At 41.0% G+C, this 69,498-nt stretch overlaps 1 protein-coding gene across 2 annotated transcripts; it reads right to left on the bottom strand.

The window, feature by feature from the left end:
- Nucleotides 1-26,336: 26,336 nt before the first annotated feature.
- On the bottom strand, nt 26,337-60,685 carry RPF2 (ribosome production factor 2 homolog). Of its 2 annotated transcripts, XM_070417900.1 has the most exons (10): nt 60,590-60,685; nt 57,977-58,109; nt 54,097-54,134; nt 50,301-50,340; nt 47,964-48,045; nt 47,248-47,324; nt 42,051-42,150; nt 34,499-34,601; nt 27,318-27,462; nt 26,337-26,579 (listed from the first exon to the last, which is right to left on the bottom strand). In XM_070417900.1, exons 1-10 carry the CDS (start codon nt 60,610-60,612, stop codon nt 26,400-26,402), a joined length of 921 nt encoding a protein of 306 aa, XP_070274001.1. In that variant the 5' UTR covers nt 60,613-60,685; the 3' UTR covers nt 26,337-26,399. The 2 variants fall into 2 exon arrangements, with proteins under 2 accessions (XP_070274001.1, XP_070274002.1); XM_070417901.1 differs by lacking the exons at nt 54,097-54,134; nt 60,590-60,685 and having other exon boundaries at nt 57,977-58,058.
- Nucleotides 60,686-69,498: the final 8,813 nt, after the last annotated feature.

Raw genomic sequence — 69,498 nt, forward strand, 5'->3', positions numbered from 1 at the left:
TCAATACTGATATAAGTAAATGATTAAGTACATAAATGGGGGAGGGAGAATTGACAGATCTCTCCTACAGAAAATGCCCAATAATATGCCAACCTCCAGGAAGTGAAGTACGATATCTCACTCCTTAAGTGTGGGCCATGTATAGTAAGTTTCTTTAAAAAAAAGAAAAAGAAGTATGGAAAAGGGGGGAATGCAGAGTGGCTTTTAGAGTTTCAAAACTAACAAACACTACTTCAGCCAGGTGATCAAGGATGTATCCCCGATACGATGTGATGAAAATGGCACTTTATCTCTCTGATCTTCCTCCCAAAACCCATAACCCAGTCTAATCATGGGGGTGAAAGGGAAAGAATAAAACATTCCTCAAAGTAATTGACCATACTCCTCAAAACTGTCAAGGACATACAAATAAGCAAAGTCTGAGAAACTGTCACAGCAAAGAGGAACCGGAGACATGAAGAATAAATATAATGTTGAGACGGGATCCTAGAACAGAATAAGGACATTAGATAAAAACTAAATAAATCTGAGTAAAATATGGAAGTTAGTTCATTATTAATATTGCTCACTAATTACAACAAATGTGGCATACTAATTAAGATGTTAATAATTGGAGAAACTGGATACAGGGGTATGGGAACTCTGTACTATCTTTGCAATTTTCCTATAAATCTAAAACTGTTTTAAAAGTAAAGTTTATTTCATCTTGTAAAAATGTATATATGTGTATATGTGTGCATATCAGTGCATTAAACATGATAGTTTATTTTTAAATTTTCATTTTACATGTAATTGCTGTATATATTTGTTCAGAGGCTATGAAATGTTATTTTTTAATACATAACTCATTTCAACATGTTTTTCTATTTGTGTGCCAACTTTATTTCTAAGCAGTATATAATATACCCTAATTTCAGATTAAAGTTTGACACTTTCAGAGAAGTTGATATAGCAGCAGCTCTGACTTAAGCGATTAAAGAGTTAACATCTACAAAGCACTTAGCACACAGCACGCACTCTGGATATGTTATCAGTGATTATTATCATTAGTATTGATGTCAATGTTTCATTCTAGTGATCTCTCATAACCACTTTTTTATTGGGATCAAAGTAATTCAAGTGGATGTTTACATTTTTATTTTTTTTAGATTTTACACACACACAGGTGAAACCTTTATTTAGTCACAAATATATCAGGTCAGGAAATTTAAAAATAAAAATATTTAAATTAGGAATTTAGATATCCTTGTCCTCGACTATTATGTTATCTATTCCTTAAAGATAAATTTTTATTTTCTACCAGTTACTCTTTCCCCAACTCACAAAAGGCATCACTTACAAAATCTGATACAAAATCTCTCTTACTACTAACTTGATCTTTTGGCTCAATTACTCCAGGGCAAAGTATTCTTCCAGACTGTGGTGGGAAGGAGGGATGTATGCTGAAGTTTACCAATAAAAACTAAGTTCCAGTTCATTTACACTCGGAATTGGCTGTGCTTTCATCTACACTGCTTTTCTTTGCTTCTCTCAAATTTCTAAGTTAGTGAAAGAAGAGATTTTATGATGTGAAATGAAATAAAACAAAAGCACTTTGCAAATTATTAAGTGCCTTAAACAGTAAAATTAAAGTGTTACTTTAAGTTTCTATGCTCCAAGAAAAAGATATATCTGGATCCCAAATTAGATTCTGGACTGAACTTTTATTAAATCAGACAAGTTTGTGTTTAGCATTTTTTAAAATTCATAATAAAATGAGCATACATTATCGTAGTTTCTGGCTGTACAACATAGTAATTTTACATTTATATACCTCACGATGTGATCACTGCACTAAGTCTAGTAATTATCTTCACTGTGCGAAGTTATTACAACATTGTTGACTATATTCCCCATGCTGTACACTACATCTCTGTAGCTTATTTATTTTATAACTGGAAGTTTGTGCCTCTTTTTCCCCTTCACCATTTTATCCCTCCCCTCTGGCAACCATCAGTTTGTTCTCTTTCTTTTTTTTAATATGTTTTTATTTATTTCAGAGAGAGGAAGAAAAAAGGGAGAGATAAAAACATCAATGATGAAAATCATTGATCAGCTGCCTCCTGCATGCCCCCTACTGGGGATTGAGCCTGAAAGCCAGTCATTTGCCCTGACCAGGAATCGAATAGTGACCTCCTGATTCATGGATTGATGCTCAATCACTGAGCCACACCGACCAGGCCAGTTTGTTCTCTTTCTATGAATGTTTTTGTTTTGTTTCTAGTTCATTTATTTTTTGTTCATTTGTGGGTTGTTGTTTTTTAGATTTCACACACAGGTGAAACCACAGAGTATTTGTCTTTCTCTGAGTTATTTCACTTAACATTATACCCTCAAGATCCATTCATGTTGTCACAAATGGCAAGATTTCATTGTTTTTTTATGACTGCACAAAATTTCATTTTATGTATGTGCCACATCTTCTTTATCCGTTCATCTATTGCTGGAAAGCTAGGTTGATTCCATAACTTCCTTGTTATAAATAATGTTGCAATAAACATAGGAGTGCACATATCTTTTCAAATGAGTGTTTGTTTTCATTCTCTTTGGATAAATATCCAGAAGTGGAACTGCTAGATCATATGATAGTACTATTTTTTTTTGTGAGGACTCTCCATACTGTTTTCCATAGTAGATGAACCAATTTAAAACCCCACCAGTGCACATCCTCACCAACACTTGCTATTTGTTGAGTTTTTGATACTAGTTATTCTGACAGGTGTGAGGGGGTATCTCATTGTAGTTTTGATTTGCATTTCCTTGATGATTAGTGATGTTGAGCGTCTTTTCATATGTCTGTTGGCCCTCTGTATGTCTTCTTTGGAGAAATGTCTATGTTTTCTGTCCATTTTTCAATCAGATTGTTTATTTTATGTTGACTTGCATGAGCTTCTTAGATATTTTTAATATTAACCCCTTATCACATATGTCATTTGTGAATATCTTCTCCCATTCAGTTGGTTGCTTTTCATTTTGTTGGTTTCCTTTGTTATGCAGAAACTTTTTACTTTGATGAAGCCCCATTTGATTATTTTAGCTTTTGTTTCCCTTGCCTAAGGAGACATATGCAAAAAGATATTGCTAAGACCAGTGTGAAAGACCTTATTACCTATGTTTTCTTCTAGAATTTTTATGGTTTCATATCTTACATTTAAGTCTTTAATATATTTTGAGCTTGCTTGTTTTGTTTTGTTAATCTTCACCCAGGACACTTTTTCCATTGATTTTTTAGAGAGACTGGAAGGGAGGGGGAGAGAGAGACACATTCAGAGAGAAAAGCATTGATTTGATTGAGACACATCAACTGGTTGCCTCCCACACACACCCTGACAGGGGCCAGGGATTGAGCCTGCAACTGAGGTATGTGCCCTTCAAGAGGAACTGCCTGGGTCTCCAGCAGCCTCTGTGTCACTCAGCCACAATTCCAGCTGATTTTTACAGCCTGAAGGTACAGGGTCCTCTCTTCACAGCACTGGAACTCTGGGCTGAGGGGTTTGGTGTAGGGCTGGGGCCCCTTGCTCCTCAAAGGAGACCTCCACAGCCAAGATATCCCTCCCGATTAAAAACATGCCACACATGGGTGTCGGTACAGCCCATTCTGGGCCTCCGCCCCTTCTACCAGCCTCTGTGTGCTTTCTTCTTAACTCAGTGGTTCTCAACCTTCCTAATGCCGCGACCCTTTAATACAGTTCCTCATGTTGTAGTGACCCCCAACCATAAAATTATTTTCGTTGCTACTTCATAACTGTAATTTTGCTACTGTTATGAACCGTAATGTAAATATCTGATATGCAGGATGTATTTTCATTGTTACAAATTGAACATAATTAAAGCATAGTGATTAATCACAAAAACAATATGTAATTATATATGTGTTTTCCGATGGTCTTAGGCGACCCCATATCGCTCTTAATTTGTGCCAGGTCAGGAGAGAAATGTGGCCAGGATGGGATTTTGAGTGGTTTTTCCCCCCTCTTTTTCATTTCTCTACATTTTCTAATTTTTCAATAATGAATATTTATTTACCACATAATGAAATATAACAAAATGTTTTAATAGAAAATAGATCCTTATCACTTATGATGAATTTACCCTCAAAGTAATCTCTCTGTTGAAAACATAGATGTACTTACTACTCAATATTCACAATGTTAGTGCATGTGTATTCCACCAGATAGCTTTCAAGTAATAATTATAAGCATTTATGAGATTGTAGGATTAAATTTTGACTTCTCTCCAACTCATTCTGGAACTTTGGGAGCTGTTCAGCTTCTCTGCACTGTGGTTTCTGGCCACATTTCTCTCCTGACCTGGCACAAATTAAGAGCAATATGGGCTTTGATGGTCAAACAGCCTTTGAAAACTTACTGTTTATTATATTTATATCTACTAATGGTCACTTTATGATATACAAAATTGAGGGAGCAACAGGCAGAATCAGGAAATGGGTGGTATCCAGGAATTGCTACAAATATTTTAAGCAATTATCCACTAGCTTCACAAACCAAAAGGGCTTTCCCCCGCACCCCTCTATTTTTTAAAAATACTTTCCAGATCAACCATGAAAACAGCCTCAAGGACAGATAAGACTCCAAAACAACCAAGAGCCACCTGAAGTGGCAATGGTCCTGTACCTTTGTGCACTCGATCAATGACTATTTATTGACTGTCTATTTTCAGGCATTCTTGGGGATACAGTGGTTTATAAAAAAGACAGACATGCTTTCAGCCTTTGACTCCCTGGAGGCCTAGGTACAACTTTCTCCCGTCATCCAGAACCTGGGTTTATCTGACACCAGCCGTCTCCGCCATGCCACCTAAGTTCAATCCCAACAAGATCAAAGTCATATACTTGACATACCCCAGTGGAGAAGTCGTTGACATATCTGCCCTGGTCCCCAAGAGTGGCTCCCTGGTTTTGTCTCCAAAGAAGGTTGGTGATGACATCACCAAAACAACCAGTGACTGGAAGGGTCTGAGGATTACAGTGAAACAGACCATTCAGAAGAAGACAAGCCTAGATTTAGGCAGTACTTTCTGCCTCTGCCCCAATCATTAAAGCCCTCAAAGAACCACCAAGAGACAGAAAGAAGCAAAAAAAAAAAAAAAAAGCCCCATTAAGCATACTGGAAATACAACTTTTGATGAGATTGTCAACAGTGCCCAACAGACTCGGCACTAATTTTTAGCTAAAGAACTCTCTGGAATCATTAAAGAGGTACTGCCATGTTGATGTCCACCACCCTCATGAATGCCCAGGTAGTTATTCACACTGCTATAATTACTTAACTTGTCCGTCTCCCTCTCTAAGCTCACTGAAGGGAGAGACTGTGTGGCATCTATTAATCCCCAGCACCTAGCACAGTAATCGGTGTTGGTGAAGGAATTAATATATGGTAATATGCAGTGGAATGCTCAGCTAGTTAAGAACCACAAAGGGAAATATTTCAATTAAAGATCATTTGACAACCAAAACAAAAAACAGACAAGGACACTGCTGGGTGGTAGTCAGAGAAGGAAGTGACACTTCAACTCAGCCCTGAAGAACCACAGCAAATGCAGAGCTCCTAAAGCAAAAAGCTCTGGGCTGTTCCCTCGGCCAAAAGAACAGGGAGGGAGAAGGTATGAGATCCGAAATGGAGCAGGAGCCAGATGAAGAAGGGCCTGAGGTAGAGGAGGCGGCTGGGTTTTATTCTGAGTCCAGCGGGGAGCCCTAAGAGAAGTGGAGTGGCAGGCTCTGGTGTGTTTCCACCTGTGCCACACGTAGTGCCAAGATCCACATGAAGGTAAAATGGCCACCTACATGGCACGAAAGTGACCACCCCCTTTGCTGCATTCATTTGGATACTGCCTGGGAGGATTAACGATGGCTACGTACGTTTTATCCTTTACTAAACACTCCCTCTTAAGAAAGACGGTGCCAGGTTTTACCCAAGTGTCTACATTAAATCTTCATGCAAACTTTACGTCCACACCATCTGCAAGTCTGTGACATCGGACTGCAGAGGCCTCCCTGTGCCGGGGCGTCGCAGCAGCACTGAGGCAGGAAGTGAGTCAAGATGGGAATCTGCCTCTGCGACGTTTCTCACACCAAGAAGGCAAATACATGTGCTGTAGATTCTGATCAGGAGTAAAAGTGACTTCTTTCCCTCAGCACATGTGTTAAGGCAGTAGATATATGAAAACAGATAGAACGCAACCCCAACCCTTGTCCCTGGGGAAAGTAGGATGGAATCAACGGGGCAAAAGTAGTCTTACAGGTGTGAGTACGTGAAACACAGTCCCCTTCCTCCCGGCCCCTGCCCAATTGCCACTACCTGCTACTCATTGAAGGCGGCGGGGGCGGCAGCAGCAGCCACAGGAAGGAGACCCGGGGTCTGTGTCTTTGTCTCATTAGGTTGCTGTCTCTCTCAGCCCATGTGGCTCACTCCATTCATCCAGACACACCAAGGAAAATGGGCACCTCAACTGGGCTTAGGAAAATACTGTGGCCGGAAACAGATTATCTTACCATCTTTCCACTGCGATGTGCAAGGTCACCCTGCTTTCATAATCTGGAAGATACAAGGACACCAACAGGACAGATACAAGTTAGGGTTTAGAGCAGCGGTCCTCAACCTGTGGGTCGCGACCCCTTTGGGGGTTGAACGACCCTTTCACAGGGGTCGCCTAAGACCATCGGAAAACACATATATAATTACATATTGTTTTTGTGATTAATCACTATGCTTTAATTATGTTCAATTTGTAACAATGAAAATACATCCTGCATATCAGATATTTACATTACGATTCATAACAGTAGCAAAATTACAGTTATGAAGTAGCAACGGAAATAATTTTATGGTTGAGGAACATGAGGAACTGTATTAAAGGGTCGCGGCATTAGGAAGGTTGAGAACCACTGGTTTAGAGGAAGAGGGAGGGAGGAGTAATAGCATCTCATTGAGGTGGCCTCTGAGTGCATTTTAAGGGAGGATATGTAAACCACAAAGACCATTTTTCAGTAAGTTTAGTTAATGAGAGAGAGAAAGAGGGAGGGAGGAATGGAAGAGGGGGGAGAGAGAAGAGATAGAGACAGAGAGATGATAGAGATAGAGATGGAGATGGAGATGGAGACAGAGAGAGATAGAGATAGAGATAGAGATAGAGATAGAAATAGAGATAGAGATAGAGAGGAGGCATTGGCTAGAAGGAAACAGAGGATCAGAGCAGGGCATGCTTTAACACCAGAGAGCTAGAGCATGGGTGTAGGTTGAGAGACAGAGCAGAGGTGGCTGAAAGAGCAAGCTCTCAGAGGGGCTGTGAGGGGACTGGCCTGTCCTGAGCAGAGTGGGCAGCTCACCCTGTGTCACAGGGAGAGCAGGTGAGGTTTGTTGTAAATGTAGGTAAAATGGAGAGGGAGCAGGTTTTTCAAGTTCTCGAAGCTTTATCTCCCAATTTTCTCGATGAAGTAATGAGTCGATTCCTGAGACCAAAGGAAGATGGTCAGTTGGGGCTCGGGAAGAGAGAAGAAACTTTGCAAGACTCACTGAAGACTGCTGATTGGCATGGAGGGCCCAGGAGCGAGTGGAGACAGAGATCTTGTTGTGGCTGTAGTCCTCACGGGTGCAGTTTCCTTTAGCAACTGACAGAAGCCTATGTGTCAGTTGGAGGGAGGCAGACTGTGGAGTGAGTAACACAATGTCAGAGGAAGGGATGGTAAGGTTCATGTTATCCATTGTCTGGTCAAGACTAGACAGAAACGTCAGAGGTCAACAGAGGACTGACACACTCAGACAAACTTGGACAAGTCGGGGGACAGTGAGATTGGAAGGGAACGAGGAAGTATGGGCGTGAGATTGTGATAGCTGGAAAAACTGTGTCCTAGGCTTTAATTGTGCCTTCCAAAAGCCCATGTCCACCCAGAACCTCAGAATATGACCTTATCTGGTATTAGGCTCTTTGCATACGTAATTAGTTAAGAAGAAGTCCTACTGAGTTAAGGTAGGCCCTAAATCCAATGACTAGTCTCCTTTTAAGAAAATGGAGACACAGGGACACACACACACAGAGAATGCACACAGAAAGAGGAAAAACAGAGAGGGACAGAGACGAAAGTGACACCTCTAGGAACCCAGCAATACCAAGGATTGCTGGCAACTACAAGAAGCTAGGAGTGAGGCATGGAACAGATTCTCCTAAAGGTGCCATTGAAGGAAGCAACCCTACCAACACTGTGATTTTGGACTTCTAGCCTCCAGAACTGTGAGAGAATAAATTTCTATTGCTTTAAAGAACTCAGTTTATGATATTTGTTACCACAATCCTAGGAAAGTAATACAGACAGGAAGAAGGTTATGGTTGGAGAATTGGGGTTGACAGTGGCACAGCAGTGAGGATGAAAAGGTTTGGTAGATACTAGAGAGATGCTGTGAGGTAGACTCAGCAGCTCATTAGATGATGGGCTGGTGAGGGGAGGGAAAGTGCACAAAAGGGGCAAAAATGACTCCAAGGTTTCACAGTCATGAAAGACCACCTACCCCTCTAGGAATGGCACTACCATTCCCCCAGAGAAGAAGAAGCAGCCATCTGAGAAGATTCAGCAGGCGTGGTGTCTTCTCTGTTCCCACTCTACCCATGTGATGATCTCCCTCTAGATGTGTGGCAATAGCAGCCGCCTTCAGGAGTCCTGGGCCTGGGCCTCCTCTGGTCCCCAGGGACTGTGGCTCCAGGGGATGCTGGGTAATTATAGTCAGGTATTACCTCCGCCCCTACTTCCAGATCACAGCCAACGCTGCTCCTGCTTCCTGTGTCAAGGAATAGAGTGAAGAAATAAAATGGAGTCACGATGGTCAGCTGATGAATTATTAAAATAAAGTAGGTGGGGGCATGAGGAAACTATTCTATTCTTGCCTTACTAGCCTGAGAACTTAATCTTCTGAACTTTCTAGTCCAAATCAATGCCTGGATGTACATCAGATCCTCAGATGACTATCAGAATGACCTCAAGAAGAAACTGTTCCATTGTTTAGACCACCAGACATCGGAAGATTGCTATCTTCAGAGGCTAAGAATGCAGGACCACAAGACCCTTTAATAAAGCTTTGTCATTTATTTCTAGCCGGAGCCTTCTGGCTGCTTTTGAGTATGTCCAAAAGGACCCATCTCCTAATGTTATATTATATCGGACTCTGACAATAGTATGTTGTTGTTGTTCTTTTTTGTTTAAAAGTACAACCCTTGGTCCACATTCTTGGCATAGAAACAAAGAGCTGGTTAAAGATAATACCTTGTTGTAACGGAGCCCTGGAGATTAAAGCCAGAGGATCAGGGTGGGCAGCTCTCTTCAAGAGCCTGAAAGCCCTTTTCCTTCCTTCCAGCACCATTTTGATGCTCCTCTTTCCTCTGTTTGCTCAGATGGCTGTAATAGAATCCTCTTGCTCCATCTGCAGCTTGACGCCAAGAGAGAATTCATGCTTATTTATTAAACTTTGGAAAGAACAGAGTTGAGTAGGATGAAAATTAAGAATAGGATCAAATAAAGGCTTAATTGTTCCATTATGCATACTATCAACCACATCGCCCAGGTCTGCTGATTGAGAGATGGTAAAAGGAAAGGGCTGGAGGGGAAATAATCAGAGAAACAAGTGAAGGGAACGTTTTCTTTACTAAAGACTCTTCTAGTCCACATCTCTGTGTTACCCAGTGATTTGACCACATTTCTGGGCCACTATAGCATAGGAGTACAGGAGAAATGCAAGCTTCTCATTAATTTATTCCATGTTTTGAGTACCTACTGTGTACTCAGATAAAGAAGAATATACATTCCCCATGCTTGTGTAATGGTAAGGGTTAAGCTTTAAGGCCTGGTACCAAGCACACAGAGGAGGGAACTGCAGCTACCACCTGGGGAAGTTGGGAAGGCTTCAGGGAAGAGGTGATACTTCAGGTAATTCTGCAAGGAAAGTAGGAGATAGGTAAGTACTGTATTAGAAATAGCATGTACTAAAGTACAGAGTTGTAAAGAACATATTTTGTCCAAGGCACATCAAGAAACTGAAGGTTTGTGTAATTTAGGCAACGGCAGGCGATGCAACCAAAGAGGTAGGCTGGGGATATATGATGAGGAACCTTTTCTACAACATTAGACATCTGGATTTTATCCTGTGATGGAGCTCTGCTGGGAGTCTTTTATAAAGAAATTTTTATTTTGTATTTTTTAAAATTATTTGATTGATTTTAGAGAGAGGAAGGGAGAAAGAGAAAGACATTGATGTGAGAGAGAACCATCCATCGGTTGCCTCCCTATGTGCCCTGACTGGGGATCAAACCCTCAATCTGGGTATGTGCCCTGACGATAAATCGAATCTGCCACTCTGTTGTTGTTAATCCTCACCCGAGGATATTTTTTCCATTGATTTTAATGAGAGAGTGGAAGAGAGGGAGGGGGGAAGAGAAAGAGAGAGAAGAGAAAGAGAGAAACATGGATGTGAGAGAGACACATCGATTAGTTGCCTCTGACATGAGCCCAACCGGATCCAGGGATTGAACTTGCAACCCAAGTACATGCCCTTGACCAGGAATCGAACCTGCAACCCTTCGGTTTGTGGGCGACACTCTAACCACTGTGCAACACCAGCCAGGACTCTGCCGGAAATCTTTAAGTAGGAGAGCTGCTTGGTGAGATTTTTTTTTCCCCCAAAACTTTTTTTTTTTTTTTTTTTTTTTACCGAGAGGAAGGGAGAGGGATAGAGAGTTAGAAACATCAATGAGAGAGAAACATCGATCAGCTGCCTCCTGCACACCCCCAACTGGGGATGTGCCCACAACCAAGGTACATGCCCTTGACCGGAATCGAACCCTAGACCCTTCAGTCCGCAGGCCAACGCTCTATCCACTGAGCCAAACCAGTCAGGGTGGTGAGATTTTTTTTAAATATTGATTTCAGAGGTGAAGGGAGAGGGAGAGAGAGATAGAAACACCGATGATGAGAGTGAATCATTGATTGGCTGCTTCCTTGCATGCCCCACACTGGGGACTGAACCCACAACCTGGACATGTGCCCTGACTGGGAATCGAACTATGACCTCCTGATTCATAGATTGACGCTCAACCACTGAGCCACGCTGGCTGGGCGTGAGATCTTAATTTTAAAATGATAGATTGGACTAAAGGCTGGGAGGTTAAGGATGAACAATGACAGGCAAGGGTATGGAGAGAAGAGGAGAACTGGCAGAAGAGAGAGAGGAAAGACTCCAGGTGAACTTGGAGATCCCTGGCTGGGCAAGGCGATGTGTGGTAGTGCTATTAACAGAGGTGAGGAGTACAACATAGGCAGCAGGTTTGACAGGGGAATCGCACATTCATCTCAAATCTGTTTAATGCACATGGGTGCTCTCCAGGAAAAGACACCCAGGAAGCAGTTGACAATAGACACCATAGAGCAAGAGTAGGGACTTTTAGCACAGACAGATACAAACCTACTGGTGGAGATGTACCCCCAGGGGGAGAATCAAATGGATGCTACCAGACAGTTTAGAAGTTAAGTATGAAAGGATGAGCTACTTAGTACTTAGTCACTAGAAAGTACTTGGAAGAGTCGGTGACCCAACAGGTGGGAGCATAATAGATGGAGAAAGCTGTCAGGAGTAGGTATATCCGTCCAAGAACACCAAACTCTTCCACACTGGACCAATGCCTGTGGAGAAGGTGAAGAAAATCCCTCAGGTGGAAGGCAGTTGAAATCCTTCCTGTCTTTTTCTGTGTTTGACTCTTGTCCATTGCCTCTCAACCTCATCTATAGTCCAAATTGAAACCTGCATGCCACAGGGGAGTGAACACCAGTTGGACAAGTTAGTCCTCTCTAGATAACTCAGTTGCTGTAACCTGGGAAGGAAAAGTGACTTATTTTCCTTGTTATAAGGTTTATTTTGTCACCATTATGAAAAAGATATAATAAAAGAAAATTGGAAAAGAATAAAAAGAGAAAGAATACCTATAGTTTCAAAAACCATCTTGTGGTATATATCCTTCTAGTCTCCTTCTGCGGGAGCCACCGGGAGCCGCCAGGAGCCACGCTGCTTCCACTGGAGCCATGCGGCTTCTGCGGGAGGCAGGAGTGAGCTACGGTGCCCACAGGAGCCAGGAGAGACCCACGCTACTTCTGCGGGAGGTGGGCCCACTGTCTCCTCTCCAGGCCTGCGCTCGGCCACGGAGGCTGTGGGCTGGCCCCCCCCCCATCCCTGTCCGTGTCCGCTCTGGCTCCGGGGGGCCGACCTGAGCCAGGCGCAGTGACAAAGCAAGCATTCCGCCAGGCCGCTCACGCTGCCCGCTCTCAGCAGCCGCCCCCCAGGGACTGGGGGACTCCGAAGAGGCTGAGAGGACTGGGCGCTGCCATCTTGTGGCAATGGGCGCCACCATCTTTGTGATGGAGTGGTGGTTAATTTGCATATTACTCTTTTATTAGATAGGATTGGGGTTTTGTTCATTGTTACTTTTATTTTATAAATACCTAGATATAATGGTTCATTTAAAATGATACTATGCCCTTGTTGGTTCGGCTCAGTAGATATAGCATAGGCCTGTGGACTGAAGGGTCCCAGGTTTGATTCTGGTCAAGGGCACATGCTGGGGTTGCGGGCTCGATCCCCAGTGGGGGGCTTGCAGGAGGCAGCCGATCAATGTTTCTCTCTCATCATTGATGTTTCTATATCTCTCTCTACCTGTTTCTTCCTCTCTGAAATCAATAAAAATATATTTAAAAAAATAAACTAAAAAGATACTGGTATTGGTCTGTTTTTTAAAAATAATAAATAAAATGAAATATTACAAACTATGCTATTATATATATTTCATAAGTATCACTTTTAAAGGCTGCATAAATTGCTTTGATTGGAAATAATCATTTATTTGAATAGGTTGTACATGAAAAATAAATCTCTCCCAGCTACCCAATTCACCTCAAACATGAAACTGGTTCCAGTCTGTTGTGTGTTCTTCCAGAGATATTCTACATATATGCAAATATGCATTTGCAAACAAATGTTCCTTTTTCTCCCCCTAATGGTGGCATATTATACACAGGGTCTGTACTTTCTTTTTCTCATTTATCAGCTTATCTTGGAGCCTGTTCCAGGTTGCCAAATTAAAGCTTCCTTGTTCTATTATTGGGAAAGCAATTTCTTAGGTGGTTCTCCCAGGAGCAGCTAGGCCCTCCCTTGAGCCAAAGTGATAGGAAGTGGCCTGCCTGCCCGGTCTGCCCTGTGAACCAAGAATGTGAAGTCTGAGATTTCCATCTCTTGCTTACAGAATAGGTACACGCAGAGGCCCAGGAAGTAGCAAGTACAGAGAAATAAATAGAGGCAGCAAGTACAGAGAAAACAAGACTGCAAGAGTGAACTTTGCTCCAGAAATAAGGTTGCTTTCTATGTCTCATTCACTGACTTGCAAATCCACATACTCCCGGAAACCTTCCCAAACCTCTCCAGCCTTCAGTCTCTAAAATGCAGATGGGTTCAATGGCCCTGATAAGTAAAGGGAAATATCCATACGGGGGTAATGGATCTTGTGTCTTTGCTCCAAGTCCATTGCTGCCATTCTAATACAGGTCCTTGTCATTTCTGATCTGGACTCTGATAAAGGCTTACTGGTATTCCTTCTTCTGTTTCAGCCCTCTATATTGATCAGGAGTGTGTTAGCAGCAATCCCTACCTCAATAGTTTAACACATAGGAATTTACTGTTCTCATGAAATAAAAAAAAATCTGGATGTAGGCTGATTGGAGTTTACTTCACTGCTCAAGGGTGTCATCTAAAAACCAAGCTCATTCTATCTGCCCATTCTGTATTCTTGACATGAAACCTTCCTCCTCATGGTTGCACCTCCAGGTATTGTATCCTCCTCCCAGATAGGAAAAAGAAGAAAGAGTGTAAGGCAAAGTGACTTACCTTCTTATCAGTTAAACAATAGCTTTCCCTGAGACTATTGGCAGCCCACTCAGCAGACTTCCAAATTATACCTCATTAGCCACACCAATCACTTTGCATTTTTGGCTGAACACATTGATGCCTTGAACGGAAAACATGGTTTTATTAGTAAAGAACTGATATCTAGAAGCATCTGCTGCTTCCTCTTCAACATAGGCCCTGCTTCAAACCCTTCAATGGTTTTCTACTGTTCTAAAAGCAAATCTACAATCCTTAAAGTTGCTGTTATGGACTGAATTGTGCCCCCCCTCCCCCCTGCATCCCCCATTTATTTGTTGAAACCCTAACCCCATTAGAATAAACTGAGGCAAAAATATATTAAATTGGGCAGCATCCAATCAAGCAGATAGAAAGAAGCTCCAAAAAGGAAAGACTTTTTATGGACAGAAGAGAGGAGGAACAAGGAAACTATTCTATGCAAAAATGCATGTTGGTTATTGGAAGTTTACTTTAAGGGACTGCAGGGCAGATTACCTAACTAGTGTTGATCAGGTAATTCCTAATTGACTGGTTTAAGATTCCATTTCTGGGAGAGCTGACACTAAGTGTTGGCTTGGTGACCTGAGACTTAGCATAAGTGACCCCATTTGGGGTCTTGTTTTTCAACATCTTGGTTTTTAGAATGTAACTGCTTTTGGAGATAGGGCCTTTAAAAAGATAATTAAGTTAAAAGGATGCCTACTCATATCTGACTAGTGCCCTTATAAGAAGAGTAACGTAGGACAGAGGGACAGCAGGGTTGCATGGACACAGGAAATAACTATCAGTGAAAAGGTGACCATCTGCAAACCAAGGGGAGAGGCCTCAGGAGAAAGCAAACCTGCTGACATCTCAATTTTGGTCTTCTAGCCTCCATTTCTCCACTGTGGGAAAATAAAGTTCTGTTATTTAAACCACCTATTCTGTGCTATTTTGTTATAATAGCCTGTGATATTGTGATTTATAATAAGTAATATATTTTTGGTCTTCTTCCCATCCCTGGCACAAAGCTCCTAAAACCCTTGGATGTTGAGAGCAGAGGAAGGTGTCTTTTGTTATGTTAATTAGGAGACTTTTGGAAAACGTTCTAGGTCAGTGGTCCGCAAACTGGCCCCTTGAGTGTGGCTCTTCCATAAAATACCACGTGCGGGCGCGCACGTACAGTGCCATTGAAACTTCGTGGCCCATGCCATGGGGCCAAAGAGCCGCATGCGGCTCGCGAGCCGCGGTTTGCCGACCACTGCTCTAGGTAACCTATGGGTGGAAGCTGGTTGTCAGGGAAACCAACCATAAGATTAGAGCTTTGGAAATTTCAATCCTTCTCCCACAACCTTCATCTCTGGGCAGAGAAGGAGGGCTGGAGGTTGAGTTCATTCATTGATGGTCTATGATCCAATCAATCACACCTATGGAATGAAGCCTCCATAAAAACCCCAAAGGACAGAGTTCAGAGAGCTTCCAGATGTGAACACCTAGAGCAGTGGTTCTCAACCTTCCTAATGCCGCGACCCTTTAATACAGTTCCTCATGTTGTAGTGACCCCCAATTTCATAGTTACAAATTGAACATAATTAAAGCATAGTGATTAATCACAAAAACAATATGTAATTATATATGTGTTTTCCGATGGTCTTAGGCGACCCCTGTGAAAGGGTCATTCGACCCCCAAAGGGGTCGCGACCCACAGGTTGAGAACCGCTGACCTAGAGATTTTGGGGAGAGTGGTGAGCCTAGAGAACATGGAAGTTTGGTGCCCCTTCCAACATTGCCCTATACATCTCTTCCACCTGGCTATTCCGAAGTTATATCCTTTGTAATAAACCAGTGATCTAATAAGTAAAATGTTTCTCTGAGTTCTGTAAGCCACTGTAGCAAATTAATCAAACCCAAGTAGCTGGGTTGGTCAAAGCACAGGTGACAACATGGACTTGCAATTGGCATCTGAAGGTGGGGCAGCAATCTGAGAGAGCTAAGTACATAATCTGTGGAATTTGATGCTATCTCTAGATAGTGACAGAATTGAGTCACTTGTTTGGTGGTGTGTGGGAGAAAAACACGTATTCTAAAGCCCTACCAAGCTAGTACAGTTGCTTAAAACAGCTCAGCATGATCTGGATCCCCACTAAACTTGGGCTCCCTCTGATGCCATTCTCCCTTGCTCACTGCCTTTTAGACAGGCTGGCCTTCTCTTGTAACTAGAACAGGTGAGCCCTGTTTCAGGCTCTGCGCCTTTGCATGCAACGTTCCTTCTCCCTAGAGTTCTGTACCCACCTTGCTTTTGAAATACCCAACTTCTTGTCCCACCACTCACATATCACTTCCTCAGAGATGCCTGCCTGACCACCCCATAGAACAGTGATGGCGAACCTATGACACGCGTGTCAGAGGTGACACTCGAACTCATTTTTTTGGTTGATTTTTCTTTGTTAAATGGCATTTAAATATATAAAACAAATATCAAAAATATAAGTCTTTGTTTTACTATGGTTGCAAATATCAAAAAATTTCTATATGTGACACGGCACCAGAGTTAAGTTAGGGTTTTTCAAAATGCTGACAGGCCGAGCTCAAAAGGTTCGCCATCACTGCCATAGAATGAAGTGGCCCACTAATATTCTCTGTCCCAGGCCTTGGTGTATTTCTTTTAGAGATTTTATGGAAGATTATGAGGTGTGATCATTTTGTTTACTTTTGTCACCATGTTGTTTGTCTTTTCCAGTAGAAGGTGGGAACGTATCTAGTTCATAGTTGTGTCTCTATGCCTAGGACATCCTATACTTTCAATTAATAATTTCTGGAAGAGTTAATGGAATGTATGCTGTCTGGTATTTCCTGTTGGTTAAATTTATATTTAACTATGTGTTGAATGAGAGGAGGAAGTACAAGCCTGGCCTTTCTGGATGTAAGATGGGGAGCAGTTGGATACAATCCCACTAACAAATATGCCCCTGGGGTTTGGGGAGTGACACATTCCAGCTTGCTTTAAATGACTTACTGCCTTTTACTGAGCTCATTGGCTTGGAGTAAAGATGATCTTCCGAGCAGTCTGTTAGTGGTTCTAGTAACAGCTTGGTAGAGTAGAGGTTGGAAAGAATCGTGTGACTTAAAATTGGTCAGAATGTCAACTGCGGTGCATTCTCTTCTAACTCTGCTCCAACTCTACCTCGTTTATTAAACAAAAACATGTATTCAAACACGTGTTTCCTTTGTAATGACCCAACAACATAAAACCCAAACTATTTTATAAGTTCTGTAGACAGGAAGACTATTCCAACCACCACATACCACAAAAGCTGAACTGTTCCACAAAAGACTAACAAATGGAAATTGGAATCTGTTCCAATTCTCTAACACTGAGCCAGAAGTAAAAGGAATCTGCTATGATCTCCACATCTAACATGAAACCAAGATTCAAAGCAGTGATTGCCCTGCTTCAGCTGGCCCTAAACATCTCCTAGTCTGAGAAATCCATGCCTGCCAGATTGCTTGAACAATGCAATATTATTTCAAAACATCTATGTTTATGCAAAAACAGAGACCAGTTAATAAAAAATAAGGATATAATGAGTTACTGAAGTTCCATTAATAAAATCTACTTCAAAAGGTATTTGTACTTTCTGTTCCAAAGGTTTAGGAGCTTCTGAACATGTTTAAGGGGAGCAAAAATATTATGTTTGCATGTTCTGCTAAATGAATCTAATATAAACAGAGTTGGCTAATCACCTCAATAATTAGCTCAGGGCTTTACCTCTAAAAGAAATCCAGATATTAACATTCCCATTTTTCTCATTTTATAACCATAGGTGTGCCTTATTTTAAAAGACCATTGTATTTCTGAAAGGTTGTGGGCGAACAACATGTTTGGAAATGGAATCATCTAATATCTAAAGATGCCAACTATTTTAGGGATCCTTATACTGAATTTTGTTTGCAATATTAATAAATACGTTTTAATGAAAATGTTCACTTTCTAATTCTTCCATATTTATAAAAACAGATTTCTGAGGCTCAGATTTGTTTGTCTTACAAAGTTTAAAAAGGATTAAATACCATGATCAAGTAGGATTTATCTCAGGAATGCAAGATTGGCTTAACATAGAAAAGTCAGTTAGTGTAATACATCACACAACAGAATAAAGGTCAACCTCCACAGGATCATCTGAGTAGATGCAGAAAATTCATTTGACAAAATTCAAGACCCCTTTTTGATAAAAAACACTTAACAAACTAGGAATAGAAAGAAATTTCCTCAACTTGATACAGGGCATTTACAAAAAACTCATAGTAAGCATCATACTTAATGGTGAAAGACTGGGTATTTTATGAGGAACAAGACCGAGATGGACTTTCTCCCATTTCTATTCAACATTGTGCAGGCATTCTAGGCAGGGCAACTAAGCAAGAATAAGAAATAGAAGGCATCTAGATTGCAAAAGAAGAAGTAAAACTATCCTATTAGCTGATAATGTGATCTTACACATAAAAAACTTTAAGGAATCCACTAAAAACTATTAGAACTAATAAACAAGTTCAGCAAGGTTGCAAAATACAAGAGCAATATACAAATATAAATTGTATTTCTACACAATGAGCAACCAGAAATGAAATAGAAAAGAATTCAATTTACAAGAGTATCAAAAAGAAAATCAATGGAAAAAATATCCTTGGGTGAGGATTAAAAAACACACACACATATAATTTTAAAGCAACCAATTAATGTATCTGTCATGTCAATGTTTCTCTCGCCACCCACCCCCTCTCCCCCTCTTTTCTCCCTCCCACTCTCTCTAAAAATTGATGGGGAAAAATATATTCAATCCTTGGGTGAGGATTTTTTAAAAAAAGAAATCTGTCAGCTGGTGTTACACCACCTGCCTTATCAGGACCCTTTAACACACAATTCTTTGTCATACTACTGCTACAGCCAGCACAAAACAAAACAAAGCCTCATTTTTTGCCTTTGAATTTCTGGGAAAATGCTGGGAATTATCACTTGTAACACATACCACTAATTGGTCTTGCCCATGATTTTCTGCCGTTGTTAATTGGGTTCTTGTCCTTTTAAATTTTAGCTGAGCTCTCAAGAGAGCAACAGAGATGTCAGTTTCTCTTAATGCCACAACGTTCACACCCAGCACTGCACTGCCTGCTGTCCCTTCCTCCCTCATATTCCACTTCAAGGAGCTCCCATGCCACCTGAATTTTATTTGCTTATTGACTTTTCAAGGTTCTGTCTAAATCCAACCCCTCTCTGAGGTCTCCCTGTATGAAGGAAGGTGCTGGCGATAAAACTCAGACACATTTATGACATAAGGCTAGCTTTAAGGGATGAGCCCAATGAATGAAAACAGGGAGTAATGGGGACAGTCACAAGTTCTCATACTCTTTCCCTTCGTGCCATAAACCCCAAGCTGCCTGTGAGAGGCTGAGCCAGAGGTATTGTTGCAGGCTGTCGTTTAAATTCATGTCTCAGTCAGGCGCTGGGCAGGTAGCTCAGATGGTTAGAGTGCTGTCTCAGTACACCAAAGTTGTGGGTTTGATACCCAATCAGGGCCCATAAGGAATCAACCAATGAAGGTGTAAATAAGTGGAACTACAAATTGATCTTTTAGCACTCTCTCTCTCTCTCTCTCAAAAGTAAGTAAATAAAACAGCTTACTAAAATATATATATATATATATATATATATATATATATATATATATGCCCTAGCTGGTTTGGCTCAGTGGATAGAGCATTGGCCTATGGACCGAAGGGTCCCAGGTTTGATTCCCAGTGTGGGGCGTGCAGGAGGCAGCTGATCAATGATTCTCTCTCATCATTGATGTTTTTATTTCTCTCCTTCTCCCTTCCTCTCTGAAATCAATAAAAATATATATTTTTTTAAAAATAATGTCCCAGTCAGGTCACCTTCCCATCTACTTTTGTCACATGACTGGGGAACTAGCTAAGGGATTGGAAATTAAACTGTTCTAAGTCCATTTGAAATGCACCAGTTAAAGAGGTTGTGCTTTGCCCTCCAGGCACCTCTCTGAGCTCACCTGCAGTGTTTGAGAGGGACAGAGGAGTTACCTGAGCACAGTCTCAACTCTAAATCTGGTTGCAGGTCCCTTCCCCTGATCTGGTGTCCAGCGGCAGTGCTTCTGCAGCCTGTGGTTCCAGCTGAGCGGGAGAGCATGCCTCACAGAGCCAACATCTGCTACTCTGCTTCCAGCTGAGCCCTCAGAAACAGAGCTTTGAGCTTAAGACACCAATCTCAATCCAGCAAGTGTACTTAAAAGCTCAGGGGCTTTGATCTTTGCTTGGCAGAAGCCCTAACTGCTAACCACCAGAAGCTTTGCCATTTCCTCTTTATCTGTCTTCTTTCATACGCCCCAGCTCTGCTGAGTAGCAGAGGTCTGCACAATGCCAGACCTTTCTCCCAGTGCTGGAACACGTCAGAGTGTGGGTGAAGGGTGGGGTGGGGATGAGAAGGGCTGGGGGAGGGAAGAGAAGGTTCTTTAAAGGAAGAAGCAGAACAAAAACAGAATTAAAATGCATGGTTATCTACAAAGAAAGGCCGACCTTACATATATGGCATATTTTGAAACTTTTTTCCGAACGATTCTGAAATGGAAAGAGTGCAGACTGGCTTCAATTTAACCATGGTACCATTAAACACCCTACCTAACACGGCCCACTCTGAGTGGTACAGGAAACACAGTGATAACCTTTGCTGTTTTTATATTTGAACAACTCAAATTGTTGGTGTGAGAGGAAAACAACATATATTTAAAAGCAAGTTGATGCTCTTCTCACAGCTAGCATAAATCTCAAGCCAGCAAGCCCATTTTATCTTGTTCATAGTAGCTTATTTCAGTGGCTATGAATTTCATAATGTATATATACATATTTGCCTTCAGTGCAATTATAGGATGCTTTGATAATTTCTGTGATCTATTAAAAGTACAGTAAGGAAATTTGAAGACCCTGTATTTTTGCAGGCTCTTAATTTTATAATGGACAAAGCACTGATAACTGAAATTTCATTTAAAAACAAACCAACCTTCCCCTGTTGGTCAAATGTAACTGGTTTTAACTTCCATTTTAAAGCTTCTTTGAATCCTTTCCTGGTCCCACCCTTCTGGGGGGGAGGGGGAGGGAAGGGAGGCAAAATGGCTATAAATATAAATGAAAGAGAGATTGGGAGAAACTAGATAATCAGGTAATTAAAAACTGACTTGGGGTTAGTTCTTCCTCCACCCCTCACCCCCCGCCCCGACCTTCCTTGACTTGGGTAATAACATCTCTACCTCGGATTATGTTCAATACCGAAAAAATAAATAAATTTTTTAAAAATCAGCATTTAAGTTATAAAAAGGAACCAAATTTCATGAAATCATATGTAGCTTGGTATTAGTATTAACATGCTACAAAAATTACAAGGAGTTTGGTATTTAAAACAAACACACAAACTTTCCTCATCTAACAAAACCCAAAGTTAAGTAAAACTTAAGACAGGCAATTTACCACCTCCATTGAAATAAAAACACATTCTCCAATTTTATATATGCTGTGTCCTAAAGTTCAAAAACAGGTGACAAAACATACTTCCCTCAAAAACAGTGATATAAATGGAAGATCAAGGATTCCAGATGGTTCTACAACTACAACTGATTTTTTCATGTCTTTGAATTAGATTTTAGTAATACTACATAATGCTTCTCTTAGTGAAGAGGATGCGTTCAAATACTAGACACTCTTATCAAATATAAAAATTACACAGGAAAGTTCAAACAAGGTTATTGATCAAAATAAACAAAACCACCCTTAAGACAATGTCTCACATACAGAAACGTGGCTATCTTTACATTAATATTGAAAATTGTTGAGGTAGGTCTTCCTGGTGGAGAGGGGTCAAGGTGTCACAGGGCCCACCATGTAAGTGGCTGGTGAGAGACCCATTGCTTTGCCTTCTGAAACACTATCTCCATTAGCATTAGCTGGACCACTCAGGGCTCAGGCATTGGGGAAGGAATACGTATCCTTCATTTCTGATGCCCTTTTATGGCTCCTCTTCTCTCCAACTATGGCCCATCTAATTGCAGATGGCACGGTATGTATCATTTTAGCACCTTTCCCTATCCTATATAATAAAGAGTTAATATGCTAATTAGACTGGACTGTGGAACAACCTTCCAGGACGATCAGTGGGTGGGAGGTAGGGCTGCTGCGAGGGCCGAGCTCCTTGCACAAATTTGTGCATTGGGCCTCTGGTCTATAATAAAAGCATAATATGCTAATTAGACCGGACAGCCAAACGACCCTCCGGATGAAGGCTGCAAGGGCTGAGCCCCTTGCACAAATTTCAGGCATCAGGCATCTAGTCTACACTAATAAAAGACAAACATGCAAATTGACCATACCCTCGCTATGCCTTAAGCCACGCCCACCAGCCAACCAGAGCAACTATATGCAAATTAACCCAACCAAGATGGCGGCCAGCAGCCACGGAGCTGGAGCAAGCAAGAGGCTTGGTTGCCCCAATGATGGAGGAAGCCAAGCTTCCCAGCTGCTGCAGTGGCTCTGAGCTCCACTCAAAGCAACAAAGTTTCAATTATAGAAGCTAAATAAACCCCAGATACCTGCTTTTAGCCGGCCGTGGCCACGGAGTTGGAGCGAACAGGAGCTGGCTCTGAGCTCCACTCAAAGAAACAAAGTTTAAATTATAGAAGGTAAATAAATCCCAGAATAAAAAAGAAAAAGAAAAAAAGGAGAGGCTGGGAGCTTCTGTCGCTGGGGGGCTTGGCCAGCCTGAAAACGGCCCTCAGCCCCTCACCCAGGCTGGTCAAACCTCCATGAGGTGAGGGTCCCCACTGGGGGGGCAGGGGGGGGCTTGACCAGCCTGCAGTCATCAGCCCCTCACCCAGGCTGGCCAGGCACCCCAGTGGGACCCCCACCCTGATCCGGAACACCCTTCAGGGCAAACCAGCCAGCCCCTACCCATGCACCAGGCCTCTATCCTATATAATAAAAGGGTAATAAGCAAACTGACCCTAAAAGCAGAAGGACTGGGAATGACTGGTCACTATGACACACACTGACCACCAGGGGGCAGACGCTCAATGCAGGAGCTGCCCCTGGTGGTCAGTGCACTCCCACAGGGAGAGCTCTGCTCAGTCACAAGCCAGGCTGATGGCTGCCAGTACAGCGGTGGTGGTGGGAGCCTCTCTTGCCTCCTCAGCAGCGCTAAGGATGTCTGACTGCAGCTTAGGCCTGCTCCCCGCTGGCAAGTGGACATCCCCCGAGGGCTCCCAGGCTGCCAGAGGGATGTCTGATTGCCAGCTTAGGCCCAATCTCCCAGGGAGCAGGCCTAAGTCAGCAGGTGGTCATCTCCCGAGGGGTCCCAGACTGGGCTGAGGGACTCCCCGCCCCCCCCCCCCCCCCCCGGCCAGTGCACAAATTTTAGTGCACCGGGCCTCTAGTTTTAGACATAAAATGCAAACGTCTGCTTCAGATCTAAAACTGTGTGGGGTTTTGGTTAAATGTATAATCAAGCAACAAGGGTAAAGGAGTGATACCAATTCCCTCATTTTTATGGAGAAGACATTAATTAGCCATCTGGAAAGGGGTGGGGGAAGTCTAAGAAAAAGACTTAGAAGAGCAGGGAAAGACTACAGAAGGTAAAATTGAGGCTCTAGCTTTTAGTGTCAGCAAACACACAAATGCATGCACATCTGGGAATGGAAGAGCTCCTTGATAAAGAATTGAAAACAAAAGCATTTCTACTTCATGTAACAAGTTATGTTTATGCATGCTTATACTTTTATGACATGATTGGCTTGTACTATTATAGGAGTTTCTTTGCCAGGGACTCAATCAAGGAACCTAAATTCTACACTTAGAGAAAATAAGTATACAACACTAAAAGAAAGTAGAAAGCTTCTTCCCATTTTCCTAGGCACACGGCCAGTCTTCAAGAAAATTTTAGGCCTGGCCGACGTGGTTCAGTGGTTGAGCATTGATCTACAAACCAGAGGTCAGTTTGATTCCCAGTCAGGGCCCAAACCTAGGTTGTGGGTTTCATCTGCAGTCGGGGAATGTACGGGAGGCGACCAATCAATGTTCTCTCTCTCTCACTTCCTCTCTCTAAAAAACCTATTAAAAATAAAATTTATTTAAAAATAAATGAAAAATCAAACTGCCTTATGACCCAGTGATTCCACTTCTGGGTATATATCTGAAAGAGCTCAAAATACTAATTCGAAAGAACATACGCACCCTTATGTACATTGCAGCACTACTTACAATAGACAAGATTTGAAAGCAGCCCAAGTGCCCACCAGTAGATGAGTGGATAAAAAACTGGGGTAGGTTTACACAATGGAATACTACTTGGCTGTTAAAAAGAAAAGGAACGCTTACCTTTTGCAACAGCATGGATGGACCTGGAGAGTATTATGTCAAGTGAAAGCCAGTTAGAGAAAGACAAGTACAGTGGAACCTCGGTTCTTGAACTTAAATTCGTTCTGGAAGGCTGTTGGAGAAGCCATTTGTTCAAAAACCGAATCATTTTCCCCCCATGAGAAATAATGTAAATTGAATTAATCTGTCCCAGACCCCAAATGATTCAGCTTTTTGTTTCTTAATATATTTTTATTGATTTCAGAGAGGAAGAGGGAGAGATAGAAACATCAATGAGAATCATTGAGTGGCTGCCTCCTGCAAACCCCCTACTGGAGATCGAGTCTGCAACCAGGGCATGTGGCCTGACCAGGAATTGAACCATGACCTCCTGGTTCATATGTCAGTGCTCAACTACCGAACCACACCAGCTGGGCATGATTCCCTGTTTTAACCTTTCTTACATACAATACCCATCGAATGTACTGTTTAGTCTATAAACACTTTTTTAAAAAAATTTATTGAACCACCCCCTACTAATCTTAAACGAATCACTTTTAGCATTCAGTCGAGGGATGTCTTTCAGGTCAGCCTGATTTTTTTTTAATCCTCACTTGAGGACATTTTTCCATTGACTTTTAGAGAGAGTGAAAGACAGAAGTATCGATGTGAGAGAAACACATTGACTGATTGCCTCCTGCACCCTGACACGGGACCGGGCCTAGGAGTCTGCAACCGAGGTACCTGCCCCTGGACTGGAATCCAACCTGGGGCTTTTAGTTTGCAGGCTGACACCCTATCCACTGAGCCAAACCAGCGAGGGCCTAACTGCTTTTCATTTATCCAAATCAACAACACTTTCTCTACCGTTGTCTATGATCACTGTTTCTTTCACACCCTTAGCAACATTAGCACTCTTGATGGCCTCTTTGTTTTAAAATTGTGATAATCACTGATTTTGCCAGCAACAAAAGCATTAGCTCCTTAGTCTGTGGCCTGAGAGATGCTTTTTGTCATGCTATTAGCTTGAAAGGGTTGTGTCGGTTCAAACCAAAGTAACTGGAACATTTTTTCTGTGAACAACTTGAGAACAGAACTGTTTGAGATGAGAGACTTTGAAAAATGGGGTTTGATTTATATGGGGCAGGCTAGGTGAATCTAATGAACAAAATAAACTAACAAAACAGAAATAGACTCAGATACAGAGAACAAACTAACATCTGTCAGTGGGGAAGGGGTTGGCAGGCTAGGTGAAAAAGGTGAAGGGATTAAGCAAAAACAAACAAAAAACCTCATGGACACATTACCAGAGGTTATGGGGAGGGGCAGGAGGTAGGAGAGGGAAAGGGGAGATAAACGGGTGACAGAAGGAGACTTGGCTTGAAGAGGTCAACACACATACAATATACAGATGATGTCTTATAGAATTGTACGCCTAAAACCTGTAATTTTACCAACCAATGCCACCACAATAAATTCAATAAAAATATAAAAAATAAAAATTCAAAACAAGCTGCAAACACTCAAGGCCTCTGTGTAACCTTTAGCTGCCTAGTACCCTAAAGTGCCATGTCGTCAATCCTACCCTTTCTCCTTTCTCAGTCTACCCCTATCAAAACTTCCTTTCACCCCAGCTGGCGTAGCCCAGTGGTAGGCTTTACTGTGTGTGTATACAGTTGTTTTGGGCCATTTCTGCTTTTCATGGCTTCCTCCTTTTATCTAAAGCTTAACTCAGAAATTCTCTGAGATACCATGGCTGTTCTGCAGACCCCTCCTCACTCACCCACCCAGTGACATAGGGGACTTTGCAGGGCAGTGGACAGATGGAAATATACCACAGAGAAAAATACGGCACACCAGGGTGTAATATCTCAAGTAAAATTATTACTGTTCATAATATATATTTTAGGTAAATTATTATGTTATAACAATATACAAAATCTTGTAAGAAAGAAATATAGAAATAGCTGGTGCTTGATAATTCTCTTTATGTCAACAGACTACAATAAACAAGTTTTTTGCCAAGTTCCATCAATTTTTTTTAATTCTCTTTGACTTTCTCTCCTGGTCTTCTGTTATCCTTTCTACAGGTCTCTTCTTCAGCCCCTTCATTTTTCTGGTTTGTAGTTTGCTTAGGTCTTGCTTCTGCATATGAATCCTTCCATAAGTTGTACCAAAAGTATCATGGGAGATATTTTTCTTTTTCTTTGGCTATGAAATAGAATATATATATTTAACGGTCTCTAGTATCATGAACTGGCAAAAAAAAAATCTAATGTACAACTACCTTACTAATTTCCACTAGTGACCATCCCTTCGATGCTATAGTCTATAGTCCTTATCAACCTTCTCAAATTTAAGTGCAGATCTTGTTCAAATGCAGATTATGATTCAGTTAGTCTAGGGCGGGACCTGAGATTCAGTATTTCTAACAATTCCCAAGTAAATTGTCAGACCCCACATTTCGATATGCAACATAATAGACTACACTAACCTTTAACATGCATTGAGAGAATTTCCTGTGTTTAGCTTAAAGAATTGTGACTATCATCTTTATTGGCATTCCAGAGATGTCATCTCTCCTTGTCTTTTAAAACCATTCAAAAGCCAAAACACTTTTTATGCAAGCACATCCTGTGCTCTAATTCCCCAGTCTTCACAATACCCAAAACAATTTTCCTTTTTGCTGAAAACTGGCAGCAATCTTGGCTACCAGAAAGTTCTCAGCCACATTCGATCCTGGTTTCTGCAACTCTTTCATTATCCTTTGTGGTTGGCTTATTTGCTTCTTCCCCTTTTCTTGATTCTGGGAGTCTGATTTTATCTGTTATACTGATCTCTTCACTATAACTTGAAAGTTATAGTGCCATCCTGCCTATGTATGCCCTTTAATGTATGCCACAAATCCTTTTTGGAAAAAGTGGAATATACAATCCACCAGTCATGTACCTTGAGGGCTTTTGGCATTTTCATGGATAACTTATAAAGGTCATCTGAGGCCAAATGTGTCCTCCTCAGCACCAGGTCCAATGAGGGTCCCATCTCTTCCAATTCAATCCGTGGTGTTCTGCAACCAGATTTCTTCAACAGCAACCTTCGTAAATAGGAAAAAGGAAATGTTGCTCTGACTTTGATAAACATCCCATCCCCACCCAGTATCTTTGTCCAAGAGAATTACAGTTCCATAAATGATGAGAGAAGAAAAAAGAGGAAAGCATAGTAAGGAATACCCAAGAGAGCAGCAAACACCAGGAAGTGCGTGTGCAAAAACTCATCACCAGCCCTTTGGGCCTTAAGTGCGTCACATGCAGATAGCCTACCAATACAGACCACCCATGGGGGGTGCATTTACCAGCCACAGTAGGAGTCACAGTGATAAATACGCTGTACCAGACACAGCAATTTACAACTAACTGAACAAGGCCAAAAAAAAAGAAGAAAAATACCTCACCAGCCTAGGATTTGTAAAGAGCTGAAATGTGGTTGCTTTTTTAAAGATATACTGACATTAAAAGGTAAATAGATATTAAAAAGATAAATGAATATAAGTAAATGAATATCAGTATGGGACTTGAAGGGAGCAAACACAGGGAAAAAGAGCCTAAAAGAGAGTCCGTAGGCAACCATTCCCTTTATATGGTTTCAGGAGGAGAGAGAGAATGCCTGTCTCAGGCTCACTAAGGGGAAAATAGTTTTAGAAGCTAAAGTTGGCTGGTTTAGGGCATCTTCCCAAAGAGCTAATGCCAAGCATACAGGAGCAGCGATCATTTAACTGTCATGTCACACATACTTCTGCATTTGCATCCAAATTTTTAGTACCTCCAAATAAACCATCTTTATAATGCTGAACTCATATCAAGATTAGTACCTTGATGAACACATCAAGAAAAAAAACGTGTTGACTACTTAAGAAATCAGGGAAATTACATAGAAAATTTCAATAAAGAAGTTTTCTACTACTGCCCTAGTGTGGCTCAGGTGCCGCTCAGATGGTTGGGCACCATCACATGTACTGAATGGCTGTCAGTTCCATTCCTAATCAGGGCACATGCCTGCATTGTGGGCTCCATCCCTAGTTGGAGGTATGCAGGAGGCAGCTGATCGATGTTTCTCTCTCTTTCTAAAAAATACAAAATCAATGTTAAAAAAATTTTTTTTAATTTTTCTACTGCTTAAGATGCTCATTTTCAAATAAATGGAAAACCTGTTGATCTAGGACAACTCATGGCATGTCTGATGGATTCAGGTTGCCTGAGTAACACTAGGTGTGTCAAGACTGCTTTAAAGCACCTTTTTATTTATAGAAGTGTGCTCCTAACAAATAATTTTTAAATGGTATTATAACTGATTATCTTCTCTCTATATAAAAGGCTAATATGCAAAGTCTCCCCTCAGAAGTTCGACTTGGAGTTTGATCTCTCACTATGATGTGCGCTGACCACCAGGGGGTGGCATGGAACAAAGGAAGGCCCCGGACGACAGCCAGAAGGCCCTGATCGGCCCTGATGGTTGGCCAGGCCTAGGGACCCTATCCATGTATGAATTTCATGCACTGGGCCTCTAGTTTCCAACTAACTACATATGTTGCTATTTTTCAAAGAAGTTATAGTGCCATCCTGTCTATGTAAATGACCTCATCTTAATCACTTTACCAAGCATGTGTACTGCTCAGAAACAGAAGGAAATGCTCTCTAGTTTTCAGTTCCCTGCCATGGTTTCTGGTGATAGGCCTATTAAGCTTTTGATAGTGATATCTAGAATCTAAAATTATCACTTGTTAATCCCTTAACAACCTCTTCACTCTTTCTCAAAGGCAATATATTAATAGAGAATTTATAAATGATTTTTGTGATTACGCTAAGAAAAACAAAGACTACTGTCTGACCAGTGTGGCTCAGTGGTTGAGCTTTGACTTATGAAGCAGGAGGTCACAGTTCTATTTCCTAACATGCCCAGGTTGCAGGCTCAATCCCTAGTGTGGGGCGTGTGGGAGATAGCCAATCAATGATTCTCATCATTGATATGTCTATCCTCTCTCTCTCTACCCCCTCTGAAATCAATAAAAATATATTTTTGAAAAAAGAAAATAAAAAGACTACTGTTAACTCATTAAAAACAAACAAAACAGCCCTGACTGATTTGGCTCAGTGGATAGAGGGTTGGCCTGTGGACTGAAGGGTCCCATGTTTGATTCCAGTCAAGGGCATGTACCATGGTTGCAGGCACATTCCCAGTAGGGGGTGTGCAGGAGGCAGCTGATTGATGTTTCTCTCTCATCAATATTTCTAACTCTCTATTCCTCTCCCTTCCTCTCTGTAAAAAAAATCAATAAAATAAAAAAAAACACAAACAAAATGAACCATTTCCTTTACCTTCATCCCATTATACACACTGCAGTTTTTAAAAGATAGCATAGTCCCCCGTCCCGTCCCCCTCCCCCCCGCAATCCGTGGTTTCATTGTCCATGGTTTCAGTTACCCATGGTCAACAGTGGCCTGAAAATATTAAACAGAAAATTCCAGAAATAAACTATTCATAAGTTTTAAACCATGCATTGTTCTGAGTAGCCTCGTGAAAACTCCCACCGTCCTGCTCTGTCAGGGCCCAGGATGTGAATCATCCCTTTGCCCAGCATCTCTATGCTGTACAAGCTTCCTGACCGTCACGTAGTAGCCACCTCAGTATCAGATCAGCTGTCCAGGTATTGCAATGCTTGTGTTCATGTTACCCTTATTTTACTTAATAATGGCCCAAAGTGCAAGAGTAGTGATACTGACAACTCAGATATGCCAAAGAGAAGCGTTAAGTGCTTCCTTTAAGTGAAAAGATCAAAGTTCTCCATTTACTAAGAGAAGGAAAAAGTCCTACACTGAGGTTGTTAGGATCTATGGTAAGAATGAATCTTCTATCCATGAAATTATGAAGAAGGAAAAGGAAATCTGTGGTAGTTTTGCTGTCTTACCTCAAACTGTAAAAGATAAGGCCACGGTGCATGATAAGTTAAGATGGAAAGAGACATTAAATTCATGGGTGGAAGACATGAACAGAACACGTGTTCTGATTGACAGCAATGTGTCGCACCAGAAAGCATAGTGCCTATATGAAGACTTAAGCAAGGGATCCCCTAAAAGAAGTACACCAAGCCATTTACTGCAAGTAAGGGATGGTTACAGATTCAGGAATAGATTTGGACTGAAAATATAAAAATTACTGGAGAGCCACATCTGTTGATGAAGAAACTAACAAGTTGAAGAAGTTGATTAGGGTTCAGTACTATCCTCAGTTTTAGGCACCTACTTGGAGGGTCTTGGAACATATGACCCATGGATAAGGGGAGACTACTGTACACATTTCAATTCCAGGCTTTCCTATCTCCAACCAAATACCTATTGCCCAGAACTTTTGCATCATATGCCTAACCTCAGATCCTAACCTCAAGTTTTATTTTGTTTTCCCTATAAGCTCTAAATCAAAAGTGACATTCAGTTTTGCAAGACCATATGGTATAAGATACAGGGACACAAAGACAAACAGAATTCAGTTCCTTCCCTCTCAAATGGGCTCCAGCTATTAGACATGATAATTGGTCATTTCCATATACTTTTAAATATTATTTGCATCCTTCTTGAGAAAGACTGGCATTACCACTCTTGTTCAAATTATAATTTCCTTATTGTTCTCCCTTGCATATCCCTCTCTTCTGTTGAGTTTCTGTTCTCATCACTTAAACCTCTTGCCTAATAAGTTATGTCTGCTTGTAAAGGTATGCTAACACTTCCTATTTTGCTTATTTATCCCCGTAAAACGTGTGGACGTTATTAAAGATTTTGTTTCATATGAATGGCTCTGGACCTATATTGAATAAAGTTCTCCAAGGAATACAAACTGTCATTTATACATAAGGAAGTAATTATTACAGGGTATACAGGAAGAGGTCAGTAACACTGATTGATTCCCCGAGTGGGTCTAAAATCAGTAAGAAAGGAGAGGGGGCAGGATGCAGTGCAGCCTATACAAATGTCTGAGGAGCCACACTAAGTCACTGCTGTAATTTAGACCCAACTGAACAAGGCAAGAAAACCCAACTCTAAGTCTGTCACATCCCCACCTCTATCTGCACCCTCTCTCCCTCTTATAAAATATCTCAGAATTACCTAAATGGTATTGCTACACTTTGCAAAAGAAAAAGAGACCTTGAGAAGAGACCTGCTCATATCATGTAGCTGAGTTCCAGCCCAGAGAGACAGGTCAGAGGTGTGCTCATTCCCGGGAACACCTCTTTCTTCCCAATCCAAGCGTGGCACAGCCCCTGGAGGCTAAACTAATCCACATGTTCAGTAATTTTCCCAATAGCAGTTAGCTGTCAATCACCCTGTCCATTTTCCATTTCAAATCAATAGCTAATAGGCCTTAGAGGGCATATATGAAATACCTGAAATTAAAATGTCACACCAAGGTCTCTGATTTTAAAAATTCAAACTTTTGTTTTGTTTTGTTAATCCTCAACCAAAGATATTTCTTCTATGATATTTAGAGAAAGTGGAAAGGAGGGAGGGGGGAGAAGGGGAGAGAAACATCAATGTGAGAGACACATCATTTGGTTGCCTCCTGCATGCACCTCCCTCCCCCCTTCTGTCCACAGGTGAAGAGTCTAACCATGGAGCCACACCAGAAAGTGCAAAAATAAATTCAAACTTTTTTTCCCCATTACAGGACTGCCATGCTAACCTAATGGTGATTCCACAAATTATATATATATTCTTAATATATTTTTATTCATTTCAGAGAGGAAGGGAGAGAGAGACAGAAACAACGATGAGAGAGAAACTGATTGGCTGCCTCCTGCACGCCCCCTACTGGGGATCAAGCCTGCAACTTGGGCATGTGCCCTTGACCAGAATCGAACCTGGGACCCTTCAGTGCGCAGGCCGACATTCCATCCACTGAGCCAAACCAGCTAGGGCCACAAATTATGTTCTTCTTAAAATAAACAGATAGGTGAATGTGCACAGTTATACTGCTTATTTATCCTCATTCAGAAGTCTGATTTGCTAGTTTTCCATTTCTTAAATTTTTTCTGTGTTTCTTTCTTTTCACTAAATGGGAGTTCTGATACTTTCTTAGAAATTGTTCACTATGAGAGTTTTTCAGTTATTATTATTATTCATTTCATTTGTATCCTCCTAGTCTCATTTAACACAAGTTTTCAAAAAAAATTTTATGTCAGTGATTATTCATCTTTTACTGTATTTCTTGTTCTCTAAATAGGGGACACCAACTTTATAATAAAATATACTCTTGAAAGCCCCAAAATCAAGTTGGGAAATTTAAATAACAGATTTAAGGGGCTTTCAAGTTTAACAAGCCAAAAATGATTATAAAATCCCTAATTAACTATACTAATAATAGAGGAATATGCAAATTGTCTGGGATGCCGTCACAGTAACGAGCAGCAGGCTGTGTGGGGAGACAAGGGCGGCAGGGGGGTTAGTGAGGAACGACCAAACGACTGAACAGCAGGCTGCATGGGGCAACCAGGTTGGCAGTTGGGGGCTACCAGGCTGGCGTGGGCAATTAGGGGTGACCAGGCCGGCAGAGGGGGGCAGTTGGGGGCAACCAGGCCAGCAGGCAGGTGAGCGGTTAGGAGCCAGCGATCCCGGATTGTGAGAGGGATGTCCGAATGCCAGTTTAGGCCCAATCCTGCGGACATCCCCCAAGGGGTTCCAGATTGGAGAGGGTGCAGGCTGGGCTAAGGCCCCCCCCCGCCCCACATGAATTTCACGCACCAGGCCTCTAGTATTTTATAGTCATGTGGACATTTTATTGCATTTCCTTCTATTATTATTTAAAGGAGGGGAAAATGGAAAAACAAGTGGTGGTAGTATTAGTCATATGGTAAGAACTGAATATCTGACTCAATATAATTGAGACACAGATGGAAAATACTGACAAAAGACATGAATATTTAGTTTCATTTGGACGCTCACTGGACATAAGCTGGTCAACCACCTATCAACACTAAGCTGTTGGCTTTCAGGCTGCCCTGCCAGGCCACAATTCACAGGAAACATCAGTCTGAAGTTGGTGTTCAAAGGAAGGCAGTTTGTTGGAGTCAATGTACTCTCTAGGAAAGCCTGGGCTCTATCAACTCAAAAGCACAATTGTAGCATGTCATTAAGCTTTTTAATAAAAACAAAATGAGCTGTGGTGGGGGTAAGGACAGAAGGCCTTGTCTGAAGAAAAGAGGGTAAAATGAATATAGGCACTGAATCTTATTCCTTTCAGACTCTATTTTTTTAGACTCAGGGTTTTGAAATCTGCTTTGCCTGGCCTAGGTCTTTGCGGCTTGGTGCTCTAAATCTAGTCAAGAAGATTAAGGAGCTGAAACCGGTTTGGCTCGGTGGATAGAGCGTCGGCCTGCGGACTGAAAGGTCCCAGGTTCGGTTCTGGTCAAGGGCATGTACCTGGGTTGCGGGCACATCCCCAGTGGGAGGTGTGCAGGAGGCAGCTGATCGATGTTTCTCTCTCATCGATGTTTCTGGCTCTCTATCCCTCTCCCCTTCTCTCTGTAAAAAATCAATAAAATATATTTAAAAAAAAAAAAAGAAGAAGATTAAGGAGATACTGCTTAAAGGTAGGGAGGGTCAAGACTGCATTAGTGGTCTGGCTGGTGTGGCTCAGTGGTTGAGCGTCGATCTTTAAACCAGGTCACAGTTCAATTCCTGGTCAAGGCACAAGCCTGGGTTGCAGGCGTGATCCCGTGTGGAGTGTGCAGGAGGCAGCCAATCAATGGTTCTCTCTCATCATTGATGTTTCTCTCTCTCTCCCTTCCTCTCTGAAATCAATAAAATATATATTTAAAAAAAAATACTGCATTAGTGCTCTAAGCTCAGAAGGAGTGCAGCGATAGGTCTCCAGGGCCCTGGAAAAATAAGGTTCAGACAGCAGTGAGCAGGAAGGAGAATGGCAAAATTAAGGCTCAGCACAGAGCGACTGTGGCACTGGTATTCTTCAAGCTCTCGAAACACACATTTGGCCCAACATCAATTCTAAGTCTGAGCTCTAAAAAACAGTCACACTACAATACTAACCACGGGGATTAATAAAAACATGCTAAGAAATACACTTACTTATAGCTTCGAAAGTAAATCTTCCCATTCAGTGCAGTGAAGTGTAGGACATACTCTAAACCAGCCAGGCGGATATTTGATACTGTGGGGCCTCTGAAAAAATCTAAAAGCACATATTAGATTGTTAAAAAAGACTAACATACTCTTTTTTTCTTTTAATGAAATCTTTATTGTTGCAAGTATTACATATGTCCCCCTTTCCCCTCCCCCCATTGATCCCTTGTAGCCTACCACATGCCCCATCCCAAGCCATTTGTCTGTGTCCATGGGTTATGCATCTATGCATAAAAGTTCTTTGGTTGATCTCTTCCCACCACTCCCTACCCCCGCCTTCACTCTGAGATTCCACAGTCTGTTACATGCTTCTATAAGACTAACATGCTTTTAAAATTCAGTTATAAAGAGCTGCATTCTAAATGCTGTTTGTACCAATACTTTTCTAAAAAGATAAGATAGCATAAAGCTAATCCCTGAAAAATGTCTGACTGTTCCATCCAACCCCTCTACTAATCTCATGACTTTATTTTCTGTTTAGTTTACTAAGCCATTTTTATTTTTCAGTTTTGAAGTTCTTCCTCTAAACCAGTGGTTCTCAACCTTCTGGCCCTTTAAAGACAGTTCCTTATGTTGTGACCCAACCATAAAATTATTTTCATTGCTACTTCATAACTGTAATGTTGCTACTGTTATGAATCATAATGTAAATATCTGATATGCAGGATGGTCTTAGGCGACCCCTGTGAAAGGGTCGTTCAACCGCCAAAGGGGTCGCAACCCACAGGTTGAGAACCGCTGCAAACCAATGCTCAGCATAACCAATGGACAGTGGACAGAGACACTAGTTGGCTGGCTGGGGAAGGTTGGCTGTGGAGCGCACTATCCACCAGGAGGCAGCTCCTGCGTTGAGCATCTGCCCCCTGGTGGTTGGTGCATGTTATAGTGACCAGTCGTTCCAGTTGTTCAGGTCGCTTAGGCTTTTGTATCCTTCCTATCTAATAATAGACAAACATGGTAATTGACCATACCTTTGCTACGCCTCCCATTGGCTAATCAGAGCGATATGCAAATTAACCACCAACAAAGATGGCGGCTAATTTGCATACTGCAGGCAGGACGGGACAGTGCCATCCCACCTGCCCTGCCGCCATCTGGGCCTGCTATTTGCGACCCGGGGCGGTGGGGCGGGACAGTGCCATCCCACCTGTCCTGCTGCCATCCGGGCCTGCTATCTGCGACCCGGGGCAGCGGGCATCCGTGTGCGACCCGACCCGGGGCAGCCGGGCAGGGCAGCAGTGATCGGCCGGCCTGCCCGGGCGTCCCATGTGTGACCTGCCCGGGGTGTCCCGTGTGCGACCCGACCCAGGGCGGTGCCCCAACCCCCGATCGGCCCTGCCACGTGTGCAACCCCGGGCAGCGCCCCAACCCCTGGATCGGCCCTGCCGTGTGCGCGACCCGGGGAGGCGGGGCAGGCACCGAGGGATCGGGCCTGCCATCTGCCACCCGGGGAGCGGGCCTAAGCCAGCAGGTGGTTATCTCCCAAGGGGTCCCAGACTGTGAGAGGGCACAAGTGGGGCTAAGGGGTCCCCCCCATCCCCCCCTCCCCTGCCAGTGCACAAATTTTTGTGCACCGGGCCTCTAGTATATAGGTAATAAGACTAAATACCGAATTTTAAAAACCAGGCAAAGATTTGAATTGATACTTCACCATAGATATATGAATGGCCAATAAGCACATAAAAAGATATTCAACATCATTAATAATTAGAAAATACAAATTAAAGTTACAATGATAACAATACTTTATTTTGTAGATCTAACTTTAGAAACACATTACTATCAGGATACAACACCCAATGGTCTACCAAGTATTGGCAAGTAGTGGGGCAACTGGAGCTCTCATAAACTGCTGATGGGAATGTAAAATGGGACAACCTCATTGGAAAGCAGTTTGGCAGTTTCTTAAAATGTTAAACATGGACTATTCAAATGACTACCATTCTATTTCTAGCTATTTACCTAATAGAAATGAAAACATATGCCCTTACAAAAATCCTATATAATAAAAGGCTAATATGAAAATTGTCCCCTCAGGAGTTTGACCAACCAGGAGTTCAACCACTCACTATGACGTGTGCTGACCACTAGGGGGCGACACAGAACAAAGGAAGGCCCTGGACCGCAGCCAGCAACCTGGGGAAGGAATGCCCTGATCAGCCCTGATTGCCAGCCAGGCCTAGGGACCCTACCCGTGCACGAATTTCATGCACTGAGCCTCTAGTTTGTATATAAATATTCATAACAGCTCTACTGATAATAGTCCAAAGTTGGAATGAACATAAATGTCTATTGACAGATTAAGGGATAAACAAATTATGAAACAGCTATAAATAGAATTCTACTCGACAATAAAAAGAAATGATTATGGATACAACAACATGGACAAAACTAAAAAACAATTAGGTAAAGAAGCCAGGCCAATAAAAGTTCACACTATATGATTCCTTTTATCTAAAATTCTAGAAAATGCCCGTGAGGTAGGGACGACCCTGGTCAGGTCGAAACGGCCCCGGTGTGGTAGGGACGACCCCGGTGAGGTTGAAACGGCCCCCGTGAGGTAGGGACGACCCTGGTCAGGTCGAAACGGCCCCGGTGTGGTAGGGACAACCCCGGTCAGGTTGGAACAGCCCCCGTGAGGTAGGGACGACCCCGGTGAGGTTGAAACGGCCCCCGTGAGGTAGGGACGACCCCAGTCAGGTCGAAACGGCCCCGGTATGGTAGGGACAACCCCGGTCAGGTTGAAACAGCCCCGGTGTGGTAGGGACAACCCCGGTGAGGTTGAATCGGCCCTGGTGAAGTCGGGACGGCCCCGGTGAGGTTGAAACGGCCCCCGTGAGGTAGGAACGACCCCGGTGAGGTTGAAACAGCCCCCGTGAGGTAGGGACGACCCCGGTCTGTAGGGACAACCCCGGTCAGGTCAAAACGGCCCCAGTGTGGTAGGGACAACCCCGGTCAGGTTGAAACGGCCCCGGTGTGGTAGGGACGACCCCGGTGAGGTTGAAACGGCCCCCGTGAGGTAGGGACGACCCCGGTGAGGTTGAAACGGCCCCCGTGAGGTAGGGACGACCCCAGTCAGGTCGAAACGGCCCTGGTGAGGCTCAGACGGCCCTGGTGAGGTTGAGACTACTTCAGTGAGGTTGGGACAAATAAAGGGGACCAGTATGGACTGATGTACAGGGGTAGATACAGAAGCAGAGCAACATTGAACAGAATGTTAAACTACAGTGGGAAGCCTGGGGAGGGTTGGGGCGGGGATTAAGAGACCAACTGAAGGACTTATATGCATGCATATAAGATTAACCAATGGACACAAGACACGGGGCGGGGGGGGGCGGGGGGTAGGGTCGGGGGGAATGTCAAGGGGGGGAAAAAAGGAGACATATGTAATACTCTTTCTAATACTTTAAGAAATAAAAATTATTAAAATAAAAAAATAAATAAAAAAAAATAAAAAAAAATAAAATAAAATTCTAGAAAATGCAAACTAATCTATAATGACAGAAAGCACATCAGTGTTGGCTTAGAATAGAGAAAAAGGGTGGATTGCAAAGGGGTGCAGGGAAATTTTGGGAGGTGATGGAAAGAAAGGTTCTGTATCTTGACTGCAATGGTTTTCACAGGTGTATACATATGTCAAAATCCATCAAATTTTGAAACTTCAAATGTGTACTTGACTGTAACTTATACCTCAAAAGCTGTTTAATTCCCTGGCCCCTATGGCTCAGTTGGTTGGGCGTTATCCCATGTACCACAAGGTTGCCATTTCAACTCAGGGTCAGGGCACATACCCAGGTTCCAGGCTCGATCCCCAGTAGGAGGCGTGCAGGAGGCAGCCGACTGATGTTTCTCTCTCATCGATGTTTCTATCCCTCTCTCCCTTCTCCCTCTCCCTTCCTCTCTCTCTAAAATCAATAATAATAAAAAAATCTTAAAAATAAGTTGTTTAAAAATAATTTAAAATAAAAAAATTTAAAGTAACCTCTAAATATTGAAAAGAAATGAACCTGTGTTTTGAGCTGCAGGCATAATCATACAGAAAAGAACTATTTCAAGCTACTTCAAAACACAGAAATTTGCCCTAGCCAGTTTGGCTCAGTGGATAGAGCATCAGCCTGTGGACTGAAGGGTCCCGGGTTTGATTCCAGTCAAGGGCACATACCCAGGTTGTGGGCTCAATCCCCAGTGTGCAGAAGGCAGCCAATCAATGATTTTCTCTCATCATTGATGTTTCTATTTCTATCTCTTTCTCCCTCTCTCTTCCTCTCTGAAATCAATAAAAATATATATTTAAAATAAAATAAAAAAACACAGGAATTTGACCATATCTTCCCAACACAATGTATCTTAGAAAGACAACTGCAAAACAAAAAACAAAAAAAAAACTTTACCTGCACTCAATAGTCATATAACCATTGCTAACAGTGGCATTTTATGCTGAGACTGTTGTGTGTGTAGTACAGTATAAAGTAAGTGTATAATTATGTTGAAGACACGAAGAACCTGAATTTTTGTCATGAATGCAAGGTGACAATGTGAAGTTAATGAAGTTAAGATCGTTGTGTCCTAAATTTGAGTTAGAAGTTTCAGTATGAACTCAGGATATATTTTATATTATCAAACAAACATATTTCATAGTTCTGTCCACTAAAAAAGCCTAGAAACAATGACCAACCCAGAAACAGTCCATAGCTCTCAGAATGTGATTTCTAAGATAATTCCTAACTTAAAAAACACACCAAAACCAAAAATACCAGGGCTCCTTAGAGAAATAGCTGATCCCAGGACTAAAAGTACAAGAAAAGTTTGAAACATCAAAGGGGTGATGGATTACAGTATATCGAACCTCAGGACACTGCTGAAAAGGCTCACCTTAAAATGGGCAAAAATGATGGCTGAATTAAAATGGGAGATATTATGAGTATAGGAATCAAAAAAAAACAACCCAGTTAGATATAACTAAGGAAGTGGAAGAGGTAGAAGATAAATTGGTTATAGTCAGAAGAAAAGCCCCAGTTTGGACATTTTTGTCAATGGGTCAATTCTAAGCAAAAATAAGATCTGATATGTGGCTGTGTCCATTAAGTAAGTACATTGGAAAAGAGCCAGGGATCAGAGTTTGAGAACAGATCAGACCCTGATTCTACCACTTACTAGCTCTTCACTCCAAACAAGTAAATTAACTGGCCTGAATCTCTTCATCCACAACATGGGAATACTATTTCCATAATGAACTGAATGCTTGTGTTCCTCAAAATTCATAAGTTAGTCCGGCCAGTGTGGCTCAGTGCTTCAGTGTTGACCCATGAAACCAAAAGGTTACTGATTCGATTCCCAGTCAGGGGGTATGCCTGGATTGTAGGCTTAATCCCTGGTGGGGGTGTGCAGGAGGCAGCCAATTGATGATGTTTCTTCTCTCATTTCTCTCTCCCTCTCCCTTCCTCTTTCTCTAAAAATCAATAAAAACATTTATATACTAGAGGCCTGGTGCATGAATTTGTGCACCGGTGGGGTCCGGCCGGTCCACCCCAATTGGAGCTGATTGGGGACGGGCTGGCCAGGGGGAGGGGCTGCAGGAGGTTGGCCACTGGCCCTGCCTCCAATTGGGGCTGGGCTGCCCAGAAGGGCGCGGGGGCTGCAGGAGGTCGGTTGGCTGCCCCCTCTCCCCGATGGGGGGGGGCTGCAGGAGGTTGGCCAGCTGGTAGGACCCACTAAGATTAACCACAAATCTATATAGTATTTTTAAAAAGCAAAACAGAAGCAAAACTCAGGAACAAAATGGGTACCTGCCATGAAAATACTGAAGTTACGAAGTTAACTTTTCTTTCTGGCCAATTATACACACACACACACACACACACACACACACACACACACTTCCTAGAAGGAAAAAAATCCTTGATAAAAGTCTCTTTCCCTACTGCTCTACTTTATTTCATTTGAACACAAATATAAACCAGAATTCTGCAGCTGCAATTGAGTATTAAAAACCCAACTTCCTTTGGTACCCAACAATCTCACTCCATTCTTCTACCTTTCTTCTTTCCCCAGATTCCTTTATGGTTTTCACTCCCTCCTCCTCATCACTGCAATATGTGGTTATTACTGCCACCTAGTAGAAGCACAAAACAATAAGATCGTTTTTTATAAAAACCATTTCTTTTTTTTTTTTTTTAATATATTTTCTTGACTTTTTACAGAGAGGAAGGGAGAGAGATAGAGAGTTAGAAACATCGATGAGAGAGAAATATCCATCAGCTGCCTCCTGCACACCCCCCACTGGGGATGTGCCCGCAACCCAGGTACATGCCCTTGACCGGAATCGAACCCGGGACCTCTCAGTCCGCAGGCCGACACTCCATCCACTGAGCCAAACCGGTTTCGGCTATAAAAACCATTTCAACAAAAGCAAACAAAAGCACTCTCTGTTCTAACAAATTATAAGTACCACCGTCACTGACTATTAATAATTAATCGGAAGAATTAGAGGGCAAAAGGCAGGAAATCTGGGCCAATCCAGTACAAGTAATAGCAATCTTAACTGGAAAAACAACCTTTTTACTTTGGGGTGCATAATATTGAAAGAAATAAATTTTGGTCATTGTCTTTCATGCCTGATTTTTTAAGACATAAAAAGTGGCAATGACTCTGCAAAGAAAATGTTCATTATCACGATGGACAGTAGAAGCAGAAAAACTCAGGCATTGGGTTTTGATCCTGGTTCACCTACTTAATAGCTCGATGTTTCTAACTCTCTACCCCTCTCCCTTCCTCTCTGCAAAAAATCAATAAAAATTTAAAAAAAAAACAGTCTTATAAGGTTATTGTGAGAATGAAGCACTATATAAAAAGTACCTAGTATGTGCTTGGTGTTTATGATAATGATCATGAAATAAAAGGAGTTGGGAGGCCACTGAGGATTTCCTGGGCAAGAACTGAGATTTGCAAGAATAGAAGAAAACAGATAAATAAGAATGGAATCAGAAAAAACAATAGGAATATGTATAACATATTTTCAATAAACCACTTTTAATGGAAAAGGAAGAAAGAAAATGGGGGGAGATCAAGAAAGCAAGTTATAGTATGAAAAGCCTTGTATATCAGATTAAGAAAAACTAATAGAGGTTTTGAATGGAAGTGAATGATGTATAACCAACCATCTTGAAAACTTTTCAATTTTCACCAAAATTGAATTTGATGATGTCGATAATGACAGGAGATGGGTGTGGGTATTTTATAAAGTGTAAAAATGCTATATAAATAGGTTGATACCAAAGTTACTATAGCATCAAGAAAATAATTATGCTCAATAGAATATAACATCCCTTTAACTCTCCCCTGGTAGTGGGGAATAGAGAAAATAATGAAAAGGGAAAAGAGAAAGGAGATTTTTTTTAAAAAGCTGTATACCTAGAGTTAAGTGGCAAAGTGCCACCAATGACAGTCTTATAATACCTACCTGAGCTATCCTGCAGATAATAAGTATTAAAACACTTACCAATAAGAAGACTTTTTAGCCTTCTGTAGTCTTCTGTTACATCAAAATCATTACCAGCAAATATTAACATGGGTTTTGTTCCCTCAGGGCATTTACTATTCTATGAAACGAAAAAATGTAATTATATAATTATCAAGTCTAAATTGTTTATATGCTGATTTTAAAGTAACTGATACTTAATATGTAATGAATTCATTCTTCGATTTTCTAAACTGTCCTAAAACTGTCTATGCATGCTGATTTTAGACTTAAAACCAGAGTTGGGGTTTTTAAACTTACAGATTTTTATATTAAAAGTAATTTTTCATTCCACTCTCTCACACTGCCAAATTAATATGTGGTCAAAGAATGATATAAGCTACTTGCTAACATTATTCTATGCAAGAATAAAATAAAAAGCTAAACTTACTAAAAACAAAAAAACAAAAACATAGCCCTCTAATAGCCAGATTCAAAATAAATTTCTTTGAATTATTTGTCCTGCTGTGCCTTTCCTACTGTATCACATAAACAGTGTTTTTAAATGAAAGTTCAATTAAACTACCAACTAAACATTTACATGGAAACCAATAATTGTATACAAGCTATAGAAAGTATGTGCTAATCCTTACTCAGCAGGGTTCAAGCTCTTACTAGAAAAATTATTTTGTCCAGTTCTGGATTTTTTTATACCAAGAAGAATGTGATGTAAGTAATAAGAGGATTTACATTTAAAGGCCGCCAAAGTGAAAGAAAATCAAATAGAAAAAAATTCTTTAAATGAAAGATTAATTTATAGAGGACGGTAAACGGTTATTGGTCTGAGCTTCCCACTGATTCTAATACCACTGCTCTGACATCAATCAAGATTATCCAAATTTAAGAGTCTCATGCTCTACCGACTGAGCTAGCCGGGCACTTCCAGGATTATCCAAATTTAGCAGGAAAAAAAAAAAAACCACAAAACAAAATAGGACAAAAAAAACAAACATCATCTGTTGTAGGATCAGAAGTCACCTGATGCTTCCCTGTTCACCATGACTATTATAGTTGGCATTCTGTGCTTCCAAATCCTGAGACTTAACTGTCTATATGTACTTAGGAAATGTGCCTAAGCCAGTGATGGCGAACCTTTTGAGCTCGGCGTGCCAGCATTTTGAAAAACCCTAACTTAACTCTGGTGCCATGTCACATATAGAAATTTTTTGATATTTGCAACCATAGTAAAACAAAGACTTATATTTTTGATATTTATTTTATATATTTAAATGCCATTTAACAAAGAAAAATCAACCAAAAAAATGAGTTCGCATGTCACCTCTGACACGCGTGTCATAGGTTCGCCATCACTGGCCTAAGCTGTCTGTCTGATCCAGGGCCTAAATGGACTTTCCAGATCCAATGACTCTGCTGTGCTCCATCTGTCCTACCTGACCCTCCTACTGCTACCGCTAGGTCCACGGGGGCTATTAAGTACTAAGAAAAAGTGAGGCAACCCAAGTACAACTTTGACTTTCAAACCATTCTGACCACAGTGCATAGTAATAAAAAATACTATTTTAAGCCATGACCCAGTATACACATCATAAAAATATAACTAAACAAGTTATGTGAAACAGTACTTATGTAGATCACTGATATTTTTCACAATGTGAAAACCCTGAACTAGAAGAAACTATAACAAAAGAGCTTTATTCCAATAGCCTGAAAGGTACTAAAATTCTAAATAATATATAAATTCTATGACATAGTATACTAAAAATACTATAATTATTAAGTCCTTGAATAACCTTTTAAATTAAGTGTCTTTAAACAAAGAAAAAAATAGAAAAATAATTCTTATAAATTACACACAAACTTTTCAAGTAAAATATCCCGGGAAATTGTGATATATTACCTAATGTAAAATCAACTAGCCTTAAATTTTAATCATCTCACTCATTAAGGTTTATTTTATGCAGAAAAACCACCCCTAGCAGTTTGGCCATCTTAGAAAACAGGCGCCTAGAATAATCACTCTGTTTCCTGGTAGAGCCTAATCTAATGTTCCTTAAAGAAAAAAAAAAAAGAGTTAACAGAGGAATGAGGCAAGTGAGAAAAGAAATATCTGGTGAAGATGCCTTAAAAATGAGGAGTCAAAGTAAAGAAAAAATAAATATAGAGACAAAGTAGAACAAAGCATGCAATCCAAAATAGACTAAAAATAAAAGCTTGTAACCAAATGATGGGGTAAAAAGTGAAGGGCTGACTAACCGTCTGTGCAGGATTGCCCAAGTAAGCATATACTCAGCAATTAATGAATTTTCTAATTATTGATATGCTCCATGAATAAAAATTTAGTGTTCAGTTTAAATGGTTCTTGTTAAGAAAGACACCTGAGTTCTGGCTCAGTGGTTAGAGCATGGGCCCACAGTCTTAAGGGTCATGGGCCAGATTCCCAGTCAAAGGGTGCCGGAGACCAATTCCAGCATGACAGCAGGGCTGCATCTGGGAATGGCTGAAGGCATTTTCCCAAACCTGAAAAGGGATGATTGCTTGGCTGCCAGACAGCTAAAAGGCATCTTAATCTACATGTTATTGCCTCCTACTGGCCAAACACCTGAACAGCCGTTCCCCCATTCTGACAATGGACTCTGTAAGAAACCCTGACCCTTTGATGTGTATACCTCTGCCTCGCCTCAGGACAAGTTGTGTTAATAAAAAGCATGGTGTCCTGGGATGAGGGGACCTAGAGACCTTAGATCTTAGAACTTAATATTTTTATTGATTTCAGAAAGGCAGGGAGAGGAAGAGAGAGATAGAAACATCAATGATGAGAGAATCACTGACTGGCTGCCTCCTGCACGCCCCCTACTTGGGATTGAGCCCGCAACCTGGGCATGTGCCCCTGACCAGAATCGAACCCGGGACCTTTCAGTCCACAGGCCGACACTCTACTGAACTTAGCTCCTTTAGCTAAGCTCCTCTGACCCCCAAATGCCTTTCAAAATTATGCTTTGTCTCTGGACTCCTATTTAATCTACACACAGCCTTCTCCAGATTCCTGAACCTTCTAGATGCTGGGACAAGAACCCCGGCAAAAGGGGACCTCGGTTGCAAGTTTGATCTCCAGCCCCAGTCAAGGCATATGCGGGAGGCAACCAGTCAATGTGTCTCCTTCACATTGATCTCTCTCTCTCTCTCTCTCTCCCCCCCTCCCTCCCTTCCTCCTTTCTCCTTTCCACTCTCTCTCTAAAAATCAATGAAAAAATATCCTCGGGTGAGAATTTTTTTAAAAAAGGAAACGACCCAAAGCCCTGGCTTGTATGGCTCAGTGGATAGAGAGTTGGCCTGTGGACCGAGGGGTCCTGAGTTCCATTCCCGGTCAGGGCACATGCCTGGTTTGCGGGCTTGATCCCCAGTGTGGAGCATGCAGGAGGCAGCCAATCCATGATTCTTTCTCATCATTGATGTTCCTATCTCTCCCTTTCCCTTCCTCTCTGAAATCAATAAAATTATATTTTTTAAAAAAAGAGAGAGACCTGAAAAACAAGTTGTGGTCCAGTTTACAAGCTGCACAGTGATAGAAGTAGTTCTTTGCTTTGGAAGTGAAGTGGAAAGAGTAGAGGAGTTGGCATGCATGCAATAGCCAATGCTCAAGCCCACTAACTGGTGACCAAGCCAGCAAGCTAGCAGCAGTGGCAAAGGTAAAATGGGGACATGCTGCTCATCTCGAGGGATTTGTGCACATCCCCAAAAAGACACTGTAAAAAGCAATGGTTTCCACCATAATAAAGCATCACTGTTTACACACGTTCCAAAATGCCTTCCAATACGTTATTTTCAATGATAAGCATTTTCACGTATATTCTCTCATTTGCTGTTGTTATACCTATTTAATAGTTGATTGCAATTGAGGGTCAGGGAAGTAACTGACTATAGCAGGTCACAAATCATCTAAACAGCTATGACAGGCCTCAAAGCCAAGTGTTCTGCCTCTAAATCCAATCTCGGGCCACTGTTCTGCACTGTACCTGAAGACACTGGTGTAGCTAAGGGGGGATCTGGTAAGAGCCTTTTCTCAAACCCACAGGAAACCTGGAAGGCATGTCCTCTTTTTAGAGAGGTTGGGGAGAGCATTCATTACATATATGCTATAATTCTTTCAATATACCATGACCGTCAAAGACACAAAAACTGAGAATAGCCCTGACTGGTTTGGCTCAGTGGATAGAGCATCGGCCTGCAGACTCAAGGGTCCCAGGTTCGATTCCTGACAAGGGCATGTACCTTGGTTGCGGGCATATACCCAGTAGGGGGTGTGCAGGAGGCAGCGGATCAATGTTTCTCTCTCATCGATGTTTCTAACTCTCTATCCCTCTCCCTTCCTCTCTGTAAAAAATCAATAAAATATATTTAAAAAAACAGAAAAAAAGAATACTGAGAATAATTTATAACTTCCAATTACACACGTCAATAACCTTTCTTCCAAAGTCCTTGAGTCCTAACTGGTTATACCATTTACCATATATCTGACTCTAAGTCACCAACGGAATTCCTCTCGGCTTCAATCTCTAAACCTCTACAATAAGGAAAATAATTTCAGCCTTTCATAGGGGAGTTAAGAGGTCTAAGTAAATCAGGTATTTGATGGAATAGATTAAGCCAAGAAACAGAGTTCTGAGGGAACAGAAGCCCAATTTGGACCCAGAAGATGAATTAGGACAGTTCTCTTGCCTCTCTAAGACTACTTACTGTTTTCTGTTTTTTAATCCCATTCAAATAAAAGAGACACAAAAATGCAAGTCCTTAGGGGAGGACTTAACTAGCAATTTGTTAGCTAGGAGCCAAAATACTGTAGGACCAGTTAAAGCTTCCTAGGTTTGGAACAGGGCTCACTTTGGAAATTCTAGTATTTCTGTAGTTCTATAAAATAGATGCTGTGATAATGCAGAGAGAGGAGATAGCATTTAAACCATGGGCCTAGACAAGAAGAGTTAGTAACCACTCTGAAGGCTAATTACTAGGAGACCCACCTGTGTTATATACTATAAATATATTACACTGTTTAAAGTAAAGGTGAAATGAAATTGTACTTTTATCTTAAACCACACTAGTATAAAAAACAAAGTTCTTTCTTACTTAAGCTACCAAACTATTATCAACTCTTCACCACAAGATGTCACTATTGCCCAAGAGAAACATTACAAAATGTTTCTTATTTTTATCAGTATCTTACCTTAATATCTTTTAGAGAAACAAACTTCTCAATACCTAATTCAATCATATCTAGCACATGGTAGTCATACATACGACCTAGAAGGAAAACACATTTTTTTGATCATTTATTTTTCCCGAAAAGCTTATCTTCAATGTTCAAAACATCCTAATAGCTGCCTCTTTTCTTTCTTCTTATATCCTTCAAACATGTCTCCTCTTTGAATTTTCAAGGCTACCTAGGATAGACTGTTGCAATCTTGTTTCTGGAAGGGATCTTTTACAGACGAGTAAAGACCCACAGAGGGTTATTTTGCCTAAGCCACTGAGCATGCCAGACCAAATCTCAAAACAGCCAGGCCAAAAAAGAAACCAAAAAAACGGCCAGGCAAGGGTTTGTTTTTGTCCATTAAACAGATATTTATTAGGAAAGGGTTAATCTATGCAGCTAGGAATACTACTTTCTTTTTATTTTTTTTCTAACTCTAATACTGACTGAGGATATATATGTTTTATATTAGAAAAATATAAAATATCTACAACTTGAGGTAGGGTAATATTTATATGCCCATTCTCTCCTTACCTGAAGACTGGCAGACAAAACATTTTTATTCAAAATCACATGGGAAAAATATTAGTGTAGAGCTTACTAGTTACTCCTGAATCCTCAACATCATCAATTAACTGTCACAGAAGTGACTCTATAAATAAAAATACTAAAAGGTAAATGATACTTACCTATTACTAGATTATTTGGCCGCTTCTTATTATGGGAGCCAAACATAAATAAAGAACAATCTGACTTCTTTGAAAAAAATTCCTATAAAACCAAAGAAATTCCATTTAATCAATGAATAAGAAACTTAAGAATTATACCTCTGAACTAAAAAAAAATATGTTATCAGTTTGTTTTTTCAGTAGAAGTTAATGGAGATTTAATGAACTATGTGGGAATAAACAAATGAAGAGGACTTTATTTCTACCTTTAACTTCAAATTTTCTGATTTGGGGCTTGTAGGGGAAAGATGTAAGTTCAAAACTTTAAAAATATATAAAAACTATTAGGTTAATAAATAGAGACCATATACATTTTTAGCTATGCAGTTATTTTGAAATAGCACACCAAGTATTTCATTTGCTGAAGAAATGCCTTTACTCATAGGACATTACTACTATCATAAATCAGCATGGTGTTTTTAGGTATTTATAACTGGACTCACGAGCTGACAATGTATATATCTACTTTTCATTACAAACTTCATCCACACAGGAATCTTGCCCTAGATTCTCCACGCCACCCCAGCTGGGACTAGTTCCCTTTTGTGTACCTGGCAAGGCCTGACTGACAGACCTATGTTGCTCCTGCCAGTAAGAAATATCTCTCCCATTGGGCTCTCCAAAGTACTGACTTCCATTACAGATTTGAGAGTGGAAACAATTATCCAAGACAGCTCCTTTTATACTGACTGATACATATACTCACTACATCCCACATAGTTTGACTGATTACTGAGATGCCCAATCTCAGCACAAAAATTAGATTCACTGTGCTCTAGTATAGTTGGAAAACGTTCTTAAATTAATGACAAAACATTAAAGAACAGATAAAACAATCATAATCCTTAATGTTTCTCTTTTTTTTAAGTATAAAGGGCTTTTATTATTTGTAACATAGGCATAATTATTTAAAGTTAATAAATTTTTTTTAAGTTAATAAATTTTTATTTAAGGAATTTCGCATGTTCTGAGTCCTTAGTTCCTCCTGAGTTTGAGTCTTAATCCCTTTTTTGCACAACCCAGTTGTCGTTTCAGTCAGTCCACAATCCTTTTAGTTAAGCTTCTTTGATCTACACTTGAATATGGACATACTGTACAAACTCTCCACCTATAATCATTGGGAACCAATTTCTTCAAGCAATTTACTTAAGGGTCATGTTAGGGTCTGAGTAGATGGATCTGCCTGGTTTTTTCATTTCAGACACCCTCTAAACATTAAGTTCAAATCATCTTCACTCCTAAGCTATCACCCCTAGAACAGTACAGATCTTCGGGATATACAAAATACCTAAGATTAAGAAAATTAGATTACTAGGTATTTCACAGTTTTAGCAGCTGTCTTGTAATTCCTTTCCACAGATCTAACACACAGTTCTGTGAATAAAGGAAGCAACATATTTACTCTATGAGGTGTTTCCAACGATTTCAACTTTTTTTATTGGTTACAAGACTCCCTAAGATGTGGGCCCCTACTTTCGTTATCATTCATTCCAGTGTTTATTGCCTATCCACTCCTCATGTGGAGGACGGAGTCAGAAAGTCCAGGAATTCTAGCTCTGCCATTTTCAGTGGGATCTGGTCACCTTTCTGAGAATTACTCTTATCATGTATATATCAGGGACAGTAATGCTTCATGCAAAAATCTGCAACGACTACATGATTTGTCAGATGTGAAAGAACCTTATGTCTGGCAAAAAGCAGGTGTTCAAAAATGTTTTTTTAAAGACCAAGTCGATAAAAATGCTTTCTTAAATTATTTTTTAATATTCTTATGTTATGACTAACACCCCAAGCTTTCCATAATTACCTTTACATACATATAATACCGCTATTATTCTTCTCCATAAAACCCACTTTTTGTTAAAATTCTACAGCAAGGGTTGTCAAATTATGTGCAAAAGGCCAGATAGTGAATATTTAAGGATCTTTATAGCAATTAACTCAAGTAGAGTTCCTTGTTCTAAAAATATCCAGAGTCAGATTTTTAAAAAATCAAACTTGCTTTATAAAAATAGACTCATAACAAGCTTCTTTTGACAATCCATGAATTATGCACTTAAAATGCAATTACATTTTTTAAAATTGTATCAACAGACTTGCAAGAAGTTAATATGTACTAGGTATAGTGAAATGTAATATCTATAGACATATTCTGAGTATAGTAGTCTTATTTCCCCTCCATTTATATCAAAATCCTCTCATATAGGATGATTTCTAATTTTAAAAAATCATCTATGAGTACTAAATAAATTAGTCGGAGTAATCACAGCATCTCTTAAATCAGATTTTCATACTTACCAAGGATGTCTGATCCTCAAATGGTCTCGTAATATTTTTCCTACAAATATTTTTTAAAAGGTGAGACTAATTTTAATAATCTTAATAAGTAATTTGCCATGATAATTAACATATAAACAAATGTAATTTTATATTCAGATGATCAAAAAAAGAAGCTAGACAGATATTCATTCATTCAAATGTTTATTTAGTACCTATTATGTGCCAGGCACTGTTCTAGGAGCTAGAGATACTATAATACCATGTCAAACAAGAGCCTTGCTTTTTTTGGATCTTACATTCTAGTGGAAGTTTTCAACAATTTCAAAAAATAACAACTGACAAAAATAAAATAGGGTATTGTGTCAGTGTGAAAAGTGGAAAATTACTATTTGAGCTGAGACCTGAAAAATGAGGAGTTAGCCATAGAAAAGTTTTCAGGTTAAGAATACTGCAGGAGCATGGCTGGTATGGCTCAGTGGTTGAGCATCAACCTAGGAATCAGGTCAAGTTTTGATTCTCAGTCAGGAAACATGCCTGGGTTGCGGGCTTGATCCCCTGTTGGGGGGCATGCAGGAGTAGCAGATCAATGATTCTCTCTCATCATTGATGTTTCTAACTCTCTCTCTCCCTCTCCCTTACTCTCTGAAATCAATTAAAAAAAAAAAAGAATGCTGCAGAAAGAAGGAATAGAATAAGCAAAGATTCGGAGATGAAAACAAGCTTAGACTACTCAAGAAACAGAAAGAAGCAAGTGTCACTGGAGCTTAAAGAGCAAAGGGATAAAGGTGGCTAAAGAGATAGACACAGCCTGACCAGTGTGGCTCAGTGGTTGAGTGTCGACCCTTGAACCAGGAGGTCACAGTTCAATTCAAGGTCAGGGCACATGTCAGGGTTTCAGGCTAAAACCCCTGTAGGGGGGCATGCAGGAGGCAGCTGATAGATATTTCTCTCTCACATTGATGTTTCCCTCTCTCTCTAAAAATCAATACAAACATATTTTTAAAGAGAAAGAAGCAGGGTGAAGGATATATAGAAATGCTACAATTTTTACAACTTTTCTGTAAATAATATACATGCTACTATTACAATGATGTAAGAACATTAAATACAAATGAAGACAGAATGGAAAGAAATAAATTAAAAAATACAAATAGCTATATGTAAGGAACTATAGTGGCTGTTTTTTTTTAAATTTTCTCAATCTTTCATAAAGTGGTTGTTTGTTACTTTCATATCAGAGTAATGTAATATAATGGACATGCTCCCAGGAACAAACTGGTATTACAACTAAAATATAGAAAAACTTCCTGAATAATCAACGGAAAACTCGCAGGAGAGAATCCTGACACCCAAGGACCAAAAGTGGAGATCACACAGAGACTGGCAGGGGGGGTGGAGGCCCGAAAGGGCTGGCTGGGCACCGACAGACAGCAACCCAAGTCCAGGGGAGATGTCTCAGCTGTGGGGGGGGTGCCACTGAGAACTCTGGGATCTAATCCTGAAGCTGGGCTCCCCAGCAGAAAGCACCAAAACTGAGGACGGTATGTACCCACATAACATCTGGCTGTGAAAAGCAGTAGAATGCTGTCTGCCAGGGAGTAACAGCTGAAAACTCAGGCACCCTCTTAAAGGGCCAATGCACAAAATTCCCTGTGGAGCTGAAAGGGCGAGGGCTACGCCCTCCATCTTGCCCCGAATCCTCCATTTTGGGGCAGAGCCATGTGCTCAGCAAAGAGCTCCTTTCCCGAAGGAGCCCAAGCCTCTGCTAGCCACACCTAGGATTTCTTTAAACGAACCAACGATAATCAAGGGAAGTGCGCGCCATAGATACAACCACATCCTGTGTAACAAGACACCGACTTGCACCTGGCCAATCCGCAGGGCCCACAGTCCTCTCTCCTCCCCTTACTCCAACCCCCCTATAAAACCCCTCTACCCACAAAGCTCGCTCTCTCTCTGCCACTTGCTGCTGCGTCGGTAAGGAGGGTAGAGGAGCCAAGCCCAGGCTTGATTAAGACTCTTTGCTTTTGCATCGGACACAGCTGGCTCCCTGGTGTGGTCTCTTGGGGATCCTGAAATCTGGGCATAACAGAGCCACCCACCTTGTACTCCAGCAAAGGGAGGGAGAAGTGGATTGGAGCTGTGAGAGCAGAAGCCAGGATTGGGGACTTGGGGGTTAGAGCTCAGAAGGCAGATCACCCAAGTTTCCTGGGCTGAGTCATTCCCTCATACAGCAGAGGACATCTATCCCACAGTCATTTGCCTTGCCTGGACAGCTGACACACCCTACTGGAAAACACCTTGCCCTAAGGCCACTTAAGAGATTAAAAATAACAATTAGACTCCAGGCAAAAGCAACTGCCCCACCCTGTTGAAAAAACTCTAGCCATATCTGAGGACAATTGCCTGGGGGGCAATTCATATAGGAATCCTATCAGTCTGTAGACAGGTGATCTTTGGAGGCTTTGACTCTATGCCTGATCTAATTAGTCAGAAACAGCCTTTAACTTTGTCCTGCATTAGAGATAGAGCAGTGTAGAGGATCTACCTGATAGAATCACAAAACCAAACAGAAAGCCAAAATAAGGAGACAAAGAAACAACCCCAAAATGAAAGAACTAGAGAATTCTCCAGAAGAGATAAATGAAGCAGAGATAAGAAGTTTATTTGAAACAGAGTTCAGAGTAATGATGGTAAACATTGTCAACAGCATGAGAAAAGATATAGTAACTATGAAAAAAGAACAGTCTGAGATAAAGAATGACATAACACAAATAAAGAACACAATGGAAGGAATACACAGCAGATTAGGGGAAGCTGAGTATGGAATCAGTGAATTAGAAGACAGTTGAAAATATCACTCAATCAGAAAACTAAAAAGAAAAAACAATTAAAAAAAACAGGAGGACAACTTAAGGGAGCCATGGGACAACATGAAACAACATTAGAATAGCAGGTGTGTCAGAAGAGACAGAAAGGGAGAAAGGCATAGAGGTGTTAGAAGAAACAATGGCAGAAAACTTCCCTAACCTGGTAAAGGAAAAAGTCACACAAGTTCAGGAGGCACAGAGAAGCCCAAACAAGAAGAACCCAAACAGGCCCTGCCCAGACACATCATAATTAAAATGACAAAAATTAAAGACAAAGAGAGAATCTTAAAGGCAGCAAGAGAAAAGAAAACTGTTACCTACAAAGGAGCTCTCATAAGGCTGACACCTGATTTCTCATCAGAAACTCTACAGGCCAGAAGGGAATGGCATGAAGTACTCAAGGTAATGGAAAACAAGGATCTGAGACAAGATTACTTTATCCAGCAAAGCTATCATTCAGAATTGAAGGTCAGATAAAGAGCTTCACAGATAAGAAAATGCTAAAGGAGTTCATCACCACCAAACCAGTATTATATTAAATGCTGAAAGGTATCCTTTAAGAAGAGGAAGAATAAGAAAAAGGTAAAGATACAAATTATGAACAACAAATACACATCTATCAACAAGTGAATCTAAAAATCAAGTGAATAAATAATCTGATGAACAGAATAAACTGATGATTATAATAGAATCAGGGGCATAGAAAGGGAGTGGACTGACTATTCTTGGGGGGGAAAGGGGTGTGGGGGATGCGGGAAGAAACTGGACAAAAATCGTGCACCTATGGATGAGGACAGTGGGGGGGGGGGGTGAGGGCGGGGGGGGGGGGGTGGAAACCGGGTGGAGGGGAGCTATGGGGGGGAAAAAGAGAAACAACTGTAATAATCTGAACAATAAAGATTTAATTTTTAAAAAGAAAAAGAAAAAAAGAAATCATGACTTACTTTTTATACAGAACGCCATATGGTTTTTTCAATGCATACTGTAAAAAAATAATAATTTAAGGATTTCAAAACAAAACACATTCTTTCTGTAGAGCAAAGGTAAAAATAAAGCATTAAAACAGTTATTATACAGGATTATTCTAGTCCCTAAACCCTATTCTGATGTTCTGCTTGGCTACCTTTTGATCATTTATAACAACTTGCAACATAAGCTTAATCTAATTTAGACTGAACCGTCCTAATTACAATTTTCTATGCCCTTTCAATAGTCTACCCAACTTAAATGGCTCCCTTCATTTTTTTAAATTCTACTATGTTCTTTCCAGGCAAATAATTTGAGAGTAGAAATGAGAGCAGAAAACAAAAATAAATAAATAAATCCTATCAGGAAATACTGATAAAATTGAAATAATGTCTGGAGATAAGAGAACTGAGAAAGTCATAATGATGACAATCAGAATACTAGCCAGTTAAAACATAGCCCTTTCAAAAGTTCCCGTTAAAAAGGAAAAAAAAAAAAGTTTCTGTTATCCCTAGCTGGTTTGGTTCAGTGGTTAGAGCGTCAGCCCTCAGACTAAAGGGTCACTGGTTCAATTCCAGTCAGGGACATGTACCTCAGTTGTAAATGCTAACTGGAGGCAACCAGTTAATGTGTCTATCTCACTTTGATGTTTCTTTCTCTCTGTCTCTCCCTCTCCCTTCTACTCTCTCTAAAAATTAATGGGAAAAAAATATCTGCAAGTGAGGATTAACAAAAAACAACAAAACATGAAAAGTTCCTGTTACTTAACTCTTTTCATTTTTTTCCTACTTTTCACCCATTCATTAAAAGTCATTTATTACCTACATGGTCAGTACTGCTCTACCATAGGGAATAATAAAGATCTAAGGCATTACCTTGCATTAAAGGAAAGGGTAGAGAGACCACAAGGGGGTGCACCAAGAAAGCATAAAAGATGCGGAGACAAAAAAACATGACAGAAATGGAGGATATGGAGCTAAGAATCGCAATTTTGAGGGCTTGCCATAAATTTGTGCAGAGCCTCACGAAAACTAATGAGACCCTCGATGCTACGATAAAGAAATTAGAAAGTAAGCATACACGGACTGAAATAAAGAATATTATACCCAATAGCAGACCAGAGGAGCACAATAATCAAACCAAAGATTCGACAAAAAACACCCAATTGGAAAAGCAAAATGAAAAAAGAATCCGAAAGTGTGAAGATAGTGTAAGGAGCCTCTGGGACAGCTTTAAGCGGTCTAATATCAGAATTATTGGAGTGCCAGAAGATGAGAGACAGCAAGATATTGAAAACCTATTTCAAGAAATAATGGCAGAAAACTTCCCCCATCTGGAGAAAGAAATGGACTTACAGGTCCAAGAAGCGCAGAGAACCCCAAACAAAAGGAATCCAAAGAGGACCACACCAAGACACATCATCATTAAAATGCCAAGAGCAAAAGACAAAGAGAAAATCTTAAAAGCAGCAAGAGAAAGAGGCTCAATTACCTACAAGGGAATACCCATACGACTGTCAGCTGATTTCTCAACAGAAACTTTGCAGGCCAGAAGGGAATGGCAAGAAATATTCAAAGTGCTGAATACCAAGAACCTACAACCAAGATTACTTTATCCAGCAAAGCTATCATTCAGAATTGAAGGTCAGATAAAGAGCTTCACAGATAAGGAAAAGCTAAAGGAGTTCATCACCGCCAAACCAGTATTATATGAAATGCTGAAAGGTATCCTTTAAGAAGAGGAAGAAGAAGAAAAAGGTAAAGATACAAATTATGAACAACAAACATGCATCTATCAACAAATGAATCTAAGAATCAAGTGAATAAATAACCTGATGTACAGAATGAACTGGTGATTATAATAGAATCAGGGACATAGAAAGGGAATAGACTGACTATTCTTGGGGGGAAAAGGGGTGTGGGAGATGCGGGAAGTGAATGGACAAAAATCATGCACCTATGGATGAACACAGTGGGTGGGGAGTGAGGGTGGAGGGGGGGGTGGGAGCTGGAAGGAGGGGAGTTATGGGGGGAAAAAAGAGGAACAAATGTAATAATCTGAACAATAAAGATTTAATTAAAAAAAAAAAAAAACAACTCAAGAGTTATCAGTATGAGTGTTAACTATTGTAATAATCTGTAATATTGTGCTGTTCTTAGAGAATACTTAAATATTAGGTTATTGTGTTGAAAGGATTTGGGGAGGACAGGAGCAGTATTCCATTAACACAATGATATTCAGATACCTGAATTGACCATTGTATTTAACAAGCATAGGGAGTTTAGTCAAGTTTAAGATCTATTCAATTATTTACTTGGTTTAATGCAAAGAATCTATCTGTTGTACTCAAGGCCTAAATATTCAACTACCTACTATACATCCCTAGAGACTATGCCTTTTATTCACTGTTAAACATTTATTGAGTATTAATTGAGCACCTACTATGTGCCTAAACACTGGGCTAGACACCAAGCTATAGAGGTACATAAAGCTTTTAACTTCTCTACTTAAATTCTATGTCCTAAACTGAACTTATCATTTTCCCTCCCACCCCCAAAACATGCTCCACATGATACATTCTTTAATTGGCATTATTGCTCATCAGACATCCAAGCCAGAAACCTGGTAAGTCTTACTTCTTACTCATACCCAAAATCTTCTACTCTCAGCATCTATTCTCTCTGATCTTCTCTCATTTGCATTGCCACCACAGGATTCCAGATGCTCTTTACTTGCTGACAGCAAAGACTTCAATAGTTTCTAACATTTGCTTCAACCCTCTCTAGTCAAGTTGATTAAAAGGATCATCTCTCTCTTCAAAACTTTCAATGGTTCCACTGAACTTTCAGAATAAAGCTCAAACTCCATGTTATTATTTTATCCTGCCTATTCTTCTAGTTTCATCCAGTGGTCAGCAAACCGCGGCTCGCGAGCCACATGCGGCTCTTTGGCCCCTTGAGTGTGGCTCTCCCACAAAATACCGGCTCTTCCACAAAATACCGACTTCTGCGCATGGGCCACGAAGTTTCAATCGCACTGTATGTGCAGGCCCGCATGTGGTATTTTGTGGAAGAGCCACACTCAAGGGGCCAAAGAGCCGCATGTGGCTTGCGAGCCGCGGTTTGCCGACCACGGCCTAACCCACTCTTCTTTCACCATCCCAATTATTTGCAGTTCCCCAATGCATCATGTTCCTTCACACTACTTTGAACAAGCTTTTTCTCAGCCTTGGAAGCCATTCTCCTGCCTCCCATATCTTGCTCCAACTCTGCTTCCCATCCCACCCTGTGCATGCCTCTAGCACAGCACTCAATTCACAGTGCTATAATTTTTCACTTGTCTGTCCCCCACTAAGCTCACTGAAGGGAGCTTAGTGTTTTATCTAACTATTAGAGGCCCGATGGATGAAATTCATGCAAGGGGCTTAGCCCTTGCAGCCGCGGTGGCTGCCTTGGCCCTCACAGCCCCACCTTCATCCGGAAGGTCATTCAGCTGTCCGGTCTAATTAGCAATTATGCTTTTATTATTATAGATTAATCCCCAGCACCTAACATGGTAACTGGTGTTGGTGAAGGAATATATTTCACTTTACAAATTAGATACAGTATGTTCCTTAAATGTGAGTAAACCAAATTTTAGTAATTGAAACCAGTTGCTTTAAGGAAAACCGTAGTCAGTGCTTTGGCAAGGCAAATAACCTCCAATTTGAGCTTTTCTCTAATGCTAATCATTTTTAAGGCTAACTTATCCATGTATTTATTTGGACCCTTCGCTGTGTGGGCTGACTTTGACACTCTACCTACTGAGACATACCAGCCAGGGCTCAAAACTATTTTAAATATAAGGATATATACGTACCACATCTCTAAGTACTTGTGTGACTGCTGAATTTGCATTTCCCCCTTTAATAAGCATGGCATTTTTAATATTTTCACTGAGTTTCGGTTCTCTCTTCTCAAGGAATCTCTTGGCCCTTTTCGTTTTGGGCTTTCTGTTCAGAAAAAAATCACAATTTATAACAACTTAAAACATTTTCCTATTATAAATCTATAACTTGACTAACGTGGAAAATCTTAAAAATCAAAAGAAACATTATATGACATTTATCAGTTAGGATTCCACCATTAAACAAAATCTCACTTTTTAGGGAAGTAATTAGTTTAAAATATTCATTTATTAATGTTAAATAAGTTAATTTTATTCGGCTTTGTTTTTTAAAAAAAATTAAATAACTATTGTTGAAAGTATTACTTATGTCCTTTTCCCACATTAACCCCTTCTAGCCCGCCTCCACCTTTTGGTTGTTTTTTTTTTAAATATATTTTATTGATATTTTACAGAGAGGGAGAGGAATAGAGAGTTAGAAACATCGATGAGAGAGAAACATCGATCAGCTGCCTCCTGCACACCCCCTACTGGGGATGTGCCCGCAACCCAGGTACATGCCCCCGACCGGAATCGAACCTGGGACCTTTCAGTCCGCAGGCTGACGCTCTATCCACTGAGCCAAACCGGTTTCGGCACCTTTTGTTTTTTAAAGGCATTCATTTTAATATTTCCAGCATTCTTTTATTACTACTTCTATCAAACCTTTTTTTATTAAAGGGGAAAAAGGGGCTCAAGTGAATACTGTTGCTATTTTCATTCCATTATTTTTTCTTCAATATTAAAACAATCAAACTATACTTTGCAACCTAACACAAAGAACTGCACACCAACTGCTGGTCAATCTGTGGGCTGTTACTAAATATAAGGAGGCTAATTATTGCTTATCTTTCCTCTTGGTTCAAGACCACAATGCCTGCCAGGGAAGTATACACTAACCCACTTCAACTTCACTACTGAAAATGTCACACATTATTGTCACCAAGGGGAATAATGATTAACACTTTTATGGAGTCACTCTATTAAGGCTTATCTTCACCAAGACCCTATGAGACAAGTACAATTATAATCTTCAATTTGTAAATGAGGCAAGTTGGCCAGGGAGGTAGTCTGCCCAGGGTCACACAGCTTATAAGTAGGCAAGTCTTCAAAATGAGTTAGATTTTAAAACTCATCTAGACCAATCACCCTGCAGAATACGAAGGGAAAACAAATCCATTATTCTGATTTTATATGACATAAGTAGAATGTTTTTAGGAGTTTCTGTTCAGAAAAGGGGCTTTTTCTCTGCTTCTACTACAGTGAGATCTTGCTTTCCCAACAGTTCTCTGCCATCTACTGAAAGAATTCCTCCTCTGACCTTCCCTCCTTCTTCCAGGCCCATGGACTCTTCAGGAAGGAGGAACACACTTTAGTTCACCATGCATATTTTAAAAATTCTCCTCCAGCTAAATGTCAAGCACGTATAAGCTTCTAATCTTTTACTGGTTGATAACGACATACACATTATTTATTAAATCAAATCAAGAGATATTTGGTGGGTCTATATAGCAATATAAATGCTATATGCTCTACATTCAATGTGGACTGTTACTTCTCACTAACCAGCAATGAATGTAAGTAACACCTAATATGTTTTATTTGCTATCTGTCCCCCAATCAGACTGTAAACTGGTCTTACTCATCTTTGCTGTCCCCAAATCTACAGGTATATGCATTTCAGACAGCGGTTCTCAACCTGTGGGTCGCGACCCCTTTGGCGGTTGAACGACCCTTTCACAGGGGTCGCCTAAGACCATCCTGCATATCAGATATTTACATTACGATTCATAACAGTAGCAACATTACAGTTATGAAGTAGCAACGAAAATAATTTTATGGTTGGGTCACAACATGAGGAACTGTCTTTAGAGAGCCAGAAGGTTGAGAACCACTGGACTAAAAGAAGATTTTGTTTACATGTTAATCCAGGTAAATTGTAAGAAAACCACAGCAAATAATAGCAGGGCTATGTAAGAGACCAATAAATATTGTTCCAATGGGTCTAAAACAGACATCACTCAAAGATAACTCAGAGTGTACAAGGGTGGGAGGACAAGAAAACGCTAAGGAGCATTTTTCCGTGCTGTAGCAAAGGCTTTACATGCATTCTCGCTAATAATCCTCACCGTTCTACGAGGGACGACTATGAACCCTATTCTAGAAAGTGGGACTTAGGGAAATTAAGTGGCTTCCGTGGGCGCGCCCGGTCTGTCACGTAGGTCTGTCAGACTCGGAGGCCTGCGACCCCCCTTCTCCACTCGCCCGCACTGCGGAACCCAGAGCCTTGCTGACCCGCCAGGATAAAAAGGCGCAATGCCTCTGTGCAACCTCCCCCCGCGGCCGCCACGGCGGCTCCCCGCTCCCCGCCGGGCACTACCCGGGAGACCCGACTAGTGGGCGGACCGGCCTCCGCGCGGGTCCCACGAGCAGCGGTGTGAGGATGCAGAGGGGTACCGGAAGCGGGGTGCAGTGGCCACAGCACCCCACCCCCCGCAGGGGCCCCGCTACCCTGCGCTCTCCGCAGCAGGGAGTCGGCGAACTTACACAACCCGATCCAGAGCGTCCATCGCTACCGCACCCGGAGCTGCGCGAACACACGTGCACCGTGGGATTACTCCAGAACAGGTCGGTGCCCGGAAGAGGCGGGCCCGGAACTTGTAGTGACGTCACTTCCCGCGGCCGCCGCGCTGTGGACGCCGGGAGGCGCTGGCGGGCTTTGCGGGTGGAATCGCGTGGTTTCCTAGGTTGCGAGGTTTTGCGAGGCCTCTGCCCCGAAATTTAAAGCTCTAAGTAACAAGGCGTCTGGCAGCTTCACGTGCACACCTGTGTGTCTATCCTGAGTCAGTCACATATTCGGGGAGCAGGTGTTATTCTTCTAGGAATCCCCCAGGATGGTAAGAAGGTTGATAGGTACTCAGGTGGTCACTACAAATATCAATGTGAAATGTGCGCTGGTTACTCCACTGTGAGCTCAGTGAGACAAGTGTATAACTACCTGGCACATAAAAGGTGTGCATAAAATCATACTGCTGATTATGATTTTTTCCCAATTTTTGAATTGCCATATGCGTAACGTACCCTTAAATTTGCCCCTGTAAAGTGGCAAATTCAGTGGTTTTTAGTATATTCAAAAGGATGTGCAACCATCACCACTATCTAACTCCAGAATGTGTTCTCCCCAAAAGGAAACACCCACCTTTGTAAACCAGTAGCACTCTCCCTTTTCCCCTCCTGCCATCCTCTAGCAACCAGTAATCTATATCTCCATGGATTTGCACATTCTGAGCATATCAATGGATTCGTATAATATGTGGCCTTTTGAGTCAGGTTTGTTTCATTTTGCATGATCATATGTGTGCATGTGTAAAGCTCATACATATTGTAGTATGTACCAGCAATTCACTTGTTTTTTTGAGGACTGAATAATATTCCATTCTTTGGATATTCCACATTTTGTATATCCACTCAAAAAGTTATGCGGGAGCATTTGAGATCTTGTTTCCATCATGTCAGTTTGGCACAAATAAACTCATAAAATTCCCAAAAAAATGTATGGACACTTGGATTGTTTCCATTTTTTGAGTACCTGTATTATGAATTATACTGTTTTGAACATTCCTCTACAAGTTTTTTTGAGTAGACTTTTATTTTCACTTCCCTAAGAGTACAATTGCTGGGTCATATGATAACTCTGTACTTAACATTCTGGGGAATTATCAAACTATTTTAACCTGCACCATTTTACATTTCTATTAGCAATGTGTTTGGTATTGGTTTTTCTATTGCTGCTGTAACAAATTGCCACAAATTTACTGGCTTAAATAATTTATTATGTTACAGTTCTGAAAGTCAAAAGTCTGAATTTAGTTTTGCAGTTCAAAAATTAAGATGTCAGTAGGGCTGCATTCTCCCTGAAAGCTCCAGGATAATCTGTTTCTTTGCCTTTTCTAGATTCTAGCTGTCTGCACTCCTTCATATTCTTCCATCTCCAAAGGGCATCAATTAAGCCTATTTCCATGGTCACATCTTTTTCTTTGACTCTGACACTACTGATTCCCTCTTATAAGACCACTGTGAGTATATGGGGCACACCTGAATAATTCATGATAATGAACCCATCTCATGCAGCATGTTTTCTTTGGCATGCAAGGTAACATTCAGAGATTCCTGAGTTTAGAAATGGACATCTTTTGAGGAGAAGTTTAGTCTATCAACCACAGATTCCAATTCTCTACTTCTCACCAAAATTTGCTATTGTCCATCATTTTTTTTTTAATGATGCCATTCTTGCACTGTCCGGGCATAGCTCAGTGGTTGAATATCAACCTATGAACCAGGAGGTCATGATTCGATTCCCGGTCAGGGCACATGCCTGGGTTGTGGGCTCGATCCCTAGTGAGGGGTGTGCAGGAGGTAGCCAGTCAATGATTCATCATTGATGTTTCTATCTCCCCTTCTCCTTTCATCTCTGAAATCAATAAAAAATATATATTTAATAAATAAATAAATTGGGAACATGGAATATGAATAGGAAATAAGAGCTTTTAAGACCTGAGAGTGAAAATCTTATTTTGGATTTGAGAAGACTAGGACCTCTGCTACCTTGATATTAAAAAAAAATTTTTAACCCTCACCTGAGGATAGGTTTTTATTGATTTTTTTAGAGAGAGAGGGAGGGAGAGTGGAGAGAGAGAGAGAGGAATATCGATGTGAGAGAGCAACATTGACTGCCTCCTATATGTACCTCAACTGAGATGGAACCCACAATCTGGGCATGTGCCCTGACTGGGAATCAAACCAGAAACCTTTTGTTGCATAGGACAATGCCCAATCAACTGAGCCACACTGGACATTTTTATTAATGATATGCAAGTATGGCTATGTTAAACCCAGATACAAAATACCAGTAACCAACCCCCCCAATATAAATAACAGAAAAACATTTTTTAACAAAAAACAGTACCAAGAAACTACAAATTGTCATTAAAAAGGTATATTTGCCCTAGCCAGTTTGGCTCAGTGAAGAGAGCATCAGCCTGCAAACCAAAGAGTCCTGGGTTAGATTCCAGTCAAGGGTATGTACCTCGGTTGCAGGCTCCTCCCAGCCCCAGGCAGGAGGCAACCAATCGATGTGTTTCTCTCTGTCTTTCCCTCTCCCTTCTACTCTCACTAAAAATCAATGGAAAAATATCCTCAAGTTAGGATTTTAAAAAGGTATATTCACTCTGCATTGAATTAATAATGTAAAGTGTACTTCTAGACAGTTTTATAAAACAGGATTTTCTTATTCTGCAAGAAAATATTGGTAGAAGTCATAAAAGAGAGTCATAAAATCTATTTCCAAAATCAATAAAAGCATTTCTGAAAGACTACTCTAGGTGAGCCTGACACATTAAGAAGCTTATTCAGTTTCACATAAGCTGATGGAACAAAAAGAAATGAACAGTAAATTCTTTAAAATGTTAAACTGCTGCTGAATGAATAGAAAAACATATATCTACTGTTCCACTAAACTGTCAATAAATTATGATCAGTCATGTATTACATAAAGAACAAATTGGTAGATTTTCAAACATTTCAATAATGGCCTGAAGGAATAATGCCCCTTGAAGCAGCTTAACAATATGGTCCTTTTGAGTGGAATATCATTATTTGTAAGCAAAACCCAACCATTGCATTCAGTGTCAGTAGTATTAAATGTGACAGCTACATAGAGACTGGTTCCAAGATTAGTTTTTAAGTAATCCTAGTAAGTTAGTAAGGCAGATCAATGGTGTAGAAATCCTAGTTTTACAAAATATTTCATTGTTGAAAAATAAGATTTTATTTTACTAAATTTGAAACATTTAATCTTATTAACAGGTATGGAGCCCAAACATACCATGTTCTCTTCAGAACTTATGACTTTATTTCCCTCAATTTAAGGTATAACTTACCTCATAGTCTAGATGTTCCTTTGCAAGATTACAAATCTTGGGAATCTTCCACTCAACTTCTTTATACTTTTCTAAATATTTCAAGTTTGCTGAAATGCATAATGTGTCAATTAGGATTAAATGTGGCTATTGCCCTGACTGGTTTGTCTCAGTGGATGGAGCGTCGGGCCTTGGACAGAAAGGTCCCAGGTTTGATTCTGGTCAAGGGCATGTATCTTGGTTACGGGCTTGATCCCCAGTGCGGGGCATGCAGGAGACAGCTGATTGATGTTTCTCTCTCATCAATGTTTCTAACTCTCTATCCCTCTCCCTTCCTCTCTGTAAAAAATCAATAAAAATATTTTTTAAATAAATACATAAATAAATGTGGCTATTACAGAGTGACTTAAACAAGTTATTTCTCTCAGGTAAAGACGAGAGGTGGGCAGTTGCAATGAACAGCAGCAGTAGCACAAGTTTGGAATGACATTCACACTCACAGGACTCAGTAATCCTTGTGGGACCCGGCCTGGCACTAGGAAACGCACAACAGCATGTGCCTTGTTTCAGCAGGAGTCTTTACTCCAGCTGCCCAAGTGTCAATTCAGCTGTAAGGGAACAAGATCATTGGGTGGGTACAAAAGCCACGCTGGCATAGAAGCTTCATGCTGCCTAAGAACCAGTATCTCTTGAAATAGCCCATGAGTATAGCTTCCAGGGGTCTTTGTAATAAGAAACACAGCACTTAAGAAAGCCCAAAACCCATGTTTTCCAATTTATAGTTCTTGTCAGAGTCTTCCTAGCCCAGGTACAATTTACTAGTAAAGGATCATTTTTAATCTTAAACAATATTGCCTAGCATCACAGCTGATGTTCTTTTAATATTTTATCTAGTATGTTTACAGAGAAAACTGTGCTGAAAGATAAACTTGAGGTCTTTTTACTGGAGAGTTTCATTAACTCTATTCAAAGCAGTCTAGGGTAGCATCATAAATTAGGACCCAATATTCTATCTTCTTGCTCTGCTACCATGACTTTTATTTCCAATGTCACTTTATAGTTCAAGAAGCCTGCTGGAGCTCTAGCCATCACAATCATGTTGCAGCAGCAAGAAAGAGATGACTGGGCCCATTTCCTTTTACACCTTAAGGTTTAAGGAAACTTCCCAGATTCATTCATCACTCAACACTTCTAATTCCATATCATTGGCCAGAGCTTAGTGATATGGCCATGTATATACCAAGAAAAGCTGGGCACACTGATAACCTGAATAAATTCTTGGGTTCTATTACAAAGAAGAAAAGAAAGCACAGATACTGGATCAGGTAATTAGCAGTCTCTCTTACAGAAAGATATGATGGGGGAAATAAGCTTTTTATTTTTATTTTATTTTTTTAATAAATCTTTATTGTTCAGATTACAGTTGTTCCTCTTTTTTCCCCCCATAGCTCCCCTCCACCCAATTCCCACCCCACCCCATGCCCTTACTCCCCCCCCCACTGTCCTCGTCCATAGGTGTACAATTTTTGTCCAATCTCTTCCCGCACCCTCCACACCCCCTTCCCCTGAGAATTGTCAGTCCACTCCCTTTCTATGCCCCTGATTCTATTATATTCACCAGGTTATTCTGTTCATCAGATTTTTTATTCACTTGATTTTTAAATTCACTTGTTGATAGATATGTATTTGTTGTCACTTTGTTGTTCATAATTTTTAAAAAATATTTTTATTGAGTTTATTTATTTCAGACAGGAAGAGAGAGGGAGAGGGAGATAGAAACATCAATGATGAGAGAGAATCATTGATCGGCTGCCTCCTGCACACCCCACACTGGGAATCGAGCCCGCAACCCGGGCATATGCCCTGACTGGGAATTGAACCCGTGACCTCCATCCAGGTTCATAGATCAACGCTCAACCACTGAGCCACGCCAGCCGGGCTGTTGTTCATAATTTTTATCTTTACCTTTTTCTTCTTCTTCCTCTTCTTAAAGAATACCCTTCAGCATTTCATATAATCCTGGTTTGGTGGTGATGAACTCCTTTAGCTTTTTCTCATCTGTGAAGCTCTTTATCTGACCTTCAATTCTAAATGATAGCTTTGCTGGGTAAAGTAATCTTGGTTGTAAGTTCTTGCTATTCATCACTTTCAATATTTCTTGCCACTCCCTTCTGGCCTGCATAGTTTCTGTTGAGAGATGCACCCCTTTGTGGGCTGTGTGCACTTATAGGTAGGCCTTGATTGCTGTTGGTATCACTGGGAGGAATTGACCTCCAGGCCAATTGGTTGTGAGGACCAGCTGTGTCTACAATGGAAGAACTGCTGTGCTGGAGACACCCTTATGTGGCAGGACTTGCTTCAATGGGGATTTGGTGCTCACTGAGTCTGCCCCTTGAGTGTGCCACTTATGAATGTGAAGAGCTGTAATCTGGTATGGTTTCACACTGACAACTGGGTACACTGGTTCTTGGATCTCCAAGGAGGTGCAAAGTCAGCCACTGCCTGAGGCCACCCAGCAGGAGCTACAGCGAGATCTGCAGATTCCTCTTCTTTGTTTGGGGTTTGGAAGTGCCCAGATGAGGCCCAGCTGTGAAGCAAGGCAGGCTACTGCTGCCAAGCCTTGGGCCTTCTTTTGGAAGCTTTGGAGCTCTCTGACCCAGCTGCAGTTTGTTAGGCTAGGCTACGAAACCACAGGCCATTCATATGCAAAAGCCGCTGCCCACAGCTTGGGTAGGGTTGTAAATTGGGTGGGGCGGGGTTTCAGGGAATCACCAGGGCGGAGCAAACAGCAATGACTGCCAGTCAGCCCTACACCAGGGAGGTTCCCGCATCTCCACGTCCTGAGCCCCATGCAGGAACAATGATGGCTGTGAGCACCTCTGAGAGAAAGCCGCCCTCATGTTCCTGTCCCAATGCCAGACAGTCTAGTTTCTCCCTGTATGAGTCTGCGTCCTCAGAGTCTCGCCTGGAACTGGAGTTCAGAGCAATCGGGAGCTTGTATCTCCCTCCCGATTGAAAAAAACAACAGCAGCGCACCCAGTTGCCAGCCTGTTTCACGAGTGCCTCCGCACCTCTGCACCTCTGTACCTCCTACCAGTCTCAATGTGCTTTTTTCTTTCCTTCTAGTTGTAGAACTTCCACTCAGCCAGCCTTCCCATGGTTCTGGATATTTGTTTTGTCTTTCAGTTGTAGTTTTGATGTGGTTGTGAGAGGCAGCAAGTACAGGTGTTTACCTATGCCGCCATCTTGGTTCTCCTCTCCAGTTTGATCAATAAGCTTTTTATTAAACAAAAGCTGAGACCAAAGTCATATAAAAATTGGGAAGATATACATGCTTATATTTGGAAATGTTTTAAATCAAGATAAATTGTTTTTAAGTTACAAAACTTATTGAAGAAAAATTCCTCATTCTATAACATTAGTTATCTAACCTGTCATAATATAAAATTATATCCAATAGTTATAAGATATAATTAATGTAAGATGTGTTTGAAGTTATTAGTACCAAATGAAATTGTCTTTTTATACTTACAAACAATCAAATATTGGCAATTTCATACAGTAGATCTATAACAATGTATCAAAGTTTGTGAATATTTCATGTAAAAAAGTACAAATTAGAGCAGATCTAAGTCATCACAACAGAATGGCTCTTACAACTGAATTCCAATAATCGAGTCAAGTGGGAAAGGAATGGAATTACAGCTGAAAAAGGAGGAATTTTACTTTTATCCTTAAGCACTTCTGAATTATTTTTCTTTTCCCAGATGTATAATTACTATGGTAGACTGGAAAATGCCACCCCTCAAAGGTTCTCATGCTCTACTGATCAGTTCTGTACCTGTTTATGTTAAATTACATAGCAAAAGGGACTTTGTAGATCAGTTAAGGTTACACACCTTAAAATAGTGAGGTCATCCAGGTGGACCCAATGTAATTAAATGGACCATTAAAGGTGGAAGGAAAGAAAGGTTGGTCAAAGATAATAGAAGCAGCAAGCCCTAGCTGGTTTGCTCAGTGGATAGAACATCAGCCTGAGGACTGAAGGGTCGTAGATTCAATTCTGGTCAAGGGCACATCATACCTCGGTTGCAGGCTCAGATTCCTGGCCCTGGTCCGAGTGCATGCTGGAGGCAACCAATCAATGTGTCTCTCTCACATCGAAGTTTCTCTCTGTCTCTCCTCCTCCCTTCCATTCTTCTAAAATAAATCAATGGAAAAATATCCTCAGGTGAGGATTAGCACACACACAAAAGAATAGAAGCAGAACAGATGTTAAGCAGGAGAGGAAACTTGACCTGCCATTGCTGGCTTTGAAGAGAAGGGGACCATGAGCCAAAGAATGCAGGCAGCCTCTAGAGCAGGGGTGGGCAAACTTTTTGACTCGAGGGCCACAATGGGTTCTTAAACTGGACCGGAGGGCCGGAACAAAAGCATGGATGGAGTGTTTGTGTGAACTAATATAAATTCAAAGTAAACATCATTACATAAAAGGGCATGGTCTTTTTTTTTTTAGTTTTATTCATTTCAAATGGGCCGGATTCGGCCCGCGGGCCGTAGTTTGCCCACAGCTGCTCTAGAGGCTGGGAATGACTCTTAGCTGAGAGCAAGGAAAAGGGGACCCTGATCCTTCATTCCAAGGATCTGAATTCTGCCAATAAATGAATGAGCAAGGAAATATCCTCCACCCTTACCTCTCAGCTCCCACTCCAGAAAAGAATGAAGTCCTGCCCTAGCCAGTTTGGCTCAGTAGATAGAGCGTCAACCTGTGGAATGAAGGGTCCCAGGTTCGATCCTGGTCAAGGGCATATGCCTGGGTTGCGGGCTCGATCCCCAGTTGGGGCATGCAGGAGGCAGCCGATCAGTGATTCTCTCATCATAGATGTTTCTATCTCTCTCTCCCTCTCCCTTCCTCTCTAAAACCAATAAAAATATATTTTTTAAAAAAGAATGAAGTCCTACCAACACCTTGATTTTAGTCCAGCTGGGACCCATGTCAGACAGACCTACAAAACTATAAGAAAATACATTTTGTTGTTTTGATCTACTAAGTTGTGGTAATTTGTGATGACTGCAAGAGAAAACTTATACACCTACCTTAGTAAAAACTCCAGTTTAAAGGACTCATCAGAGCCCAGCCAGCATGGTTCAGTGGTTGAGCGTCCACCTATGAACCAGGAGGTCATGGTTTAATTCCCAGTCAGGACATATGCTTGGGTTGTGAGCTCGATCTCCAGTGTGGAGCATGCAGGAGGCAGCTGGTCAATGATTCTCTCTCAACATTGATGTTTCTATCTCTCTCTCCCTTCCTCTCGGAAATTAATAAAAATATTTTTAAAAAATAAATGAAGAACCATCAGAGAACGTTCCCTATAGTCATTTTAACCGTATTTTTTTAATACTCATCCGAGAATGTGATTTTTTTTATATCAATTTTTTTTTAGAGAGGGAGGGAGGAAGAGAGAGACAGAGAGACACAGATGTGAGAAACATCTATTGGTTGCCTACTGTACCCACCCTGTCCAGGGATGGAACCCA

The sequence above is a fragment of the Myotis yumanensis genome, unplaced genomic scaffold, assembly GCF_028538775.1.
Source record: "Myotis yumanensis isolate MYYU_CA2020_CCGP unplaced genomic scaffold, mMyoYum1.0.hap1 SCAF_6, whole genome shotgun sequence".
In the NCBI taxonomy this organism is placed as follows: domain Eukaryota; kingdom Metazoa; phylum Chordata; class Mammalia; order Chiroptera; family Vespertilionidae; genus Myotis; species Myotis yumanensis.

Coding starts and splice junctions, on each gene's coding strand:
- RPF2 (XM_070417900.1), bottom strand. CDS start 60,612: ATGGACGCTCTGGATCGGGTTGT. Junction 54,135..57,976: donor CACAAGTACTTAGAGATGTG/GTACGTATATAT, acceptor ATTTTTTTACAG/TATGCATTGAAAAAACCATA. Junction 26,580..27,317: donor AAATGCCAAAAGCCCTCAAG/GTACATGACTGG, acceptor TCTATTTCATAG/CCAAAGAAAAAGAAAAATAT.